This window comes from Theropithecus gelada, chromosome 6 (genome assembly GCF_003255815.1).
Source record: "Theropithecus gelada isolate Dixy chromosome 6, Tgel_1.0, whole genome shotgun sequence".
NCBI classification, from domain to species: domain Eukaryota; kingdom Metazoa; phylum Chordata; class Mammalia; order Primates; family Cercopithecidae; genus Theropithecus; species Theropithecus gelada.
The window spans coordinates 148,071,163-148,142,687 of record NC_037673.1 but is presented as its reverse complement, the minus strand read 5'-3'; the positions used below and the strand labels follow the sequence as shown (position 1 = coordinate 148,142,687).

General features: G+C 45.3%; 1 protein-coding gene and 1 pseudogene across 3 annotated transcripts; both read left to right on the top strand.

Moving 5' to 3' along the window:
* The first annotated feature begins 16,701 nt into the window (after window positions 1-16,701).
* LOC112627323 lies at window positions 16,702-16,773 on the top strand (annotated as a pseudogene).
* Window positions 16,774-26,811: 10,038 nt separating this feature from the next.
* SPARC (secreted protein acidic and cysteine rich) lies at window positions 26,812-51,769 on the top strand. Of its 3 annotated transcripts, none has more exons than XM_025386856.1 (10): window positions 26,812-27,105; window positions 37,753-37,822; window positions 39,298-39,357; window positions 40,743-40,830; window positions 42,287-42,408; window positions 44,237-44,357; window positions 46,594-46,727; window positions 47,684-47,832; window positions 49,966-50,114; window positions 50,603-51,769. In XM_025386856.1, the coding sequence occupies exons 2-10, from the start codon at window positions 37,766-37,768 to the stop codon at window positions 50,629-50,631; spliced, it is 909 nt and encodes a 302-aa protein (XP_025242641.1). In that variant the 5' UTR covers window positions 26,812-27,105; window positions 37,753-37,765; the 3' UTR covers window positions 50,632-51,769. The 3 variants fall into 3 exon arrangements, with proteins under 3 accessions (XP_025242641.1, XP_025242640.1, XP_025242639.1); XM_025386855.1 differs by having other exon boundaries at window positions 39,295-39,357; XM_025386854.1 differs by having other exon boundaries at window positions 39,295-39,357; window positions 49,966-50,118.
* The last annotated feature ends 19,756 nt before the right edge of the window (window positions 51,770-71,525 follow it).

Sequence of the window (71,525 nt, the reverse complement as noted above, 5' to 3'; positions counted from 1 at the left end):
ATGAATATTAATGCAAAAACCCTCAACAAAATACTAGCAAACTAAATTCAACAACATATTAAAAAGATCATTCATTATGACCAAATGAAATTTATCCCAGGAATGCAAGGATGGTTCAACATATGCAAATCAATCAATGTGATACATTATATCAACAAAATGAAGGGCAAAAACAATATAATCATTTTATAAATTTCAACATTTCTTTGTGATGAACACCCTCAAAAAATTGGGCATAGAAGGAACAAACCTCAAAATAACAAAAACCATATTTGATAGATCCACAACTAATATACTGAATGGGGAAAAACTGAAAGCTTTTTCTGCAAGATTTGGAACACGACAAGGATGCCCACTGTCACTACTGTTATTCAACATAGTACCAGAAGTCCTAGCTAGACCAATTAGACAAAAGAAAGAAAGGGTATCCAAATTGGAAAGGAAGAAGTCAAATTATCCTTGTTTGCAGATGACATGATCTTGTATTTGGAAAAACATAAAGATTCCACAAAAAAACTATTAAAACTGATAAATTCAATAAAGATGCAGGACACAAAATCAACACACAAAAGTCAACAGCATTTCTATATGCCAGCAGTGAACAATCTGAAAAGAAATCAATACAGTAATCCCATTTACAGTAGCTACAAATAAAATAAGATACCTAGGAATTAACCAATAAAGTGAAAAATCTCTACAATGAAAACTATAAAACACTGATCCAAGAAATTGAAGAGGACACCAAAATAATTGAAAGATATTCCATGTTCGTGCATTAGGAGAATCAATATTGTTAAGATGTTCATACTATGCAAAGCAATCTAGAGATTTAATGCAATTCCTATCAAAATACCAATGACATTCTTCACAGAAATAGAAAAAAAAAAAAATCCTAAAACTTATATGGAACTACAAAAGACCCAGAATAGCCAAAGCTATCTTAAGAAAAAGAACAAAACTGGAGCTCTACAGTATTATTATAATTATAGCTCTATAGTATACTTCAAACTAACTTTAAATTATACTATAGAGCTATAGTTACCAAAATGGCATGGTAATGGCATCAAAACAGACACATAGACCAATGGAATAAAACAGAGAATCCAGAAATAAATCCATACATCTACAGTAAATTCATTTTCAACAAAGGTACCAAAAACATACATTGGGGAAAGGACAGTCTCTTCAATAAATGGTGCTGGGAAAACTGGATATCCATATGCAGAAAAATGAAACTAGACCTCTATCTCCTACATTACACAAAATTCAAATCAAAATAGATTAAACACTTAAATTTAAGACCTCAAACTATGAAACTACTACAAGAAAATATTGGGGAAACTCTCCAGGTCATTGGAGTAGGCAAAGATTTCTTGAGTAATACTCAACAAGCACAGGCAACCAAAGCAAAAATGGACAAATGGGATACCATCAAAATTAAAACACTTCTGCACAGCAAAGGAAACAATCAACAGAGTGAAGAGAAAACCCACAGAATGGGGTAAAACACTTGCAAACTACCCATCTGACAAGGGATTAATAACCAGAATATATAAGGAGCTCAAACAACCCTATAGGAAAAAAATCTAACAATATGATTTAAAATTTTATAAAACAGGCTGGGCGTGGTGGCTCACGCCTATAATCCCAGCACTTTGGGAGGCCAAGGCGGGCAAATCACGAGGTCAGGAGTTTGAGACCAGCTTGATCAACATGGTGAAACCCCCGTCTCTACCAAAAATACAAAAAAATTAGCTGGGTGTGGTGGCAGGTGCCTTTAATCACAGCTACTCAGGAGGCTGAGGCAGGAGAATTGCTTGAACATGGGAGGCGGAGGTTGTGGTGAGCCAAGATCCTGCCACTGCACTCCAGCCTGGGTGACAGAGTGAGATTCCATCTCAAAAAAGCAAAAAATAAAAAATAAAAAAATAAAAGATCTGAATAACCATTTCTCAAAAGATGACATACAAATGGCAAACAGGTACATGAAAAGGTGCTCAGCGTCATTGCTCATCAGAGAAATGCAAATCAAAACTACAATGAGATATCATCTCACCCCAGTTAAAATGACTTTCATCCAAAAGACAAACAATAGTAAATGCTGGTGAGGATGTGGAGAAAAGGGAACCCGCATATAGTGTTGAAGGAAACGTAAATTAATACAACCACTACGGAGAACAGTTTGGAGGTGCCTCAAAAAATGAAAACTAGAGCTACTATAAGGTCCAGCAATCCTACTTCTAGGTATATACCCAAAAGAAAGGACATTAGTATATGGAAGAGATATCTGCACTCCCATGTTTACTGCAACACTATTCACAATAGGCAAGATTTGGAAGCAACCTAAGTGTCCATCAACAGACATGTGGATATTAAAAAATGTGGTATATATACACAATGGAGTACTATTCATCTATAACCAAGAATGAGATCCTGTCATTTGCAGCAACACAGATGGAACTGAAGGTCATTATGTTACGTGAAACAAGTGAAGCATAGGAAGACAAACTTTGTATGTTATCACTTATTTGTGGGAGCTAAAAATTAAAACAATTGAACTCACTGAGATAGAGAAGGATGGTTACCAGAAGCTGGGAAGGGTAGTGAGGGACTTAGGGGGAAGTGGAGATGGTGAATGGGTTAAAAAAAAAAGAAGTCAGAAAGAATGAATAAAATGTAATATCTGCTGGCACAACTGGTGACTATAGTAAAAAATAGTGTCATTGTAAGTTTGAAAATGGCTAAAAGAGTATAATTGGATTGTTTGCAACACAAAGGATAAATGTTTAAGGTGATGGATACTCCAGGTACCCTGATGTGATTATTATGTATTGCATACCTATATCAAAGTATCTCATGTAACCCATAAATATATACACCTAATATGTACCCACAAAAGTTAACTATTAAACCTCTCCTTTCTACTATTTTGCTATCCTGGTGATCTTTTGGATGGCAATATAAACATATATACACTTACATACATTTTAAGTAAATTTTAAAACACATAAAATATTTTAGAAAGCATATAAACATAACAAAATAAATTTAAATTGATAAAATATGACTACCTTTAAAAATGGGAGTCTGTATAATTTCATTTGGAATTGGGGAACTATTATTAAAGAGTTTGATAGCTGTGATCCTCTTCAGGTCCCAGACTAACAGATGTGTTTTGTTTGGATGTCACTTTATTGTTAAACATTCTGAATTTGAATGTCTGTAGACAGGGCTGCTACTCTTCAGCTTACCACAGGCTCTACTTTACCCTTTTTTTTCCTTTCCCTTTTATTGATATATAATAATTTCCATATTTGTGAGGTACCTGTGGGTGTTTGTTACATGCAAAGAATGTGTAATGATCAACTCAGGGTAACTGGGGTCTCATCACCTTGTGTGTTTATCATTTTTATGTATTGGTATTATTTCAAGTCCTTTCTTCTAGTTCCTTTGAAATATACATAATATTGTTGCCAAGTATAGTCAACCCAGCCTGCTATCAAACATTATAACTTGTCTCTTCCATCTAACTCTGTTTGTACCCAGAACCAACCTCAATTTATCCCCCACCCCCCGCCACCCCCACTCTTCCCAGTCTCTGGTATCTATCTTCTCCATCCTCTTGTGTTAAACTAGGTTACATTACCAAATCTTAATGAAGTGGCATCATTTTTCTGGGGTAAACACCTGAGGTTCAGCGTCTCACGCCAAGGAAATTGAGTACATGGACACACACAAGAAGCAGGTTTAGGAGCTGAGATGTAATAGGCAAAAGTAAGAGAAAGGAGAATAGCTCTCTCTCCTGTGAAGGAGAGAGGTGCCCCAGTGGAACTTTAGCTGCGCGGAGTGCACCAGATTTTATAGACTGGCTTAAGGAGGCAGTGCCTGATTTACATATTGCCCACAGATTGGTTGGATTCACCAGGAAGCTGTCCACCCGACCTTAATCTTGCTTATTATGCAAATGAGTTTGCCACTTGGTGAGCACCATGTTGTTTGCTCCTTACTGCATGCGTGGTTGGCAAGGAAAAGGAAAGATGGAGTTGTCATTTTGAACATGCCTAGTCCCCAGATAGACCTTTCCTGCTGACACAACTGCTGGCATTCACTCGCGCAAGCTTCTAGCTTGTCTTTGTATGTCTGCAGCTCGATTTTATAGGCTGCTCTCTGTTAGAAAAGAAAATGATTTGGGGGACTGCTTTTCATTAAAAGGGTGAGAGCGTGAGGAGGACTTCCATACCCTCGCTATCTGCCTAAAATAATTTATTCTTAACTCCTATATCATTAACATCTGCCTGATCCCTGGAGACACCTGAAATTTCTATCAAATTATACAGAGAGAAAAAAACTTGTCTAAAGCCCAAAAAGTATTTGTTAACTTGAAAAAAAATCAAGGTGGCTATGTGCTCTTATAGAGAATAATCTCTAAAGTGAGAATCAAGTACAGGCTGATCATGGTGGAAGTTGAGATCAGATGTTGGAGAGTCTTAGAGGTGAGCTGATAATTCTGGCTTTGACCACATGGGGAATGGGAAACCACTGAATGTTGAATTGTAAAGGATTTAGAATTGTTGGGGAGGTTCTAGGAAGGGCCTCCTTAAAACCAAAGGTAAAATAATTTGTTCTAGATGAGATTAGGAGAACTAGGGCAGGTTGAAACAAGGCAGATAAGTATGCCCTATGGTTAGCATTAATGGAGAGAAGCACTGCGTGTGTCTGCCAAGGGAATTTGGGAAAGTCTTCAAGGAAAACTATGGGTTAGATCCATTCTAGCATGTTAACTGTGTTTTGTTGTTGTTGTTGTTGTTGCTGTTTGTTTTTTTAGTGGTCATTAGTATTCCAAAGAACATTCATAAGCAAGAATTTAACTGGTTTCTTGGGAGCCCCAAGCAAGCCCCAAGCATGGGCCATTCAACCCAGAGAATGACTCATAGGCCACAAGCTAAATGACCAGGGCCAAGGTTGGGTTTGCTGGGTTCCATGGGGAGGATAAAAGCAGGAGCCACAGAGCATCAACAGGAAGGTCACACTCCAGGATGCTTGGGCAAGTCAGGAAGTTGCTTAATTGGGTTGAGTGGACAAGAGCTAATAAAATCACTGGTATTTATTGAGGCTTTTTTATGTGCCAGGCATTGTGCTAAACCTTTCATAGGAATTTCTCTTCCTGAATCTTCTCACTACTGTATAAGTATAGGCACCATTGTGCCCATTCTAAGAAGGAGAAAACTGGGATAGAGAAGTTAAAACCATTTGTTCTTTGAACTGGTTCCTGTTGATGGGATGAATTGAAAAGTATAATTGGATTTTTAATGTTCTCTCTCCTCAGAGGAAATGAGGAAGTTTGGTGTCTTTATTCTCACTTTCAGTGAGATAATGAGATAAGAAAGGTAATGTGCTGGTGCCTTTTGTCCCTTGGCATCCATTGATCCTTCCTCCAGTAACAGCACCTGGGTTTCCCTCTGCAGGATCACTCCTCCCATGCTCAGGGTCTGTGTGTGTCTCGAATGACTCTACCCCCAGCTTCAGGGATAAGAATGTCCTGCAGCCTGGACAGTTCGTGCACTGCATTCTCTGTCCCAGGGAGGCAACAGTTGTTCCTCCCAGCTGTTCTAAAACACAGATGGCCTGTGGAGGAAGAGTCAGGACATTTAAATAGGCACGAGATCTGGGAGAAAACAGCTCCTCATTTTTTCCAAAATGTGCTACTAGGCCAGTATCTATTTTTCTGAATAGCTAACATTCTCTTAGAAATGGTACATTTACTGTAATCCCAGCACTTTGGGAAGCCGAGGCGGGTGGATCACTTGAGGTCAGGAGTTCAAGACCATCCTGGCCAACGTGGTGAAACCCCATCTCTACTAAAAATACAAAAATTAGCTGGGTGTGGTGGCACATGCCTGTAGTCCCAGCTACTTGGGAAGCAGAGGCAGGAGAATAGCTTGAACCTGGGAAGTGAAGGTTGCAGTGAGCCAAGATCGCGCCACTGCACTCCAGCCTGGCAACAGAGTGAGACTCGGTCTCAAAAATAAATAAATAAATAAATAAATAAATAAATAAATAAATAAATAAATAAAAAGAAATGGTACATTTATAGCTAGACCATAAGCTCTGTGCAGGCAGGGAGCATGTCCAGCTGCAACCCAGCACCCAGCACAGTAAATGGTAGGTGTTTCATAAACGATTGTTGGATAATTGAATGAGTCAAACACTTATTCATTATTTACTGAATCACAGCTTGAGAGGGAGGGACCTAGAGGTGTTTTAGCATAACTTCTCCCGCTTTACAGAAGAAGGAACCAGGGCGAGGTGACTCCTAGTGAGATCATAACTGAGTGAGAATTAAATTCCATGTCTCCCCTCCCCAATCCCTGGGTTGACTTTACGATGCCAGGCTTCCTAAGGTAGAATGCTTAGCATATTTTTGTTGTGAAGATTATTTCAGCATTAAATAACACTGAATCCACATAGCAAGCAAATTGTTTTCTTTTAAAGTCTTTTTCTTTTCACAGTCACAGATTGAACTCCTTGTTCTACTCTTTCCACACTTCTCACTACTGCACTAGTCTTTTTTTTTTTTGAGACGGAGTCTCGCTCTGTCGCCTAGGCTGGAGTGCAGTGGCATGATCTCGGCTCACGGCAACCTCCACCTCCCAGGTTCAAGCGATTCTCTGCCACAGCCTCCCAAGTGGGCTCCCCAGGCGCCCACCACCATGCCCAGCTAATTTTTGTATTTTCAGTAGAGACGGGGTTTCACCATCTTAGTCAGGCTGGTCTTGAACTCCTGACCTTGTGATCCACCTCCTTTGGCCTCCCAAAGTGGTAGGATTACAGGCGTGAGCCACTGCGCCTGGCCAAGTCTTCTTTTTTTTTAGACAAGGTCTTGCTCTGTCACCTAGGCTGGAGTGCAGTGAATGGCTCGTCGCAGCCTCCAACTCCTGAGCTTAAGGGATTCTCCTACCAGAGCCTCCACAGTAGCTGGGACTACAAGCGTGCACCACCAGACTTGGGTAATTTTATTATTTTTTTGCAGAGACAGGGTCTCACTGTGTTGCCCAGGCTGGTCTTGAACTCCTGATATCAAACAATCCTCCTGCCTTGGCCTCCCAAAGTGCTAGGATGAGATGGGTGAGCCACCATGCCTGGCCTGCACTTGCACTTGACTAGTCAAAAAAAAAAAAAAAGAAGAAGAAGAAGAAAGAATAAAGTCTTTTCCAAGGCTTCTGATCATAACGAGGAGGAAGTCTTAGTTTGGAGCTAATATGTTGCTAACACCTTTCTAGCACTTGCTAATCTTTCCTAGAGTCCTCACAACTAACAGAATTAATTAATTAATTTTATTTTATTTTATTATTATATTTTGAGATGGAGTCTCTTTCTCTCGTCCAGGCTGGAGTGTGGTGGGTGTGATCTCAGCTCACTGCAACCTCCACCTTTCAGGTTCCAGGGATTCTCCTATCTCAGCCTCCCAAGTAGCTGGGATTACAGTTGCCCGCCACCACGCCCAGCTAATTTTTTGTATTTTTAGTGGAGACAGGGTTTTGCCATGTTGGCCAGGCATGTCTTAAACTCCTGACCTCAAGTGATCCGCCTGCCTCAAGCCTCCCAGAGTGCTAGGGTTATAGGCATAAGCCACCATGGCTGGCCCTAATAGCATTAATTTAATTTGATGTTGTTATATTGTTTTATGAATATTTTCAAGCACACTCCAAAGAGAATAATATAATTAAGCTTCCATGTACCATCAGCTAGCTTGAATTACTATCAACCTTCTCTCAGTTTATTTTACATACCCACCCCCATCACATACTTTTTCCCAGGAGTAATTCAAAACAATACATATAATATCATATATTATACATGTCAATATATAATATCATATATTATACATATCAATATATATCATATATTATACATATCAATATATAATATCATATATTATACATATCAATATATAATATCATATATTATATCATGATACCCATAAAAATTTCAGTATCTGTAAGCTAACAGATAAGGTCTTTCTTTTCAACGTAGCCACACCTCCCTCATCTCATCTAACTAAATTAAAGTAATTCCTTAATTAGCCATCTGCAGTGGTGCACACCTGTAGTCCTAGCCATGGAAGACTGAGACAGGAGGATTGCTTGAGCCCAGGAGTTTGAGGTCAGCCTGGGCAATATTACAAGGCAAGGTCTCTAAAAGAAAAAATAGGAGAAAAAAAGTAATTCCCTAATATCATTCAATACTCAGTCTGTGTTCAAATTTTCAGTTTTCTGAAAAATACTTATTTAATTAGTTGCTTTGAATCAGGCTACAAAGAAGCTCATGCTTTACACTTTATTCTTTTTTTTTTTTTTTTTTAATTTGAGACAGAGTTTCACTCTTGTTGCCCAGGCTGGAGTGCAATGACACGATCTCAGCTCACTGCGACCTCCGCCTCCCGGGTTCAAGGGATTCTCCTGCCTCAGCCTCCTGAGTAGCTGGGATTACAGGCACCAGCCACCACACCCAGCTAATTTTTGTATTTTTTAGTAGAGGCAGGATTTCATCATGTTGGTCAGGATGGTCTCGAACTCCTGACCTCAGGTGATCCACCCGCCTCGGCCTCCCAAAGTGCTGGGATTACAGGCTTCAGCCACTGCACCTGGCCTACACTTTATTCTTGTGGCTCATTTAATCTATTAGAGTTCCTCCCTTCACTCCCCACCTTTTGTCATGCCATTCATTTATTGAATAAATCATGTTATTTGTCTTGCAAAATTTATCATACTTTGGTTTGGCTGATTTAATTCTTCTGTTTTTAGACACATTTCTCTATTCCTTTGTATTTCCCAGAAACTGGTAGTTATACTCAGTTTAATTTCTTTTGCCATAAGTACTTACTAGGTCATGGTATACACATTTTATTACATCACAAAATGAAGAACAAGATTTCTCTTTGTCCCACTCTTAGTGATGTTAAGATTATTGAATTCGGATGTGTGGACGATCTGGCTATGCTATGTGTCACCTCATTGACTGCCAGGGTTGATTTGGCTGCTCTGGCTGGCTAGGCGGGTGTCCCCGTCCTTCCTCACCGCTCCATGCATGTCCCCGCTGAAGCAGAGTGCTAGGTCTGAGAGGATGACCATCCCAGACAGAGCAGGACCGGTCTTCAGTCAAGGGTGTACAAAACAGCTGCACTCCTCTGCTAGAACCTCCAAACAAGCTATCAAGATTATTGAACTGGTTCAAGTACTGTTGTCCTGGCCCAATCATTACATGGTTCCTCATCAACCTCTCATTCCTTAATCATTACTTTGACCCATTACTATTAGGGGCTGCAAAATGTTGATCTTCAATTTCTAACAATGCTTCCTCAATGTTTTAAGGAAGAACTTCCCCTTGAGAAAGAAAAGTAGCTCAGAGCTGTCCAAAGAATGTGAAGTATGCAAAATTTATCAGGCTCTGAGAGACATAAGTATGAGACAGTCTTGATACCCACCCCCTTCTACTCCCCTTTTCCAGGGACAATTGTTTAAAGGCATTTTTTTCTTTCTTTCCTTCACCAGAGCTTCCAGACTAGTTGATAAATTACCTAAACTGTTACCATAAGTTGCACTATGTGACCTTCACCCATTGGCTTTATGTTCCTGGAATTTGTGGTGCAAAAGAACATTGTATAGCCAATCAATAGTTTATGTTATTTTAATGTAAATTTAATTATATAAAACACTTAATAGTCCCAAAGTTAAAACCATATAACAAAGTAATCAAAGAACTCTTGCTTTTTATCAACAACATTTTCTCTCTCCCTAAGGTAACCGTCTCTATTAATTTTTAGTTTTACCTTTCAATTGCTTCTTTTTGGGTATGTGAGCAAATGCACATGTACATGTTTCTATTTTTCTCTCCCTTGCAGTCTAAACATTGCTCTGCACTTTGGTTTTTATGGTTTGTTCACTTTTTACTAATATGCTCTGAAGCTCATTCTATAGCATTATGTAAACATTATTCATCCCTTTTTACATTTGGTCAGAATTTAATAGCATAATTGCATTATCACTATCAATTACTTTCTCTTTATGACAAGTATATCAGCCAGATTCCTGGCAGAAAACAGATGGCACTTTCAAAATGGGTAATCTGAGAATTTCATCAAGAGACTATTTATAAAGATGTAGGCCCCGTGTATGTAAATCACAAGGACAGTGCAGTCCTCTAGGGACAGCTGCAGCAAGGTGCCTGAGGGGTAAGGGAGAGTGGGTACTAGAACCAGAGAGAGGGCCAAGGAACAGGAGCTCAACCTTTGGGTTGAAGAACACAGCCAGTCTGCTGTGATCCTCTAGTGAAGGGGGTGGGGAAAGAAAGCTTCTAACTTCGCTCTTGTTTCTCCCTCTTCCCAATCTCCTACTAACGCTCCCCACTAGCCAATCCCAGATGGAAACAGAGGCCGTGGGAGCTCATGGGTGTGGGCCATAAGGTCAGCCCCTCTGCCCTAGAGCAGATGGGGAGGGGCAGAGAGTGGATCTGAGAGGATAAGGTGGACACACCTGGCAAATTATACTCTTTTTTCAGTATTGTGATGTAAAGTTTTCTTTAAGTTAAATTTATTTAGATTTTTTTAAAAAGTTGAAATAAAATAAGTAATTCTGTAGGTGTTATGAGGATATGGCAACAAAGGTGAAGATGGTACCGGATGACTGAAGTCTCAGAAGTCCTGCTCTGGGCCACTACTCCTTGTGTTTTAGATATTGGCCTCCTCTCCCCTCTGCCTCGTCCCTGGCTGCCTTTCCCGTGGCCCTCTGAGAGCCTCTGAGAAACATTAGGGAAATGATATTTTTAATTGGAAAGCACAGGAGAGGCCTAGAAGAGTCCCTGGGTGAAGAGGTTGGCGAGCCTCTGAAATGGATCTATATACTCCTGGGCATCCCACAGCACTGGGCCCCACACAGACCCACTCCCGTGGCTGCCCTCCCATGAGCACAAGGTGGCTTTCTTGTTTTTTGGCCAGCTGAGCAGCTGAGGGAAGCTGGATGCTGCCTGTCTTTGGGGCCAAAACTCTGGGCTGGAAACTGAAAAGGACCTTAAGGGGTAGAAAGTCCCAGGCCTGGATTCAGTCCAAGCTGCACTTGGCCCTCATAAGCCAGTCATAGCCTGAGGGGCTAAGAATGATCTCAGAGAGCCAAGCGCAGTGGCTCATGACTGTAATCCCAGCACTTTGGGATGCTGAAGCGGGTGGATCACGAGGTCAGGAGTTCAAGACCAGCCTGGTCAACATGGTGAAACCCTGTCTCCACTAAAAATACAACAACAACAACAACAACAACAAAGTTAGCTGAGCGTGGTGGCGCTCGCCTGTAGTCCTGGCTACTCAGGAGGCTGAGGCAGGAGAATCGCTTGAACCCGGGAGGTGGAGGTTTTGGTGAGCCAAGATCGTGCCACTGGACTCCAGCCTGGGTGACAGAGCGAGACTCTGTCTGAGAGGGAAAAAAAAAAAATTGTCTTGTGTGTTTGTTTATGGGCCTATTTTCTTATTGCCTTCTCCCCAGAATGTAAGTGCCATGAAAGCAGGGACCTAGTCTGTCTTTGTCACCACTGTAGCCCTTGTGCCTCACACAATGCCTACATTTGTTTCACAGTGATGATGTTTCCATTATCAAGAACTCATCATATGAATTTTATATTTATTTTACCATGATTTTAAAAATCAGCCTTAATAGTTACAAAAATTAGAAAGTTTAAGAAAAAACGTCACAGTTAATCTTCAAGAATTTTACTTACTCTCAAAGCGCTTGGATTAACAGATAACAGCTGGTGTACCTGTCCTTGCTTTTCTTGATGTTTTCTCTCTCTAGTGATTTTGCTTCTTTCACAGTCTCTCTTTGCCTTTCCCTCTGTGCCTATTTTAAAAATGTAAAATGGGCTGAGCATGGTGGCTCACGCCTGTAATCCCAGCACTTTGTGGGACGGAGATGGGAGGATTGCTTGAGCCCAGGAGTTCAAGAGCAGCCTACGCAACATAGTGAGACCCCCTCCCCCGCATCTCTATAAAAGTAAAAAAATAGCTGGGCCTAGTGGCGTGCACCTGTAGTCCCAGCTACACTGGAGACTGAGGCAGGAGGATCACTTGAGCCTGGGAAGTCAAGGCTGCAGTGAGCCATGATCACACACCACAGATCTCTAGCCTGGGTGACAGAGTGAGACCCTGTGTCAAAAAGATAAAAATTAAAATAAAAGTATAAAATAACACATGATCATATTCTCATAAGAAATTAAAGTGCCTGCACAGTGGCCTGTAATCCCAGCACTTTGGGAGGTTGCAGCAAGAGGATCACTTGAGCCCAGGAGTTCAAGACCAGCCTGAGCAACATAGAGAGACTCTGTCTCTAATTAAAAAAAAAAGAAAAAAGAAAAAAGAAAAGAAAAGAAAGAAATTCAAGATAGAAGTATAAATAAATAAATAAATATAAAAGTCCCTCCCCTTCAGCTCCATTTTCACTCCAATGTATCCCTTCCCCAGAGGCTAACATTACGTCTGGTGTTTTGTGCGTGCATGGCTGACCTTGATCTCTGCTGCTAGCCTTTTTTTTTTTTCTCTCTCTCTGACTCTGTGCATGAATTCACTGGGTCTCAGTCCCTCTAACCTTTGTTTCTTCTGTTTGTCTGTGTATCTCTTTCTCTGGCCTCTCTCAGTGTTCCTATGTCTCTTTCCCTTTCTGTCTCTGCCTCTGCCTCTGCCTCTTGCTCTCTCTCTTTCTTCATCTCTGTCTCATTCTATATCTGCCTCTCTTATCAGAATATAGTTTTTAATAGTTAAAAACATGACTCTCATAAAAAATGAATAAAAATGAATTAAAAATGAGCACATGTTAATGATTTATTTAACCCATTAATGAGGGAATAAGCAGGATGGTAAAGCTGGTTCAAAGAGAATTCCAAAAGAGATTATACAGCTACTGCATTGAAAGCATGCTGGAAAAGGACTGCTGGGTAATATACAAAACTGGTTAATGCCCTATAAGGCAATTGCACTGTCAGCTCTGGGGTTCTTTTTTTTTTTTTTTTTTTTTTTTTTTTAATGGACAGAAAGCTGCAAGTTAGCATGTAACTTCAAAGTCAGAGCCCTCATCAATAGTAAGTAGCAAGCCAAATCAAGATATATCCCCTAGAGAAGATGATCCCTGGATGGACTTGTCAGACCGTGTTCCAGTCTAACATTGAGAGGACATGCAGTCGCCCTTTTGCTTTGTTGCTAAGTTGCAGGTAAGTTTTCTTCACATTTGTTTCTGTGTCTCTCTCGTCTCTGTTTCTCTGTCTCCCACCTCTGTCTCTCTCTCTCTCTCTCTATTTTTTTTTTTTTTTTTTGAGACAGAGTCACTCCGTCGCCAGACTGGAGTGCAGTGGCGCAATCTTGACTCACTGTGACCTCCACCACCCGGGTTCAAGCGATTCTCCTGCCTCAGCCTCCTGAGTAGCTGGGGCTATGGGCGTGCTCCACCATGCCCAGCTAATTTTATTTTTTGTATTTTTAGTAAAGATGGGATTTCACCATGTTGACCAGGATGGTTTCAGTCTCTTGACCTCGTGATCTGCCCACCTCCACCTCCCAAAGTGCGTGAGCCACTGCGCCCGACCATTCTTTTTTTTTTGAGATGGAGTCTCGCTCTTTCACCCAGGTTGGAGTACAGTGGCGTGGTCTCGGCTCACTGAAACTGTTATGCCCAGACCGTTTATTCCCCGAAGAAGACCACCAGAGTCCAGAGTCAAAGCTAAGCAGCAAGGATCTTTATTACAGGTTCGAACCTGGAACTCTCCCTCGCTCATGAAACGAGACGGGCAGGAGAGCTCCCCCACTGAGCTCCGAACAATGTTATATAGTCTAAGAAAAGTGGGCATAGAGTTATTATACAAATCAGATATATGATTGGCTAGTGTTTGAACAAGGCGATTTGGCTAACTATGATTGGTTCCCGCCATTTCTGATATTTTGGTTCAAACTTTGAGGCGGGAGAGCAGGTTTATGGCAGCAAGAGTTTATCTTACTTAAACACGTCTTGTGACCTTGCCTCAGAACTTACAAAATCTCTGGTACGTGCAGAAAACCAGGTACTCACAGAATTTACGAAATCTCTGGTATGTGCAAAGATTAGAGAGCAGAACAAGGGTGTAGCGGGTGGGGGGCGGGTACACATCTATCTTTGTGTCCTTTCAAAACCTCTGGCCCTCAGGTTGAAGTGATTCTCATGCCTTAGCCTCCCAAGTAGCTGGGCTTACAGGCACGTGCCACCACGCCCAGCTAAGTTTTGTATTTTCAGTAGAGACAGGGTTTTGACATGTTGGCCTGGCTTGTCTCAAACTCCTGACCTCAGGTGATCCACCCACCTTGGCCTCCCCAAGTGCTAGGATTACAGGCATGAGCCACCATGCGTGGCCTCTGTCTCTCTCTTGATCATGGCAGACTCTCAGTGTGTCTCTCCCTTCCACTGTCTGATTCTGTCTGTCTTCCTTTGTCTCCTTTCTCTGTCTTGATTTAACAAACTTACGTTAATCACCTTCCCTTAGGGGTTGATCCTGAGCCAGGACCTGCACCAGGAGCTACAGGGAGAGGACAGAGCTGAATCCAACATGCCCTTGACACTCTGTTTCTTTGCAGAATTGAAAGGAAATCAAATGGAAGTTCTGAGTGCTGGGAGGAGAGGAGCTGAGGGTGTGGGGACGTGGCAGGGAAAGGGAGGGCCAGCAAGCTGCAGTGGGCTGGAGTGAGCTCCCAGCTTCGGCTGACTGGGCGGAGATGATTTCACACCACAAAAATGTCTGAATCAGGAAAATAACCTAACTTGGGATGGGGCTGGGAAGCGAGCCGTTCAGTGGGAGACAGGGGAGCTGGAGAGCTCAGCATTGGACCAGATGGGGTGGCTGGCTCTGATTTGTCCTGACCCTTGGGTCTCCCTCATTGTTCTGCGATCTTAGGAAAGAAGCAATTCTTCTCCCATGGTGCAAGTGAGAGGGCAGAGTCCAGCCTCCAGAGAGACAGAAAGATAGACTTAGGGATGCAACCCTGAAGAATCGTGAAGTCTCTGCCAGCAAACTCAGGGATTTGAGTAAGGAATTCAGGGGAGGAAGAGAAGCAGGAGACAGAAAGAGGACAAAAACACTGAATTTAATGGTCAAAAGGCCTTTAAGTTACATGGCCTAGTGAGTTTCAAGCATTTTATTAGCTGCAGAATCCTTGTTTACAATTAACATAGCAAAACAACAGCTGCCTCTAAGAGGATCTGAACCCCATCATCTTGGTTCTCATCACCCACTGCCTGGAAACCATGATTTAACCCAATAGCCTCATTTTACAAGGGAGCAAAATGGCTGGGCACAGTGGCTCATGTCTGTAATCCAAGCACTTTCAGAGGCTGGGGCAGGTAGATCACTTGAGTTCAGGAGTTCGAGACCAGTCTGGCCAACATGGTGAAACCCCGTCTCTACTACAAATACAAAAATTAATGGGGTGTGGTAGCGGGTGCCTGTAATCCCAGCTACCCAGCAAGCTGAGACAGGAGACTCACTTGAACCCGGGAGGCAGAGGTTGCAGTGAGCCAAGATCACACCATTGCACTCCAGCCTGGGCAACCAAGTGAGACTCCATCTCAAGAAAAAAAAAAAAAAATGAGCAAAGTAAGGGCCACAACGAGAAAAGGATTTGCCCATATCATTTAATGATTGGGTGAGGAGCCCAGGTCTCTCAAATCCTTGTCCAGTGCTCATTTTGTTTGTTTATTTATTTTTGAGACAGGATCTTGCTCTGTTGCCCAGGCTAGAGTACAGTGGCATGATCTCAGCTCACTGCAACCTCCACCTCCCAGGTTCAAGTGATTCTCACGCCTCAGCCTCTTGAGTAGCTGGGATTACAGGCATGCATCACGACATCTGCGCTAATTTTGTATTTTTCCTAGAGACGGGGTTTCACCATGTTGGGCAGGCTGGTCTTGAACTCCTGACCTCAGGTGATCCCTCTGCCTTGGCCTCCCAAAGTGCTGGGATTACAGGTGTGAGCCACTGCGCCTGGCAGTTTTGTTTTCTGTTTTTGTTTTTTTTTTCAAATAGAGTTTCACTTTGTTGCTCAGGCTAGAGTGCAGTGGCAGGATCACAGCTCACTGTAGCCTTGACCTCCTTGGGCTCAAGTGATCCTGCCACCTCATTCTCTTGACTAGCTGGGATCTCAGGCACACGCCATATCAGGCTAATTTTTGTATTTTTTGTACAGCCAGGCCTCCCTGTGTTGCCCAAGCTGGTCTTGAACTCCTGGGCTCAAGTAATCTGCCTGCTTTGGCCTCCCAAAGTGCTGGGATTACAGGCGTGAGCACCTGGCCTCTGGTTTTTTCTTTCAGGGAGATGCCAGGCTAATAGATGGAGTCTCTTCCTCCAGCTTCTGGGTGGACATAGGGACATAGGGACTACCAGCTGCCTGCCTGCCCAGAGTGACCAGACTGAAAGCTTCCAGCAGGCAGGCTCGAGTCTTCCGTGGCTTCTGCTTGGATCTTAGAACTCTCCCCCTTCCCACAGAGCCCTGGAGAGCTTACGATGCACTGGGTCTTTGGATAGATCACCCCTTCTCTCTAGGGTTCATTTTTTTCTCACCTGGAGAGCCAGTGGGCTGAAAATAAATCAGTGCATTCCAAAGTTTTTTTTAAATTACTGAAACCACTTTTGAAAATTAAATCTTACAAGACTATACTTTCAGGGATTATTTCTATAGTTCGTTACTACAAAAGTTTCTCTGAAATGTAAATTAAAATTTTATTTAAAATTAAAAAATAAAAACAAAGTACAAATAAAAATTTAAAAAGAAATGAAATTTTAGACAAAAGCCCAATACTTCAAACAGACAAAAGCAGTTCTGCTCTGGTTGAAGCAAGGACGGGCGAGGGGTCTGAAGATCTGCCTCCTTGGCCTTCCTTCTGTCCTCTTAAGGCTGCTGCATGGAACTCCCAGAGTTCCACAGAATGCAGTCGGAAACAGACATGGGAAATCTCGAAGAATCATGACAAGAAGCTCCTGTCTGAGGAAAGGTACAGGATCCAGGAGTGGAGAGAGATGACATGAAGCCGCAGTGCTGGATCCGCCTCAGATGACAGTGAGGGCCGCCTTGTCTCAGGTAGTGGAGGAGAAGAGACAGGGGTCAGGGAAGAGGATGGGGCTGAGCTGCTTAGTCCAGATCGCCCTTCCTCGTCATCCATCTGCCCCAGCCCAGAGACCCCAGAGGCTGGAGCCTTCAGGCTGCCTCTCGGGCTGGCTGAGTCATGCAGCATAGGCTGCCACGTCTCTGGGCTGGCAGGGCGGTCGTTATTCCTGGCCTCACAGCAGCTAAACTGAAGAAAGGTTTGGTTTGTGGGCCACGTCAAGGAATGTGTAAGAGCTGCCACGTTGTCAGGGCTGGGTTATTGGGCTTTTTCCCTCCTTCAGAGAAGATTTCCTGGCGTGTGGGGTTTCAGAAGAAAATTGATGCCTGTGTGTGAGTGTTCCCTGGACCTGGACCAGCAGCGGCAATATTACAGACACGGGGGTTGGGGAAGACTGAGCCAATCTGCTGCCGAGCTCCTCCAACCCTCCCCAGAGCAGCAGGGAGCCCTGCACCCTCAAAGTAATGGATACAGAGCCCTGGAAAAAGGCTGAGGGGCTATGAAACCAATAATACAAACCTTTAACCTTTGGAGAGTGATTGGCCACATCAACAGCCAAAGGTGTCTTCTCAGTGTGGTTTAATAAAAAGAGCAATAGGTCAAAGAGTTAGTTAGCTTGAGTCAAGTCCCAGCTCTGCTATTTATTGGCCGGGAGACCCAGGCCAAGTCACTTTACCTTTCTGAACCTTAGTTTCTTCTTCAAACGAGGGTGTTGGAGCAAATAAACATTCCCCAAAGAGTTTGTTAGGAAACAAAGTTCTGTAGAATGCATTAAACACTCATGAAGAAGAGGACTCTGTGATAGCTTTAACAGAGTTCAACAGGTTTCTTTTCAGCAGGCATTTTCAGAGCTTTTAAGGTTTCAAGGTGCCTCAGGAATATCTGCAAGGAAGGTAGTGAGTGCTGCATTTCGCAAACGCACTTCAACCCAGGGTCCCCCTATCTTTCTGGAGTATGTTATAGGACTAATATTTTGTAAAACACACTTTGGAAAATTTAAATTAGATAATCTACTTATAAGATAGCTGACATTTATGAAGTGCTTCAGACATGCAGCAGTGGGCCAAATGCATTACATATATGATCTCATTTAATCCTCACAAGCACCTCACAAGAACTTTACACTTGAGGAAGCTGAGGCTAGAGATTAATAACATGCCTCAAGTCTTACAGAGTTGAATAACTGTGACCCAGGACCCAAACCCAGAGATCTGACTCAAAAACTAGGCCTCCTAAGCATCCTCTTATATTTACTGACTCCCTAAAATCTATGTTCCCTTGAATCTTACACTGACTTTGTACCCAGGAGGGTGAAATGTTTTAATCGTGCTCATTTTACAGATAAGAACACTCAGGTTTGGAAAGGAAAAGAGAACTGCTTAAAGTCAGAGTATAAGCAGGGCCTCAGGACACAGGCCCTACTAAGGGAAGAACCCAAATCAGAATTCAAATGAGTGCTTCTTTCTCCTTGGGTGATGCGATGGTTTGAACATGTACCCATAAAAGCATGTGTTGAAAACTTAATCCTCAATGCAACAGTGTTGGGAGGTGGGGCCTATCGGGGATGCTTAGTTCATGAGGGCTCTGCCCTTATGAGTTGATTAACATCAATTAGGGTTTGAGGTTGCAAGTTCTATCTCTTGCTCTCTTTCTTGCTCTCTCTTTGCCCTTCCACCATGGCATGATACAGCATGAAGACTTTTGCCAGATGCTAGCCCCTCAATCTTGGACTTCCCAGCTCCAGAATCATGAGCCATTAAATTTCTGTTTATTATAAATCAGCCAGTTCCAGGTATTCTGTTATAACAACATGAAAACAGACTAAGACCAGTGGGTTTGTGTCAACATGAGAAGGTGCAGCCAACACATTGTTAACATTTGTCACCTCAGTGGAGAGGGAGGCTCTGTGAGAAGGGGGTGCCTTGGCAAACTCTCACCGGGACCCTGGGTGGAGGCAGTGGGTGCAGTGGAAAGAGTCTTGACTGAGTGTTAAGAGTTTGGGAGCTTTCATTTCACCCCCACCATGGCCAACTATGTCACTTTGGGCAAGTCTGTCTGTCTGCTCAAGCCCAAAATGGGCTTCGTGAATCCTGACTTTTCTACTTTGTAGACTAAATATGCCACTCAATAAGATTAGGGTGATAAAAGTCCTTTGTGGGCCGGACTTGGTGGCTCATGCCTATAATCCCAGCACTTTGGGAGCCTGAGGCGGGCAGATCACTAAGTCAGGAGTTCGAGACCAGCCTGGTCTACAAGGTGAAACTCTGTCTCTACTAAAAAATACAAAAAATTAGCTGGACGTGGTGACAAATGCCTGTAATCCTAGCTACTCAGGAGGCTGAGGCAGGAGAATTGCTTGAACCCAGGAGGCAGAGGATGCAGTGAGCCAAGATTGTGCGACTATACTCCAGCCTGGGCGACAGAGCGAGACTCCGTCTCAAAAAAAAAAAAAAAAAAAAAAGTCCTTCGTGAGCTACAAAGCGCTAAAGGAGAAACCTTCAACTGCTCAGTGGGTATGTTGTAAGTGGGGAGGGTGCTGAGGTTAAATTTCATCTTCCTCTGTTTGGCCTTGGCCTGGTTGGTGGATGCTCTGCTTGGGGGACCCAGGGCCAGATGACAATGGGTTCTTTGTGCCCTTCAGACAATGGAAAGGCCTGCCTGGGGAAAGATACAGTAACAAGGCAACAGGCTGAGTCAGCCTCCAATGTGCTTGAACCTTCTTAGTTTGGCAGCCTTGACATTCAGCCAGCCACACAAAGAGTACATTTGAGAGTTCTGATACATAATCCTCATCCCAAAGAGGTCAGCCTGCCCAGTCCCTGCCTCTGGAGATTTGGATCAGGCCAGAGCTGGCTTCAGCCTGGGAGAGAGAGGCCCCAGGCCTAGCAGTCCACACTGTAACCTTGGGCTCTTTAAACCTCAATGTTCCCAGCCACACATGGAAAATCTGGGATTGAATAGGGCTAAAGGGCCCTATCGGTTCTAAGCTTTGAAAAAATAGGAGAGATCCAATCTGAGCTCGAAGGATGAATGGGTTTGTGTTTGGGGCCAGTGGGGGAAGGGAGGCAGCCATGGCCAGAAGGGCAAAATGGGCAGTGGAGTGCATGGGGAAGCCATGGAGAGAGAGCTCTGGAGTGGAGCTACCTGTGTGCATTCCTGGCTTCTCCACCATGGGACCTTGACCAAGTGATTTAGTTCTCAGAACTTTTCTTTATTGATCCTTAAAATGGGAATGGTAATTGTACTCACCTATGGTAGACAAAATAATGTCCCTTCCAAAGATGGACATGCCCTAATCCTCAGAACCCATAAACAGGCTATCTTACATGGCAAAGGGGGCTTTGCAGATTGATTTAGGATTTAAAGGTGGGAAGATTATCTTAGATTATTTAGGTGGGCCCAATGTAATGACAAGGGTTCTTCAAAGATGAAGGCCAAAGGGTCAAAGTCAGGATAAGATGTCAAGGCAGAAGCAGAGTTGGAGTGATGTGCTTAGAAGACAGAGTGAGGGTTCACAAGCCAAGGAATGAAGGTGGCCTCGAGCAGCTGAAAAAGGTAAGAAAACAGGCAGGGCACGGTGGCTCATGCCTGTAATCCCAGCACTTTGGGAGGCCAAGGCGGGCAGATCACCTGAGGTCAGGAGCTTGAGACTAGCCTGACCAACATGGAGAAACCCCGTCTCTACTGAAAGTACAAAATTAGCCAGATGTGGTGGCGCATGCCTATAATCTCAGCTACTCGTGAGGCTGAGGTGGGAGAATCGCTTGAACCTGGGAGGTGGAGGTGGTGGTGAGGCAAGATCGCACCATTGCACTCCAGCCCGGGCAACAAGAGTGAAACTCTGCCTCAAAAAACAAAACAAAACAACAACAAAAAGGTAAGAAAACAGATTCTTTCATTAACAGATTAATCCTTCCTCTGGAAGGAACACAGCCCAATGACACCTTGATTTTAGGACTTCTGACCTCCAAAACTATAAGATAAGAAGTGTGTGTTGTTTTTAAGTCACCAAGTTTGTGGTAATTTACTATAGTAATGATAGAAAACAAATATTCTGCGTAAGTGTTGTGTTAAATGAGATAATGGACATAGTTTGGCCCACCGTCTGCTCTGTAATATTGAATATGATTGTCTCTCTTCTCAGTTTAGTAACAATTGCTCCAATGAAACCTGGTCCCTCATGGGCCCTCAAGTTCTCCTATGTAAGTTTTGTTGAGTTTTTTTTAACCTGAAAGGCCCACTCAGGAGTTATGACCTGGAGATCTGAACTGCTGAGATCCCAATGCTGTTTTTAATGCATGGCCTTAGGAGATGTTTCTTGGCCCTGCTTTTATTTGTTTAACTTTATGCTTGGTTGCTTTCCTTCTTGCCAGAAGCCAAATCCACAGAGCCTTCCTAATCTATTTCCAGAGTTCAGACCTCTTGCTTCCTGTCCAGGTATTCCTGTTCCTGTATAGGAATAGTTTACCTGGCCTCAGTCCAGCTCCCAGAAATGGTTCATCAGGTGGTCCATAGGCTGGTCTCAGAGCTAGTGACAGAGTCTCTGGAGTCAGTGAGCAGAAAGACAAGAAGATTCTTGGTGTGGTTAAGAATCTGATTTTTAGCCAGGGGTCAGGAGACCTGGTTTTGAGCCCCAGCCTCCCTGAGTGATAGAGGCCTCAGTTTTTCCGTATCTACACTATAGGTTCTAATCCCTACCCTAACTGTTTCACAGGACTGAGATAGTGGACAAGAAAGTATGTTGAAATGGCTGAAAGGGTGTAAAAAGGGTAGGAATGAATAAGAGGAAAATGGAGGAGAAAAGGACAAGGAAGAACAGGAGGAGAAGGGAAATCTCCCCCAATAGGTAATTCTAGCCACACTTGCAGTTACTTGAAAAAGCCAAGCTCTCCTCACATCAGGGTTTTGGTGCTTTTTCTCCCCTCTCCTGGAGTACTCTTCTCCCAGCCCTTCTCATTGACTCATCCTTCAACATCTTTCTCATCTTGCCTCCTCCAAGAGGCCTATGCTAATGACCCTACCTAAGTCATCCTCCACTGCTTTTTCATTTCATCTTCCTTATTTCTTCCATGGAACTGATCACAACCTGAAATGAGCTCACGGCCTGCCACCACCTATCGGAATGTAAAGTGCACGAGGGCAGAGGCTTGTCTGTCCTATTTATTGCTATATCCCCAGCGCCTGATGCAAAGTGCAACAAAGATTGAATGAATGAATGAGGCAGCTGATGTACTGGGGGTGTAGGGAGCCTGGATGGCAGGCACATGTGGACATTTCCCAGGCAGTCCCTTGAGTTCTAAGGCTGTGGCTGGGGTGCTAGGTCAGGAGGGCAGGATCAGGGTAAAGTGAGAGGTGCCTAGAAAAGCAAAGCTGGAGAGTGGTTGGAAGGGGCAGTGGGTAGGCAGCAGGGACCCCAATATACTGACTGTTTGCTTTACAAGATGAAAAGCTGATTCAGCCTAATGTTGGATCAGCAACATACTTGACTCAGGAGAGGGTTGTGTGGTCTGAAGTCCACATATGTCAGAGCTGGAGAGGAATTGAGGGGGAAGTAGTGTGCAGTAGTCAAGCACTTGGGCTCTGGTGTCCCTTAAACCTGGATTTGAATCTCTCTGATTTACTATATACTTGGTGCATAAGCTTGGGCAAATTATTGATATGAACTTCATATTCCACATTTATAAAATGGGAATAATAACAGTTCCAGATTTATAAGGGTTAAATCAGATAATATATGCAAAGAGTTTAGCTGGTGCCTGGCACATAGTAGGTGTTTAATAAATGCTGGCTCTTATTACTACTATTCTGCTGTCCAACCTATTTTATAAATGAAAAGGTGTAGGGTCAGTTACAGTGGCTCATGCTTGTAACACTAACACATTGGGAGGACAAGGCAGGAGGATTGTTTGAGGCCAGGAGTTCAAGACCAGCCTGGGCAACCTGGCAAGACCTTGCCTCTATTAACACAATTAAAAAGAAAGAAAGAAAAGGTGTAGTTCAGAGAGAGGCAGGGATGAGCCCAAAGTCACTCAGTGACTCAATAGCAGAGCGGGGACTCACACCCAGGTCTATCACACCTGGCTGGGTTGTGCTTCTCTCCCTTCCTATAAAGCCCTTGGCAGATGGCAGGAAGACCAGCCTTAGTCCTAGTGGTCTTCCTTTCTAGGTCAGTCATCCTTGCTTCAGAGGCTCCTGCTATCCCAGGATGCTTTTTTTTTTTTTTTTTTAATTTTATTTCTTTACTTTTTGAGATGGAGTTTCACTCTTGTTGCCCAGGCTGGAGTGCAATGGTGTGATCTCAGCTTACTGCAACCTCCGCCTCCTGAGTTTAAGCAGTTCTCCTGCCTCAGCTTCCCAAGTAGCTGGGATTACAGGCGTGAGGCACCACACTCGGCCGTATGCTCTTATCCCTAGATATAACACCTACCAAGTTTTCCTTTTGGGAGTGATTCTGGCTCAGGGTGTCCCCATAAAGACCTGGAAGTGGCCATCAGGAGGGATCTCTGTCCCAGAGCTTCAGCCCGGCCCCAACCAAACTTCCAATTCCTGAACCGAAAGCCACATGGGAATACAAGCCAAAAACTGGGAAGACTTCCACTGGCTCATCCTCATCAGAATCATCATTTTAGTTTATGAATAAAAACACAAAGCTTCCGCTAATTTTAGTCCCTATAATGCCTGGGAGCTATAGCAACCAATCCTATAAAAATATACATCTGTCCAGATGGCAAAACAGATACCTGGAGAGTCCACCAGCACCCTGTATTCAACAGTCAAATGCTCTTGGCTTTTGAACCAGGGTGAGAGACCTTGGGGATATTTATTTATTTATTTATTTATTTATTTATTTATTTATTTATAGACAGAGTCTTGCTCTGTCTCCCAGGCTGGAGTGCAGTGGCGCCATCTCGGCTCACTGCAACCTCTGCCTTTTGGGTTCAAGCAATTCTCCTGCCTCAGCCTCCCGTGTAGCTGGGATTACAGGCACGTGCCATGATGTCCAACTAATTTCTTTTGTATTTCTAGTAGAGACGGGGTTTTGCCATGTTGGCCAGGCTGGTCTTGAACTCCTGACCTCAGGTGATCTACGTGCCTCAGCCTCCCAAAGTGCTGGAATTACAGGAGTGAGCCACCATGCCCGGCCTTATTATTATTATTATTACAGACTGCATCTTACTCTGTCACCGAGGCTAGTCTCAGGCTTCTGGCCTTAAGCAATCCTCCTGCTTCAGCCTCAGAGTAGCTGGGACTCCAGGAACATACTACTGCACCTGGCCCTTGGGGGTCATCTGGAGCAGATTCCTTCTTGGGTGTTTGTGGATTTTTCTGCAGAGAAAGTTCATGGCTTCCTTCAGGTTCTCAAAAGGACCAAACACCCTAACTTTTATATTCCACTTTAGTGGTTTGAGGGTCTCTTGGGTGTGGGGCACTGTTCCAGATTGGAACCCTAGTAAAAGACAACCCCCTCTTTTTTCAGATGGGCAAGTGGAAGTTCATTTATTTATTGAATAAAATATTGCAAGCCAGCTTTGTGTGGGGCACTGGTCAACATGCTTGGCACCAAGCAGTGAATCGACATGTGAAATCCCTGCTCTCACCAAGCTTCTGTCTAGTGGGGGAAACAAATGGTTTCTGAGAATGACAAGTGATGGGGAGGAAATAAAACAGTGTAAGGTGACGAACTGTGCCTGTGAGAGAGGCAAGTAGATTGTCTGAGTGGCCAGGGAGGGCCTCTCTAAGGAGGTGACATTAGAATAGGCACAGGAAAATCAGGTGGAAGAGTCTTTCTGGCAGAGGTATGAGCAAGTGCAAAGATTCTGGGCACGGTGGCTCACACTTATAATCCCAACACTTTGAGAGGCCGAGGTGGGCGGATCACTTGTGATCAGGAGTTCAGGACCAGTCTGGCCAACATGGTGAAACGCTGTCTCTACTAAAAATACAAAAATTAGCCTGGTGTGGTGGCACATTCCTGTAATCCCAGTTTCTTGAGAGGCTGAGGCAGCAGAATCACTTGAACCCAGGAGGTGGAGATTGCAGTGAGTTGAGATTGTGCCGCTGCACTCCAGACTGGGCAAGAGAGTGAAAGTCTGTCTCAAAAAAAAAAAAAAGATCCTGGGGTGGGAGAAGCTTTGGGGTAGTTGAGGGACTGGAAGGAAGTTGGTGTGACTGGAGCAGCATGGGCACAGAGGACAGTGGTAGGAGGAGAGAATAGTAAGAGAGACCGGGGCCACAGCGGATGGAAGTGTATCATGAGAGTGTTCTCTGCCTTCTCCCTTTCCATGGTATTCAAACCCAACCCATGCTTCAAGGTCCACCTCTTTCAGGAATCCACCAATCTGAAGCCCTGGGATAAGCCTTAGAGTCTGTACCACTCGTGTAAGTGGGTGTATATGTAAGTGGGTGTATATGTAAGGCACAACCTTTCAGCAAGATCCAAAGCTCCTTGAGTAGTGAGTTATCTCAATTGGTTGATCATTCACAGTCAGTTACAGATTGAATTCCTTGTTGTACTCTTTTTCCCTTCTCAGTTCGGCACTTAACTAGTCTAAAAAAATTAAAAAACAACTTAAGAAACCACAAAGCTAAGCTGGGTGCGGTGGCTCACGCCTGTAATCCTAGCACTTTGGGAGGCCAAGGCATTTGGATTGCCTGAGCTCAGGAGTTCGAGACCAGCCTGGGCAACATGATGAAACCCCATTGCTACTAAAAATACAATAAATTAGCTGGGTATGGTGGCATGTGCACCTGTAATCCCAGCTACTCTGGAGGCTGAGGCACGAGGATTGCTTGAACCCGGGAGGCAGAGGTTGCAGTGAGCCGAGATCATGCCACCGCACTTTAGCCTGGGCGACAGAGTGAGACTCTGTCTCAAAAAAACAAAACAAAACCAGAAACCACAAAACTTTTTGAGGACAAGGCCAGGTATTAATTCGCATACCTCCCAGAGTGTTAGGCACAAAATCAATATTCAGCCAAGACCTGTTTCACTGAGCAGTTCATACACAACAGGAGTGACCCAAGTTGAAACGTAGAATCAGTCAGCTCATACCACTTTTTGCCAGGTGATCATAGGCAAGTTACTTAGCCTCTATGTTTCCTTATTATTAAAATGGTCATAATTACAATGTCTAAGATAAGGGGTTGCTGGGAAGATTATTAAGTCCTCAGTAAACCTTGGCTATTGTTACTCTTATGATTATCATCAATATCATCAGTTACCTTATCTGTTCAATATTGGTGGCACAGGTCCACCAGTTAGATGTCTAATCCCTTACGTGCCTATCAGTGGTACAAGTGGAGTTTGAGTGGGACTTTTTTTTTTTTTAAGACCAGTTCCAAATCATCAAGGATGATACCACTAGTAGCAGCTTGTCTTGTCTGTACAGTGGCAAGTCCTGGCCTTGCCTTTGTGGCAAATACAAGCCCCTTGAATTGCTTCGCCCTTCTCAGCATTGCCTAATATTAGGGAGTACTCCTGTAAAGCTCACTGGTTAGAAGATCAAGACACTTGCGCCTGGTTCTGCCCCTGGGGGCCATTGGGTAATTCCTTGCACTCTCCAGGCCTCACTTGCCCTCTGAACAAGAAAGAGGCTATTCTGGGTGATCCCTCCAGGCCTGTCCAGCCCTGGCACTCCGTGAGTCGGTTTAGGCAGCAGCCCCGGAACAGATGAGGCAGGCAGGGTTGGGGCGTTTGGTCAGGACAGCCCACCGCAAAAAGAGGAGGAAAGAAATGAAAGACAGAGACAGCTTTGGCTGTGGGAGAAGAGGAGGTTGGGGGAAGGAGGAGACAGGAGGAGGAGGGACTGCGGGGTGGAGGGGAGATAGACCCAGCCCAGAGCTCTGAGTGGTTTCCTGTTGCCTGTCTCTAAACCCCTCCACATTCCTGCAGACCTTCAGACTGCCCGGAGAGCGCGCTCTGCCTGCCGCCTGCCTGCCTGCCACTGAGGTATGTGACCCCCGCCCAGCCTTTCCCTTCTATAGTTGCACCAACCCCAACACCCTAGTTCACGCCGTCAGCTCGTGTGCAAGGGAGGGAAGCTCTGCTGAGGATGCACCTCTCCTCCCGGCTCCATCACGGTTCCCCTTAAGAGCATGGTCCTCGGTCCTGTCTGCCTGTTGCTTTTCAGAAGGTGGACTCACTGTGTAACTTTGTCTTCCCTTATAGGTTTACAGAAAATAATCTCACTATGTCTTCAGGGGAGCATTTCTCACTCTCTGTTTCTCCCTGTGTCTGTCTCTCTGGTTTCGGAGGCTGCCTGCCTGTCCTCTTTGCTCCCTTTGCAAATGTGGCAGCTTCCTCCTTTCCTGGGAATCTGATCCCATCACAGCTGCCACAGGGACCTGGCCAGCAACCGGAGTCTGTCCTCCTGTTCCTTATTCCAGGAGAAGAAACCTCCTAGACTTGGATGTTGGTCAGGGGCTCGGTTTTCCAAAAGGGACTTTGCACGAACAATCATTTGATCTCCGAAAGGCAAAGGGGGAGGCTTCATCATTAATCCCCACCTCTGGGAAGCCTTCTGTTTTCCTCTGATTCTCCTCACTCCCAAACACCACCTTCCGTCCCCCCACATACACAAACTCCAGTGCCGTTCTGCCTGAAATTCTGCTAGGTGTTGCTCCTGTCCTGAGTTCCCTGGGATGGTAAACACAGGCAGTAGCCCTTAGTTTATCTAGATCTGAAGAACCCAGACATCAGATATCGTCAAGCAAGACGTGGGTGTAGTGGGAGGTGGAGTGTGCTGGGGGGGAGATTGTTCTCAGAAGGGGGAAAGGGGGAAGGGAAGAGGGAGAGATTTCCAGGGTCCCCTTCCGTACTCCACCCAAGGCTGGTGTCCAGCCTGTCAGGGTGTCAGGTCTTCGTCAGACAAACTCACTACCTTTCTTCACTGCCACTGGCTCCACGAACTGGCTGTCATGTGGACTTCTTTAGGGAAAGGGACTCCAAGGACTCCAAGGGCAAGGGGGCGCTGGGTTGAGTTATGTGTTCCAGGAATCCCAGTCTGCCCAAAAGGGAACAGAGAGGCATGCATTTTCCTCAGGGAAGGACAGCATTTTTTTCATTAGAGAAAATGTTTTCGCTAGTAATGCTTTAGAGTTAAATTTCTGTATGCCCCAAGTGCTGGTGGTTTAGTGAGAAGCAAAGCAGACGTAGGACACAGGCTTCAGGCATGCATTTTATGTGTGATCTTAGGTAAGTGTTTCACCTGGATTTAGCTTCTCCATCTGTAAAGAAAGAAGGCTGAAACTGAAGGCTCTTTGAGGTGCTTTGTGTCCTCTAAAATATTCAAAGGAAGATTTCTTAACCAGGGTCTATGGAGTGGTCTTTGAATGGGCCTCAAGCCATCTGTAAGCCCCTAAAAATTGTATGCACTGTGTGTGTGTGTGTGTGTGTGTGTGTGTGTGTGTGTGTGTGAGAGAGAGAGAGAGAGAGAGAGAGAGAGAGACAGAGAGAGACAGAGAGAGAGAGAGAATGAATATGGGTGCTCACGACTTTCAGCTTTAAGATATTCTCAAATGGATTAGAGGGCATGACATGGGGATGGAGTGAGGACTGGTAACAAACGTGTGTATTTCCCTTTTAAAAAGGGAGTGGTTGAGGAAAGAGAGAGTTAACTCGCAGCTATCAGCTGCCACATCGACAAAGCCTAGAGCAAAGAGGGGGAGGGAGGGGAAGAAGGGGGTTGCCTGGAGAAGGAATCAACTTTTGAAACTTTCTCCAAGTCCCACCCACCAGAAGGCTCTTCTCTGCCTGACTCACTCTCCCAGGAATGCGAGTTGCCACGGTAACCTTTTTTTCAGGGTCTCTGCCTGCTGGCTGGGAGGGGACGCTCAGAACCCTCCAAGAACATCAGTCTGAACGTACCCCACCCCCAAATTCAAGGACTGCAGCAAATTTTAGGCCCTGCCCTTGTGATCTCTCAGGATTCCGGGGAAGCCTTGGGCCATGATAATCTCCTTGCAAGGGTGTCTGAAGACTTGGGTTTTAGCTCTGGCTGTGCCCTGAAGGTACCATTTGGCCTTGAACTAATACTTCTTTCTGGGCCCCATTCCCTCTACAGTTAAAGAACAGTAACAGCAGCCACCTCTAGAGGGTAGATAGTGTGTGGAAGAAATGGGATAATGCCCAGGGAAGCACAAATTGTGGCGTTCCCTCATAATGCAAAGGGTTTCAGAACTGATGGATTAATGGCATCCAAAGACCTGGTGAAATCATTCTCAGCTTTTTTTTTTACTTTTTTTTTTCCTGGCAGCTCCATTATCTTGGGGTTCACGTAGAACTTCCCTTTACTAGAAGTGCTGACAGGAAAAAGTTTAAAATCATAATATTGTTTACCTTCATTTTGATTTGGGGACCTTCTTGTGTATTTCCCAAGACTGTTGTGCCCTCTATGTAGGAAAAGCATTGGCCAAGGGTACAAAAAAAAAGAAAAAGTGTGTTCTGACTCACAGTGCCTGACATCGGGAAAGACATTTCCTCTCTTGAGGCTGCAGTTTCCCAATCTGTTAAATAGAGGTTCTAAGCTAGATGATCTCCCAGGCACCCTTCTAACTCTAAAGTAAACTTAAATCCCAGATACAGTGTTTATTCGAAGGAATAGTTGGCCTGCATTTCTAACACCCCCTTACTGCACCCCCAGATGAAAAGAAAACAAGAAAGGATGGGCTAGGGGATCTTGGGTTACATAATCATCATGCTGTAATCCTTATCCATCTGTAGAGATTTGTCAACCAATAGTGTGACTGGGGTTTGCTATTCATGAGAACAGCTTTCCTTGCTGAAAACAAGCTATAAATAAGAAAGAATGGTGAAGGAAAGGAAAAGGCTGAGGATGTGAGGTAAACAGTAGAATATTTGGCTTTTGAAGTCATTTAGGTAGGTAGATAAATATGCAGAGATAAACAGGGACAGGTACAAACCCATAGGGCTGAAGAGCATAAACAGTGATTTCATCAACAGGCACCCACTGGCTCAGCTAAAAATAAGTGCCTCATTACAGGAGCAGACACAGAAAGTCATTCACTCACATACTTCTTCCTGGATGACACTGATTTACAAACAAGGTCCAGGAATATATGTTAATGAATGTGAAAATTCTGATCCTCGCCTATTACAGGCTGAAACACACAGATGCTCAGTCAGGCTCTATGTAACTTACACAGACATGCCATCAGGTGTACAAACACACACCACCACTTGTAGTCACACATGGATGGATGGATGTGCACAGTCAAACATTATATGGATCATGACAATGAGACAGAAGTGTAACCTACATATATCACTCTGTGTCTCAGAGAGAGAAAAACTGAGGCTCAGGAAGAGAAAATAATTCACTGGAGGTCACATAGCAAGCTGGAGTCTGAGCCAAACTTCCAGGTGTTTGGACAATTTAGATGTTCACCTTGCCTTCCCCCAATCCCCATTTGTTCAGTTTGGAAACACAGTCATGCACACAAGTCCTGTAGATACTAAGTGGTGAGCAGCACTTTGTCTCTCCCCTTGGCTGGCCTGCAGTGCCTATTCCAGCCCACATGGCTTTGTCATTAGGCCCAAAGGCCCTGCGCGATGTGCCTGTAGGCGGCTGACTGCTTGCTTCTAGCTGGCTCCCTCCCAAACGTCAGTCTCAAATGAAAGAAGAGAAAACCGGCCTTGGGCTTTCAGCAACCCTGAGGACCTTGTTTCTATAGCACAGAACCTGATGCCTCCCTCTCTCCTTCCCTCCCTCCCTCCCAACCCCAATACTGAACCCAGGGACAGCTGGACTCTGCAAGGCCAGGGCCAGCAAGTAGTGACTTGACAGAATTATTTAGAAAAACAGCCTCTCCTCAGCTGGCAGCTTAGACAGGAAATCATCTCTGCTCTCACCCATCAAGCTAAGAGGTTGTTGTCTGTAAGGAAAACATGAACATAGACAACAATTGTTTTCAGAGCTGGTTTCTTTCAGAAACTTGGTATTAACTTCTCTCATTTGGGGATCCCCCTGGGTCATCTTGTGTTAGTCATGGCATTAGGATTTCAGACCTATCAGATTAAAAAAGCAAAGCAAAGTAAACATCTGGATGTTTTTGACAATCTGGAAGTTTGGCTCAGACACCAGCTTGCCGTATGACCTCCAGAGAGGTATTTTCCTTCTCTAAGCCTCAATTTCTCTATCTCTACAATAAGAGACATCACATAGAGGTTTCATGTGGCCTGACAACATCACTAATCCATTGGTAGTGGCTGTCAGAAGAACTGTGTTCAGGATTCTGATGCCTCTCTAGGCTTTAGGGGAAGAGGTCAGGCGATTGATTAGTAATGTCTGCCACATGTGCAGGAGAGGTAGGTGGAGGCCACGTGTTTGCCACATATGCCACATATTTGCTATCTTCGGGATCTCAGAGGCCTTTCCAGATGCAACAGCCTGGACACGTTGACGTTATTTCTCCCCCTTTCATTTGTGGTCACCACGATGCAACAGCGGTCCCCTAGAGGGAGCCAAGGAGGAAGCCCGAAGCTCCACCCCAGCCTCTGCTAGCCACAGTGAAACGTGGCATCTCAGATGTCTTTATGGAATCTCAGGCTGATTCTGGCCCCAAACTCTGGAGCATCTCTGAGCTGCCCCAGAAGCTCTCCAGTCCTAAGTTTTAGCTGCCACACCTTAAAAGTTTCCTTTAGCTTCTTCTCTTCCAACAGGAAATAGAAGTGGAAGCAGGGAGTCAAGGGGCAAGTGGAGAGAGGTAATGCTCTAAAAAGCTTCTGCCTAAGTTGTTCCAGAAAATCAGAGCTGAAAAGAACCTAAGGGACCACCTTGCCCAAGAGTTCCACACTGTGTTCCTAGGAGAAACTACAGATATTCCAATGTATCTTAAGGAATGTCCCTGTGTGTAGAACTCCCTGTCCTCAGTTCCACTCCATTTTTAGCTGCTTTTCTTTTTTGTGGATTTTTTTGAGAGGGAGTTTCACTCTTGTTGCCGAGGCCAGAGTACAGTGGCCAATGGCGCAATCTTGGCTCACTGGAACTTCCGCCTCCCGGGTTCAAGTGATTCTCCTGCTTCAGCCTCCCGAATAGCTGGGATTACAGGTGCCTGCCACCACGCCCGGCTAATTTTTTTGTATTTTTAGTAGAGACGGGGTTTCATCATATTGGCCAGGCTGGTCTCGAACTCCTGACCTCAGGTGATCCAACTGCCTCGGCCTCCCAAAGTGCTGGGATTACAGGCATGAGCCACCGTGCCCAGCCTGCTCTTGTTTTTTAATTTCACACTTATTGATTAAATAGATAATAGTCATTCATATGTTTCAATACATGCTAAAAGATTTCAGCTGTTTGAAATATCGGACTCTGAGGAAGACTTCATTGAAATAAAGGATTTTCTGGCTTACATAATTTTGAGCACTGACCTTAAACAGACAAGCTGGGGGTGTTAGCTCTGGAGGGCAGAGGAGACTCCCCTAAGTTCGCACAGTTAGCTGGGAGACATGCTGACTTGCTCTCAGCTCTCCTGACTTCCACGTCATGAGGCCACCTCTGAGCTGCTATGTCTGTTCCCGGGGGTGTGAGCAGGAGCGCCATTGTAGCTGCATGTGGCCACCTTTCTGGCCTGCCTGGCTTGGTCCCCACGTCAGCAGAGCCCAAGCTCCTTCTGAGTCCCAGCTCCCTGGAGGGCCTGGCTCCTGGCTTCCTTTATTAGCCTCTAGACTTGTTTTCCTCACTTTGGGCTTGTTTACCAGCAACATGTGTTTTTGAAGCCCTTGTTTCCAAGCCAAATAGTGAGAGTGAGATGCTTGGCTGGTATCAGCTGCCGGAGTAAGAGGCCAGCCCTGGGCCTGGTCTTCGTCACTGTATCCTCTGGAGGCTGGACTTATGCAGACCAACAGGGGCAATATGTCCTTTGTTCCACCCAAACACCCCTTTCTCCCTGGGCTTATGAAGCACTGGAATTTTGCACTGAATTCTTTCGGGGGATGGAGATTCTGGGATCCTCAGACTTTAAGATGTTTTTCCCAGCGACGACATTGCTTACCTCTTTATTTGGATTCTCTTGTGTAAATCACCGATGAGCCTTTCAAGATTGGTATGTTGTTTCCATTTTACACATTGGGGAACAAATTGAGGCCCCAAGAGGTAAAGTTGGTTTCTAAAGGTCATACAATTGCTAAGTGGCAGAGCCAGGATTTGAACCTATATAGACTCCAGAGCCCATGAGCTTACCTTTATGCTGTACTGCCTCATAGTTTATTACCACTCTGTCTACCATGGTAGCCACTAGCCACTTTATATTTAAGTTGATTGAAATAGATGGGCATGGTGGCTCATGCCTGTAATCCCACCTCTTTGGGAGGCTGAGGCGGGCAGATCACTTGAGGTCAGAAGTTTGAGACCAGCCTGGGCAACATAGTGAAACCCCATCTCTATCAAAAAAATAGAAAAATTAGCTGGGTATAGTCACATGTGCCTCTGGTCTCAGCTACTCAGGAGGCTGAAGTGGGAGAATCGCTTGAGCCTGGGAGGCAGAGGTTGCAATGAGCTGAGACTGCGCCAACTGCACTCCAGTCTGCGTGACAGAGGGAGACCCTGTCTCAAAAAAAAAAAAAAAAAAGATGTTTTCCACTATTCTCTATTGCAGTATTTCAACAAGGTCTGGGTTAAGTAAGATTTTTAGGACTGTCCTCAGTCCTTTTGTATAAAATTTTAAAATAAAAAAATTGGTTAAAATGAAATACAATTTAAAACTCAGTTCTTCATTTGCGCTGGCAACATTTCAAGCATTCAATAATCACTTGTAACCAGTAGCTATCATAGTGGACCGTGTAGATATAGAATATATTCATCATCTTGGGAAGTCCTGTTGGGTTGCATTACTCCATAAGTTCTTTCCACCCAAATAAGATTTAAAGATGGCAACTCAGTTTCTTTGCTTCACATTCTAAGAGTCTATCATTCTGAGACCCACAGTGCATGATTCTATGATTCTGAGGTATCCCCCCTATTCTAACATTCAGTGGCTTTTTAGCATCCAAGGAGAGCCCAAAGGAGGCCCTTTATGTTTTGAGGGACAAACCTGGGGGCTGGCTGTACTTTTCCATCCTCGGAGTCTTTCCAGAGAGAGAAGTGACCTCAGCTTCAGGTCCTGCTGGCAGCCAAGGACGGATTTTCAGCAGTCTCCAGAGCAAATAAAGGCAAAAGGAAGGGACTCAATGTACGGAACAGGAGGCAGTGAGTGGCGGCCGGGAGGGGGCTAAGACTGTCTGCATTTGATGGCTACCAAGCCAAGGGAAATATGCCTCCTCTTCCTCCCCTGGCCCTGGGCATTTTCCTTCCCAGGAACTCAGGCCAGTTCAAGACCCAACTGAGCCCCATTCAGGTGACCACCTGGGAGTGGGTAACTGCTAAGGGAAATAGTGTGCAGAGGTAGAGACATGCCAGTGGTGGGGTAGGGTTGCATGGGTCCTCACCCTAGTCCTGCCACTCACTCACTGCTATCGGCTGTTGGCAGGTTTCTCCTTTCCTCTAGGCCTTGGTCTTCTCATCTGTACTATTGGGCAGAAAGATGTGGCTTGAGTCCCCAGTGGCATGCTGGATTATGAAAACACCCTGAAAATGATAAATGTATGCATCATCACAGACTAAAGAAATACAAAAGAGGATGTTTTCATTTAATATTGGTCATTTATATGAAGGGAATTTAAATTTTCACCAGGCACACTACACCTAGGTTTGATTGGCAAAGGATCACAGCTGGTAAGTTCTGAATACTGGGTTTCGACACTGTGCTCTGACCTTGCTGGGGTGACTGTTATACTCCATTAGCTTTGCAGGATGGACACAGGCCTCTTTGGTCAGTGGTGGTTTAGAGAGCCTCAGAGAGGTATCCTGTGGGAAGCAGGGAGTATGGCTGTGCATCTGGAATAGTTCAGCCGCTTCCCTTCCCTCCCATCTCATCATCTGGGGGAAAAGCACTCTGGGACTGGTGGTGTAGCACTGGGTACTGGGCAGGACCCAAATTTTGTGTTTGTTTTTACAGTTTTCTTCCAAAACTTTGAGGGAGTATTCCAAGATTTTGCATTCTGTTCTTAACAGTCTCTCTGTATTTCTCCCCCACTCCCACCTGTCTGAGCATAATTCCTATCAGGCTCACCCCAACTCCATGAGCGAGAACGCTTGCCTGTTTGGAGAGGGCCTGAATGTTGCATGACTTTGGACAAGTGCTTCCTCCCTCTCAACCTCAGACTCCCCATTAGGACTCTGGGACTAAGAACCCTTCCATGACTGTCTGCCTCCTTCCCAGCATTGTCAGAAGGCTCTAGGAGACAGTGCTTTAGAAACTATGAAGCAGCACTATAAGACTTAGAGTTATTTTTCTCTTCTGGCTGCAACAGCAGGGATGAGGGTGGCAAGGGAGGGTGAGTGTGCAGCTGGAAAAGGAATTCAGGAAGATGGGGAGGCAGGATAGACGGAAGAGCTGCCCAGCGAAACCTTCCCCTGGTCACAGGGAAGCATGGTTACACTGCTCATGTGCAGGACACAGACTCAGGGAAATGTCTGTCTTCCTGTCTTTCTAATCTGAAGCTTACTACATTTCCAGTCCTAGCTGGGCTATTTCTTCAATAACATGACTTCCCTGTCATTGTAACTCAGACAGGGTGACTTTGTTTTGTTTTGTTTTAGCTGCCATTTCACTTTGATCCTTCGACTTCAAACTGTCTCAGAAAGTCCTTCCTTGATGTTTTCTTTTCTGTTCCATTTGTCCTGAGCCACATGCAGGAGTTATTTATGTTGCGTCTTCCAAAAGGGGAAGTAAGAAGGGAGATTTTTCCACTTAAGCCTGGGGAACAAGTGAACAACTGTGTGAGGGGAGGAACATTCCACAAGCTGCCTCCAAAGGGAAGACTAGACTCCTCTGGGAGTTGGGGTCATTGTAAAGCAATACCAAACCCCCAGGTCCTTTAAATTTCTGTTAGTTTTATTTCATTCACTCCATGCAATAGGGGGTGAGGTTTTGTGTCTCTTTAATTCCAAGAAAGGACCATTATGAAGTCGGCCCTTCCTCTGCCTGTTTCTGCTTCCCAAATGCTATAGTACAAGTGAAGCCAAATGATCCCAGAGGAGATGATATGTGTCAAGACCAGAATGTTCTTGGGGTGTTTTAAGAGCCTTTTAAGGACCGAGGCTGCCACTTCAAAGTTCACGTAGTCTACCCCTTTCAATTGATAGATGGGGGAACCAAGGTCTAGAGAGACCAAAAGACTTAACCGGTACATCAAGATACTATTGTGGTAGAACAAGAACTCCTGGCATTTAATTTCAAGCTGAGTGTTCTTCTCCATGATGCCAGGTTACCTCCCACCACCATTTGGTCAGTTGAGAAGTCTTGGAAGAATTAAGGGATGATGAGCCTGACAGGGAGGTTTTGGGAGAAAAAAGATGGAAGACATGGCCATTGTTGTTCCTGACTGGAAGACTATGTGTGGGTAGAGAGAGCAAGTTTGTTCTTTGTGGCTGCAGGGGAGGCAGGGTAGACAGATCAGAAGGTTTGAGGGAGGCAGATTTAGATCAGTAAAAGAAAGAACTTTCTAAAGTCACTTAAAAATGAAAAGCCATTTAGTTAGCACAAGAAATGAAGTGTCTCTACCACAGAGCCTCTGTTAGGAATGGCATTTTGGTTTTGAATCCTCAGAGGAGATGCTGCTCCAACATCCCTTATAGTCATGAGAGTATTAGAGTCTAGAGCTTGCCATTTAGAGAATGAGGCCTTAACAGTTACCAGAACAGGGATATTTTCAAGATCTCAACACATCCCCTCTGCAACACATGGAAGCATCTGGATGGTTTCCTTACAGTACTAAAGAACTGCTGTCCCTTCTGGGTAGAATGGAGAAAAATGTGGCCACCCTCAAGTTTCCATGGGTTACATTCCAAGGCTATTGTTCTTTGTTTTAGTATGTGGATCTCATTGTCTCAAACTGGCAAGAACTTGCTGCCTATTAACTTCTCCCACTGCAGAGGGAGTAGGAAGGAGGGGGAGGAGGCCACAGAGAAGGAGGAGGAGAGATTGGGTTTAGGGAAAAAAATAATTTTAGAATATCAGGGATTGAAGGGACCTTGAAGATGGTCTGGTTTGGCATTGCCCAAACTTAGCTAATTAGCCCATCACCTTAGTTGAATCACTTTTTTAAAACTTTAATAAATGTATTATGAAAGCAGATTTTATATCATTACCATAAATGGAAAACTCTGTGTACCTTTGTCATAAATAGAAGGAAACTGTAAAAACAAACACATAAAAAAAAAAACAAAAACAGCAACTTTATTCAGTTCCAGCTGGATATAATTTCCCGTGGAAGCTCTGAGCTGGAGGCCTGTTCTCTCTGTTAAAAAAGGAGATAGATGAGTATAAAGGAGGAGTTCAAGATATCTTAGCACCAAACTGAGACTTTCTTTTCATATAAGCAGAATTGAAAGAATATTAAATGGAACCAACTTCCTCTCATGTTTTTCACTACCATTTAACTTGTACCATCTAACATTATCTTGCACACATCAGGAATTCAGAAATCTCAATCAGGAAGTCTCACCCTCACTGAACTCTCAATCTCTCCTCCCCATAGGGTTCCCAGCACCATGAGGGCCTGGATCTTCTTTCTCCTTTGCCTGGCCGGGAGGGCCTTGGCAGCCCCTGTAAGTACCTAAATATCGTATCTTCCTGTTTTCATTCCTACCACCAGCTCCAGGGGTTCTGAGCCTGCCAGCCCTGGATGCTGAAAGGGAACAGGGACTTCCCCATTTGAAGTTAGTTGTCTTTTTTTTTTTTTTTAAGATTTGTTTTTCTTAAGTTAATAAGCTCAGGAGAAAAACTGGGATGAGGACCATTGGGTGATGCTTCAGAGAAGAGACAGTTCCATGTAATGTTAGCTAAACTTCTTAGTAGTCAGAGCCTCCCAGCAATGAACTAGGATTGCTTTAGAAGGAAATGACCTCTTTGTCATATGAGGAATTCAAGCAGGCAGGAGACGGGATGTGGGGGATTGCTGGTAGGGGTGGTGTTAGAAGAGATTCAAGCTATAGAGAGAGGAACATGTTGGCTTCTGAAACAGCGAGGGTTGTTTTGTTGTAAGCAACCGTTCAATCTAACTAAATTGGTGGAGGAGGGGAAGATACAGAGGTCGATTATAATACTAAAGGCCTTGGGAGGACTGGAAAAGGGCAAATCTAGGCTTTGGGAGTTAAGAACTAATGGACAGTCTCTGAGATGTTGCTATCTGAATGAATCAACTCCAGCAATTTTCACATCTTGAGAGAATGTGCCAAGAAGATTTTTAAAAATTCAAAAAATGAGAGCCAATCTGGCTGAGCTTGGGTCCTGAGGCAACATCTTGGCCAGGGAAGGGTGGGGCCTCTTGATTGACAGACAGCTTCTCCAAGCATTACATGCAGAGGACAGGAGTAGTTATCCACAGCCCATCTGGAAGCCTTCACCAGGAGAGGAGGAAGAAGCAGGGCAGGCAAAAAGTGCAATTTCTTTCAACCTGTGATCCCCTCATCTTTTCTTCACTAAGAAGTGGGAGTGATGGCAGACTTTGGCAATCTTGATCAGGCTGGTAGATGGAGGCAAAAGTTTCTCAAAGTTGGCTTTAAGTTTTGAAGCAGCCCCAGCCACCTAGGGACCTCAAAGTTGTGTGTTTTCTTGCTTTCTCCTACTCCAAGTTGAAATGGCAAGAAACATTGCCTAATAATAATAGTAATATCAGACTGTGAGGAAGATGATGACATCTGTTAAAATTCACAGTGTCATCCCCTCTGGATGTCAGTTTTCCTATCTGTAAAGTGAGGGAATTGATCTGGATCAGTGATTTTCAGACTTTATAAGAATCAAAGCAGCAGAAATACTTTTCCAAGCTAAATCTTAGGTAGACACCTTGGATATAAAATACATAAAATGAGAGCTGCTTAAGCGTTCCACGGTGCTCACATGACTGGCTCCTTCTTTGTCCTGTCCCTCACCCATGGCAGTCCGTGAGACACAACTTTGGGGATCTCCAGTGAGCTGCTCTCCAAGCCCCCCCTAGCCTGTATCTCAGGCCACTGGCACTTTGGAGGTGAAGCTGGCCTCATTCCTGACCCCCCTAAACCCTACTTTCTCTTTCCAACAGCAGCAAGAAGCCCTGCCTGATGAGACAGAGGTGGTGGAAGAAACTGTGGCAGAGGTGACCGAGGTATGTGGGCAGTGACCACAGCCCCTTAGCCCCTCTCTACCTGTTTCTGTGCCCTGAGAAATTAGGGCAGGTGCTGTGGGTCTCAGTGCTAGAGTGGGGCGTTCATCTCCGTGTACACACATAGCATCGATGCAAACCCTGAGTATCCCCCACATCCTGACACACTCCTGAATGCTTCCCAAACCTTCAACAGAACCCTACGTTTGGGGGCCAAGACCTTAAACTTTTTGTTTTTTAAGCTGTGGAACAACTGTTCTTCCATGTTTACCCACAGTTTCCCCAAACATAAAACAGAGGAGGGCGGGTGCTGTGGCTGATGCCTATAATCTCAGCACTTTGGGAGGCCGAGGCAGGCGAATCACAAGGTCAGGAGTTCGAGACCAGCCTGGCCAACATGGTGAAACCCCATCTCTACTAAAAATACAAAAAAATAGCTGGGCGTGGTGGCGTGTGCCTGTAATCCCAGCTACTCAGGAGGCTGAGGTAGGAGAATCGCTTGAACCCGGGAGGCAGAGGTTGCAGTGAGCCAAGATCTCGCCACTGTACTCTAGCCTGGGTGACAGTGCAAGACTCAGTCTCAAAAAATAAAAAATAAAAAAATAAAAACCACACACACACACACACAGAGGAAAGGGGAGATGCTTGGGTGTGACTGGCAGGGGTGGAGGCTTGACACCCTCTTGTGAACATAGGTCTCAGTCAAGTCATAGGTCTTAGAAAGTTTATTTTGCCAAGGTTAAGGATGAGCCCATGACACAGCCCCAGGAAGTTCTGAGACATGTGCCCAAGGTAGTCGGGAGTCCGGTTTGCTTCTATACATTTTAGGGAGACATGAGACATCAATCAATATGTCTAAGTTGTACATTGGTTCAGTTCACTAAGGCAAGACAACTTGAGAAGTACGGGCTTCCAGGTTAGAAGAAGATAAGAGACAAATGGTTGCATTCTTTTGAGTCCTTGATCAGCCTTCCCTTGAATACACAATTTAATCTGGCTCAGTGAATCTGCATTTTTACATAAACAATAGGGGAGAGGAAGCAATCAGATAAGCATTTGTCTCAGGTGAGCCTCAGAGGGACGACTGCATAGAATAGGAGGCGGGTTTGTCCTGTGCAGTTCCCAACTTGACTTTTCCCCTTAGCTTACTGATTTTGGGGTCCAAGATATATTTTCCTTTCACGCTCTCTTTCCCTAACACCCCTGGTGGCCTCTAAGGCAGCTCAACAGAATCCCAGGCATACTGCGAAACGCAACAGGCCTATAGATTAAATCTGGATTCCTAACCCTGCATTTGTGCTTTCTGTGACCTGGAACCCTTCAGCTACCCTTATGGGTCTGGGATGGGAGTGGGGACCATTTTACCCATTCTCCTCTCTCAATTCCAGGTATCTGTGGGAGCTAATCCTGTCCAGGTGGAAGTAGGAGAATTTGATGACGGTCCAGAGGAAACCGAAGAGGAGGTGGTAGCTGAAAGTACGTCCCTTCCCTGTGACTTGGCACATCCAAGCTGCCCTTGGCTGCCTGGGTCTGGGGCATGAGGACAGCCTACATGAGGCTCCTTCCAGCAGAAATGCAGGGTGGGGTCCTCAGTGGCTATGGAGGAAACACAGCTTTGACTTAATAACTGGGGAACTGCGGCACTCAGTCCCCTGGGATCTGGGCAAGATCGGTTTCCAGGCCATGCATGTGTGTGGTAGGAAGGAGAGTTCTCCAGCTGAAAATGGCCTTTTCCCCTCATAGCTCTTTGCCCTGAGTCCAAAGCTGAGTTTCCCAGTCCCACGGAGGTTGCTGATCACATCAGGTCGCCAAAATCCCCCATTGCTTCTGTCTCAGCCCGTGCCCCACAGAGGAATAGATCTGAGAGAAGAGATCAGGAACTTGCACACTCATAAGCTCATTCTATTTCACACAACCCAAGGAAACGAGGTCCTGAGGAAATGCAATCTGACATAAACCATACCATGCTATCCGTGCGTTAGTGCCCTGGGAGAGAAATGACCTAGGGGCTCTGGCTGCAGCCCTAGGTGCAAGGCATTTGTACCCAAGGGGTTAAAAGCATGGACTTTGGAAGCAGTCCAACCAAGTTTTGAACCTAGGTTTCTCCACGCCAGCTTGCTTAGCATCGCAGAGCCTCAGTCTCTCATCTCTCATATAGGGCTGATGAAGACAGCAGAACCTCATTCCAGGGCTGTCAGAAGGTTTACAGACAAGCTGAGTAGGTATCCACTAAAGGATTATTAAAACACCCAAAATAAAGCATCGCTAGGTAAAGGCCACATTAAGCTCTCATCCTGAGGGGATAGTTAATGGTATTCGATCTAGCTGGGCACAGGGTTTCTGTTGGAACAGAGGGTTGTCTACTGAGTCATGTTCCTTCCCGCCTCCACGCCCACCTCATCCGGTGTTTACCAGGCTCTATTCCGGTGTTTACCAGGCTCTATTGTCTAGCGTGGACCCTGGGGCTTTTCTCCCTTGTCCTTTACAGCTGCTTAAGTCTGTTTTGTTGGGCCTCACCGCTCCCTGGCTCAGTGTCAACAGCTGACTTCTAAGCCATTCTAGAAAGCCTATTCTGGAATCCAGAAAAGCCTCACTGTGATTGTTCAGTGGAGACCCAGGAACACAATGGTTGCTTCAATCTTCGGGAAAGTCATATGGCATCTAGTGTTTTTGGGTCCCAGACTGAGCTTCCAGCCCCCCAAAAGGGCCTGACCTCTATCTCGAGCTAAACCTCTAATCCCCAGCTGAACCAGCTGCTCCCCTAAATGCTGACTGCAAGGCTCAGTGTAAGAGCAGGCAGGACTCAGGGCCGCCCAAAGCCCAGAGTAGGGGCCACAGCCAAGGACTGTCAGCCCTGAGATCTGTCCAGGTAGGATGGGGGTAGATGTGCTAGTCCAGGTGATGCTGAGTCCCTTGTTTTTCTGCCCTACAGACCCTTGCCAGAACCACCACTGTAAACACGGCAAGGTGTGCGAACTGGATGAGAACAACACCCCCATGTGTGTGTGCCAGGACCCCACCAGCTGCCCGGCCCCCATTGGCGAGTTTGAGAAGGTGAGGGCTGAGAGACAGGGGCGGGGGTAGGGATTGGGCACTTTGGAATACAGGATATCTGCTCAGGAAACTGTCGGCTTGGTGGTTCTATGGGGGCAGCGCCAGTCTCAGAAGTCCCCTTACTAGACCTAGTCCCAGCAGGAAAGAGGGGATGAGTCAGAGTGCTCTGCCTGGCACTGGATCTTTCCAGTAACCAGCAAGACTTTAACAGCACCAACAGGTTCCAAGTCCTATGCCAGACTCTAGAGCTAAGAGTATAAGAGCATCAGCAAAGAATCAGGTCCAAAAATACAGGTTCTGGGGCCAAACCGAAGGCTGACTTCAAACCTCATCTCCATCACTTGTTAACTGTGAGATTTCAGCTAAGTTGCCAGACTTTTTCAGGTCTCAGTTTTCTCACGTCCAAAGAGAGGATAAAAATAGTCTTTAACTCATAGAAGTGTTGTGGACATGTACCAGAAAATGCTTGGTACATAACAAGTATCCAATAAATGCTACTTATTTTTAAATTATTTCTCAAATATGTCCCTTCTCTCCAATAGGACCCATCCCTCCATCCATCCATCCATCCATCCATCCATCCATCCATCCATCCATCCAAGTAAATATTTTTTGAGTGCCTGCTCCTGCCCACCATCATGCAAGTGGCAGTCTCTCTCATGGCAACAAATCTGGGGCCAGCATTGTTCCTACAGCCTCCCATCTGGCTTCTCCCTCTTCAGTTTCTCCAGAGACTACATAGCCTCTGGGCTCCACATTTTAATATCATTGTTAACATTTTCCTCCTCCTCACCCTTCCCCACTCCCAATGCCCAGTCACCAGTGCCCATCAGTTCTCCCTCTGCAGTGACATATAAGCTATACTAAGCAAGTACAGACAGGATGTTCAACACAGGCTCCCCTCCTCCTAACACAACTACTTACAGCCACTGCCCTCGTCCAGCCCTCAACATCCCTGCTTGGCCACCCCTATGTTCAGAGATTGACTAGGACTCCAGTGGCTCAGCATACAGTTGTACTCACAGCTAAGGTTTAGTACAGCGACATATTCAGGATATACAGCTGGATCGTAAGGGAAAAAGACACAGGAAGAGTCTGGAGGAATCTGGGTGAAGACTGACTTACTCCCATGAGGGGTCATCAGAGTGCATTCTTACCCCAGCTACAAAGATGCAACCACATATGAGTGATGTTTCTGTCCAGGGAAGCTCATTAGAGACTCAGCACCCAAAGTTTTAATTGGAGGCTGGTCACATAGGTACCCTTTGCCTAGCATGCACCAGAATTTCACACTTCCAGAAGGAAAGCAGATGTTCAGCATGAACCAGATTGTTTGTACAAACAGTCCAGGCATAGTGAGCCACTCTTATCAGTTAGGGAAATATTTACAACAGTGCAGGGAACTGTTTCCCGGCTAAGTTCCCAGACACCAGCCACAGGCTGACCTTACAAGCAGGCCTTTCTAAGGGTAACAGTTCCAGGCCTGCTATGTTAACTCTTCTTTGAACACTCTTGTTTCTCTCCCATTCCCATCTTTAACTTTCTCTTCAAGTATCTTCCAGGATTTTTTTCCCCTGTGTCTTAGACCTGACTCAGTCATGCCTCTGCTCAAAGACCATCGATGGCTCTCAGCCTGGGCTGAGCATTGACCTGGGAACCCAAAGAGTGGATTTGTGTCCCAGCCCTACCACAACCCACTGTATGGCCTCGGGCTAATGACATTCCTTGCTTAACCCTCGATGTTCCCATCTCTGAAATGCACAAGGATAGTGGTATCAGCTAAGGGCTGTGGGAATGAAGGAGGGGGTGCTCTGTGCTTTGCCAACAGGTGTGCAGCAATGACAACAAGACCTTCGACTCTTCCTGCCACTTCTTTGCCACAAAGTGCACCCTGGAGGGCACCAAGAAGGGCCACAAGCTCCACCTGGACTACATCGGGCCTTGCAAATGTGAGTGTCCTTGGGCCCTTCCAGACTCCTGTCTTGGGGAGAGAGCTCTGAGCTGGCACTGATGCTGGCTCTGCCACCCCCATGCTGGGTGATCTTGGGCAAATCTCTTTCCCTTTCTGAGTCTCAGCATCCCCGTTTATAAACTGAGGTAATCGTCTATGAGTCGGCTCCTCTCAACTCTGAGGTCAGGGTACTTTCTGGGGAAGGACTGAGCGACTATGGAAGGTCAGCATCAGGGAGGGTTTCTGGAGTGTCTCACTAGCATTGGAGACAACCGCGTTTCATTTCTCTAACGAGGAAGAAGTTCTTCTCTAAGGCTAACTTGCATCTTTCTTGCTTCAACACTATAAAGCAAACATGATGTTTGACCTGGGCCTACAAAATATTTTGAAAATATCTGAATTTGAATGCTTTAAAATAAGGGTTATGCCTGTCAGTTTGCTTTGGGCCCTGTTATTCGGTACTGTCATATCATCATCCTTTTACTCCATTACATTCCTATCTGCCCTCTGAAGAGGGAGGATAAGCGCCCTCTTCCAGAAACCTGGGAGCCCGTTGTCTGGGGAAGGATGCCAGGGTGTGGTCTGATCTTTGGTTAGTGACCCCAGCTACAGACTCAGTGGGGCCAGGTCCCTTGTTCAGCATCCTCCCTGTCATGGGAGACCTCCAAGACCACACCTGCTCCCACTCCAAGGCAACATCCACACTGTGGGTCTTGTACATTCTGGCCCGATGGCAATGAGGACAGCCACTCACCCACCTCAGGTGCACAGGGTGCAGAAAAGTACGTAGGGGAAACAAAGTTCTCCTCATGGGGCCCCAGGTGTGAAATTGAGAAGGTACAGAGTAGAGAAGCAGGGTTGGGGGAAGAAGCATGGGTAGGAAGTCCCTGGGCAGTGAGACTAGAGTGCCTGTCTTAAGGAGCCTTTACGAAGTGCCTTTGCTTTCCCTGAGGCATGTTGCCCACTCACTCCAACTCCTAAGGTTTTTATCACCAGATGTTCTCTCCCAGCCCCCAGCTAATAATGAAGGTAGCCTCACAGAGGGGACTTTCCATGGTCCAGTGATGAGGGAAGAGCAGACCCTAAGCCCCCGGGCGACCACAGTGCCCTGGCTGCTGGATGGGGCTCTGACAGTGTGGCCTTGAGCAAGTCCCTTCTCTCCATGCTGACCTCTAACAAGTCCAGTACGAAGTGTGAACTTCGGTCAGGTGCGGTGGCTCACGCCTGTAATCCCAGCACTTTGGGAGGCCGAGGTGGGCAGATCACAAGGTCAGGAAATCGAGACCATCCTGGCTAACATGGTGAAAACCCGTCTCTACTAAAAATACAAAAACATTAGCTGGGCATGATGGCGGACACCTGTAGTCCCAGCTACTCGGGAGGCTGAGACAGGAAAATGGCGTGAACCCGGGAGGCGGAGCTTGCAGTGAGCTGAGATCGCGCCGCTGCACTCCAACCTGGGCAACAGAGCCAGACTCCGTCTCAAAAAAAAAAAAAAAAAATTAGCTGAGTATGGTGGCACATGCCTGTAGTCCCAGCTACTCAGGAGACTGAGGAGGGAGGATTGGTTGAGCCCAGGAGGCCGAGGCTGCAGTGAGCTGTGATTGTGCCACTGCACTCCAGCCTGGGCAACAGAGTGAGATGCTATCTCAAAAAAAAAAAAAAGAAAAGTAAAGAAAAAGAAAAGTGTGGACTTGGATGAAATCTTTGGGTCCGACATTTGTGATTCTAAGTTCCAAAGACCAGGTTGGAATCATTTCTAAGAAGATTCTGGTGGTTACACGTTCCTGATTCCTCTACTCCCCACTCCCTGCCAAGCTGGGCCTGTGGATAGATGTGATCCCTCAGCCTCCCGGCTTCAAACACCTGCCAATGGTTGACATGAACAACATAAGCCATCTCAGCTAGAATCACACCCAAAGCCCAGCACCCAGTAAGGTGCAGGAGCCATCAGGAACCATCCGTTTCCCTGATCTGAGGAGATCAGGCTGAGAAAGCAGCAGCCATGCCTTTGCACAATGCATTTTTAGAGCATTCTTCCCATACATAATCTCCTCTGCTCTTTGTCCTGTGAAGAAACTGTGGCCCAGAAAGGTTGAGCCACTGTGCCAAGGCCACCAATGCAGGTGGTGTGTGTGGGGGCCCTGGGGTGGGGAGCACGGCCCAGGCAGCTGGTTGGCTCTCGGCAGGGAGAGTCAGGGTCTGTGCTGACCACCCCTGTGTTTGGAACCTAGACATCCCCCCCTGCCTGGACTCTGAGCTGACCGAATTCCCCCTGCGCATGCGGGACTGGCTCAAGAACGTCCTGGTCACCCTGTATGAGAGGGATGAAGACAACAACCTCCTGACTGAGAAGCAGAAGCTGCGGGTAAGTGTCGTCTCTGGCCCTGCTGGCCCTGTGCTGGCGAAGATCCAGTCCCATTCCTAGAACTGGGCCCCCAACTGCACAGTGGCATCCTGCTCTGGAGCGTGCATTCACCCCCAAGCACCAGGACACATACTTCTCTTCCCGCCTTTGGAGGCTGGTGGTGCACATTAACATCTTAGATCGCTGAGAAGTCCTGCGGCAGAGACCTGCTCCCTTTGCTTAACTTAGCATTAAACAAAAGAGACACAAACAGCCCTGTTCCTTTTTCCTTTGGAGTCTGTGGATCTTAAACTTTAAAGAGCATACTACGTACCCCAGGATGCTGATAAAATGCAGATTCCTTGGTCCCACCTCAGGCCACTGAAACAGTGTCTCTAAAAAGCAAGGCCTAAGAAGCTGCATTCTAAATACCCCCTAGGTGATTTATGTTTATTTTATTTTTTTGAGGCAAAGTCTCACTGTGTTGCGAGGCTGGAGTGCAGTGGTGCGATCTCGGCTCGCTGCAACCTCCACCTCCCGGGTTCAAGTGATTCTCCTGCCTCAGCCCCCCGAGTAGCTGGGACTACAGGCACGCCACCACGCCTGGGTAATTTTTGTATTTTTAGTAGAGACGGAGTTTCACTATGTTGGTCAGGCTGGTCTCAAAACTATTGACCTCAGGTGATCTGCCTGCCTCAGCCTCCCAAAGTGGGATTACAGGCGTGAGCCAGTGTGTCCGGACTTCTCCAGGTGATTTTGATGTGGGTAGCTATATGGCGAATTCTTTGAGATCATCCCAGGCTTCTGTTTTTGTGAATGAGATGCTGGTACCCATCTATGACACCTCCTTCCCCTCATTGTGAGCTTTGGTCTAGCTAGTCTCTGCCTGCTCTGGCCTTCTGGCAGGGGTGGGAGGGCCAGACTGGCCCAGACAATCTCCGTGGACCTCTTGTCACACACGGTCTCTACTCCCTCAGGTGAAGAAGATCCATGAGAATGAGAAGCGCCTGGAGGCAGGAGACCACCCCGTGGAGCTGCTGGCCCGGGACTTTGAGAAGAACTACAACATGTACATCTTTCCTGTGCACTGGCAGTTCGGCCAGCTGGACCAGCACCCCATTGATGGGTAAGACCCCAGACCCTAGAGTGGACAGAGCCATGACTCCAGGCTGGCAGGTGCGCTAGCTAGGGCCAGAAAGCCTCTCAGCAGCCTATGCTGCTTCTAGCCCTGGCATCCACAGTTTGCCTGGGGATTGGAGCAGAAAGATGAGGCATCTGGAGAAAAGATGTGGACTTGGGAGAAAGAAACCAATAAGACACTCTCATGCTGAGGTGAAAGTCAGTAGGAGCTCAAAATAGCTCCATAATCCTGCAAGTACTAGGCGTGGATATCTGGATAATGAAGTAGTGTGAGTTAGGAAGGAGTACCAGGCTCCAAGGGGTGGCAGGGGACAAGGTGGTGTCAGCCATATGCTTCCTGTCCTTCAGCAGAACATCCAGAGGCAGTGCAGCCACCTGGTACTGTCTAAGCCCTCTCCTAAGGCCCAGCCCCAACAGGGCGCAACTGACCCTGGAAGTTATCCAAAAAATCCCATCTATTTTGCGAGCCCCCAGTTTGAGGACTCTTGTCCCTTGTCTAAATGAGTTATGAGGCACTTGCAACGGCACTGCAGAACAAGCAGGCAGCTGGTCAGTTAGCAAATGCTTACTGAGTATGCATTTTGTGCCCTGCACTATTCTAGGCAGGGGATTGAGCAGCAATCAGATCTGGCATGGTCCTTGCCCTTATGGACTCATACTCTGTTCATAACCCTGTCACTACCTTCTGAACTTTTCTTGTGGTGATGAAGTGAGAGCTCCTTCATTGCTCCAGATAGAGCAAGCACACCTGCACCTTCCCAGAGTTGTTTTTACTTTGTCCTTGGGTTGTGGAAGCAGAGCATCACACACAGCAGAAAGGAAGAGTGCCCTACTCACATACCCAGGGAACCGCCTCTCTAGGGTTTTCACCCCTTGCTCTTTATCCAGCCCGTGTGCCTGGAGTCCGCCAACCCTGCCAGCGATCCCAAGGGCTGGGGTCTCCTGAGCTCTGGGAATCTCCCGGCCACTTCTCTCCCAGGCTCTTGCCATGGCTGGGATCCAACTGAGTCACTCATTGTGGCAGGGAGGGGAAAAGTCAAGGGGGAACATCTGGAGCTCAGGCAAAGCAATTGGATCCCACTGCAACAGAGGGCCTGGAGGGAGGCTTCCAGATGGGGTGCAAGGACTGCACATCTGGGAAAGGGCTCCAGCCTAGGCAAGGGGACCCACTTCTTCCTCCTCCCATCCCAGGGCTGTAGGTGACCTTGCCTGCATCCCTGCCCCTCCCTGGGCCTCGGTTTTCCACCAGTACAATGAAGGGGAGGAGAAGGTTCCTATCAGTTCAAACATTGTGTGACTTGTTTGGTGAGCTGGGTGGGGCTGGGAGGTCTAGAGGTTAAGAAGACAACTGGAGTCATATTGTTCCCTGGAGATCCTTGGCGGGGAGAGTGTTTTAGGGACAAGTAGTTGGGGGCTCTGGGGAACAAAGAAAAAAATTATACACATGCTCTGGAGTCTAAGGCCAGCAGGGAGAATAGGGAGGGAGGACAGTGGGAGAGACATCCAAAGGACCTCCCTCTCAGACATTACAGGATACACAAGTAAAGCTCTATGAAGATGGTTAGAGCTCCCATTAACCCTCACTGCCAATCCCAGTCCCTTTCCGCATTCCTTCCCAGACGGCAGCACTGTCACCAGATTGGTGTATCTTTTTAGACCTTTACTAGGCATTTATAGTTATATAAATGTGTGTCCATAGACAATATACAGGGTTGTGTCATGCCAGATTTTGATCTACCCATAGCAGAAGTGCTGAATTTTGATTTTAAGTTTCTGTGCCCCCAGTTCTCAGCCAATTGGGAAACAGTCAAACACACCAAAAAGACCTTTGTTTTTGAGCCCATGAAACCGTAGAACTGGAAGGGCTGTTAGTAATTACGGCTAACTCCTCCTCTTTGCTGGAAGGAGAAACTGAGGTTCCGAATGGGGCACTGCTGTTCTCTGAGTCTCAGAGCAGTCAGTGGCTGAGCTGGGGGTAGACCTGGGATTCTGGCTTTTTGTCCTGCTTTAAATATCCTTTCCTCCACGCTCTGGGGCAGGCTAACTCCCCGGTTGCCTCCCTAGGCTGGGTGTGGAGCTTTTCCATGCCTCAGGCCCTCTCCTGCCTTCTTCCCTGCAGGTACCTCTCCCACACCGAGCTGGCCCCACTGCGCGCTCCCCTCATCCCCATGGAGCACTGCACCACCCGCTTTTTCGAGACCTGTGACCTGGACAATGACAAGTATATCGCCCTGGATGAGTGGGCCGGCTGCTTCGGCATCAAGCAGAGTGAGTGTCTGAGCAAAGGAGCAAGGGGCATGGGCAGAAGCACTGCTCCCAGGGTTCTGGCTTGTCATCCTCACATTCTCTGATCTCTTGGTCTGTCTGTTGTCTGTCCTCTCTGCCTGTCTCTGCTCTGTCTGCCTATTTGACTCCGGTTTGTTGGGCATCTTCCTGATCCTTCTCTGTCCATCCGACTGTCTCTCTCTCTTTCCCTTCCTCCAGCGTTAGCACTCACCCTGTGCTAAACACTATTTTGGGAACTGGCAGGCACACAGAGAGGAAACAGGAAGTGTAACTTGGCAGCGTGTGTAAGAGACAGGGAAAGGCCAGAGACAGGGAGAGCGAGGTTCCTCCGTCACTGACTTCCTGGGTGACCTTGGACGGCCACCTAGACCCCTGTCCCTGGGGATGGGTGGGAGTCCACCAACTCCTTGGGAAGTGCGTCATCATCGACACAGCCTTATTTTTAACCCTGATCTTTTCTTGCTTTGCAGAGGATATCGACAAGGATCTTGTGATCTAAATCCACTCCTTCCGCCGTACCGGATTCTCTCTCTTTAACCCTCCCCTTCCTGTTTCCCCCAATGTTTAAAATGTTTGGATGGTTTGTTGTTCTGCCTGGGGACAAGGTGCTAACATAGATTTAAGTGAATACTTTAACGGTGCTAAAAATGAAAATTCTAACCCAAGACATGACATTCTTAGCTGTAACTTAACTATTAAGGCCTTTTCCACACTCATTAATAGTCCCATTTTTCTCTTGCCATTTGTAGCTTTGCCCATTGTCTTATTGGCACATGGGTGGACATGGATCTGCTGGGCTCTGCCTTAAATACACATTGCAGCTTCAACTTTTCTCTCTAATATTCTGTTTGAAACTAATACTCACCGAGTCAGACTTTGTGTTCATTTCATTTCAGGGTATTGGCTGCCTGTGGGCTTCCCCAGGTGGCCTGAAGGTGGGCAAAGGGAAGTAACAGACACACGATGTTGTCAAGGATGGTTTTGGGACTAGAGGCCCAGTGATGGGAGAGGTCCCTGCAGAACCCACCAACCAGAACGTGGTTTGCCTGAGGCTGTCACTGAGAGAAAGATTCTAGGGCTGTGTTATGAAAATATAGACATTCTCACATAAGCCCAGTTCGTCACCATTTCCTCCTTTACCTTTCAGTGCAGTTTCTTTTCACACTAGGCTGTTGGTTCAAACTTTTGGGAGCATGGACTGTCAGTTCTCTGGGAAGTGGTCAGCGCATCCTGCAGGGCTTCTCCTCCTCTGTCTTTTGGAGAATCAGGGCTCTTCTCAGGGGCTCTGGGGACTGCCAGGCTGTTTCAGCCAGGAAGGCCAAAATCGAGAGTGAGATGTAGAAAGTTGTAAAATAGAAAAAGTGGAGTTAGTGAATTGATTGTTCTTTCCCCGCATTTGGATGACTGTCATAAGGTTTTTAGCATGTTCCTCCTTTTCTTCATTCTCCCTTTTTTTCTTCTATTAATTAAGAGAAACTTCAAAGTTAATGGGATGGTCGGATCTCACAGGCTGAGAACTCGTTCACCTCCAAGCATTTCATGAAAAAGCTGCTTCTTATTAATCATATGAACTCTCACCATGGTGTGAAGAGTTTCACGAATCTTTCAAAATAAAAAGTAATGACTTAGAAACTGCCTTCCTGGGTGATTTGCATGTGTCTTAGTCTTAGTCACCTTATTCTCCTGACACACAAACACATGAGCATACATGTCTACACACGACTACAAAAATACAAACCTTTGCAAACACATTATTATGCTTTCACACACACACACCTGTGCACACACACTGGTATGTTTACACACAGGGAGTGTATGGTTCCTGTAAGCACTAACTTACCTGTTTTCATTTAATGACCTGTGGTTTAACCCTTTTTATCACTACCACCATTATCAGCACCAGACTGAGCAGCTATGTCCTTTTATTAATCACGGTCGTTCGTTCATTCATTCATTCATTCATTCACAAAATATTTATGATGTACCTACTCTGTACCAGGTCCCATGCCAAGCACTGGAGACACAGTTATGGCAAAGTAGACAAAACATTTGTTCTTTTGGAGCTTAGAGTCCAGAGGAATACATTAAATAATGACACAACCAAATATAAATTGCAAGATGTCACAGGTGCAATAAAGGGAGAGTAGGAGAGACCATGAGTGTGTGTAACAGGAGGACACAGCATTAATCTAGTGCTGTACTGTTCCGTACGGCAGCCACTACCCACGTATAACTTTTTAAGATTTAAATTTAAATTAATTAACATTCAAAATGCAGCTCCCCAATCACACCAGCAACATTTCAAGTGCTTGAGAGCCAGGCATGATCAGTGGTTACCCTATTGAGCAGGTCAGATGTAGAATATTTTCATCATCACAGAAAGTTCTATTGGACAGTGCTCTTCTAGATCATCATTAAGACTACAGAGCACTTTTCAAAGCTCGTGCATGTTCGTATTTTGTGTCATATGTGTCATATTTTGAGCTGGTGTTTTGAGACTCCCCTTAGAGAAACAGACCCAAAAAATGCGCTCAATTGCAGTGGGCCACATACCTGGATCTCCAGATGTCATTTCCCATCTCTTAAGTTATGTTAACATTACTCAAATAATAAAAGCTCCTAAAAAATCAAACTGTATTCTGGTATTCTCTTCTACACAATGGGAGGGAGAGCAGTAGGAGAGATCTGTCCATTTGGTCCTGGCCATTTGAGGAATGCAAGCCCAGCACTAGTCTCATAATCTCTAGGAATCTGTGGAGAGATGAATTAAAGTAAATTTCAGCATTGGCTCATTCAGTCATTTGGCAACATTCATCAGGTACCTGCAGTGTGTTAGGGGGTCTTACGAGTAGGCAGCGTGCATGATCCTTGCTCCCCTGGAGCTTTCTAACATTCTAGCAGGCAGACCATACATAAGCTTGCAATACTGTTTCTGATAAAAACATGTGCTGTAAAGGAAATAAAGCAGGGAACTCTCATGGAAAATGACTTGGACCGACTGCTCCTTCAGGTAGGTGGGAGATATAACATTTGCCCTATGAACTGAATGATGCACTCTGTCCCGGTGGTCAGCCCGGGACAGATCATACATGGAATACACGTTACTATCACAGTAGCTCTGCCAACAACTTACTGACATTCAGGGAGCTTGGGTGACTTGGTCATGTGATGAGGCACTGAAAAAGGGGGAGAACTGGAACCCAGAGCTTCCTCCCTCATATCTGGATGTTTCCCTATAGGGAGCGCCACAGTTTTCAAAAAAACCTCAGCATCAAAGAGCCATGCTGTATGAATCAGCTCAGGGCCCTGGGAGGACAGGGTAGGGCTGCATGCCCTGCTAGCTTCAGCAAAATTAATCGGCTGAGTTAACAGGGACCGTCAGAATCCAGAACCCTTAAGGGCAGAGCTTCTATAACTTCCTTCTATCTGTCCTTCTCCCCACTTCAAATCAATTTAAAAAAAAAAACAAAACAAAAATTTTAATGTTTAAAATAAATTGTATTATTACCTTAGATGAAAAATTACTATCATTTACCATAGAGATAAACCTTAAAGATAAATATGGTAAAAAATACACATACAATGAAAAAACAATGTTATGCAGTTATAAATGTGCCTCATGCTTCTTAAAGAATGCCCTGTTTCTTGCTAAAAGAAGAAATCTTAGAGACGTTCTCCTTGATAGAAAGACCAAACGAGAATTGAACTGTAAGCAAATCAATGTTAATGCCAAATTCGTAACTCTCCTAAAATCATCTCCTAAACTGAAGTGGTGAGCATCCCTTCCTTCAGGCACTGACTCTTCATTGGGAAGGTGTGGGTCCTTTGGAGATAATCCTGGCCCCCTGTACCATTCACTGAGGAGGAGTTAGCCAGGCTCTTGATGAAATTGGAGGCACCCAGGTCAAAGGGGTCAGAGAACGGAAGCAGCCCTCCCTCCCACTCCTGCTGCAGAACTGGATGGAGTCTCATTTAGTCCAGTGATCCAACACTCTGAGCTTACTTCCGCATCGGTAAAAATCCTGACGATAATGATCCTTGCCTCACAGGTGGTTGTGTCCCAGCATAGAGAAAGCCAATAAATAATCATTATAGTCACCATAATAATTATCATCATGGTTAACTACCACTCCCAACTTAAATGTGAGGGATCTGCTTTCCTCACTGCCTAGACTGATCCTTTATCCATGAGTCGTAATGTTTCCTTCTTCCAGACCACACTCCCTCTGTGAAGGGACTCAGGGCTGTCTCAGTCCTGTTAGGCTGTACTGGGCTGGCTGGGGTCTGCATTGGTTTTGGCTACAGGACTGCAAGGGTTAAACACTTCCAGCTGGAAACAGAAAAATAAAGGTACTCAAAGGATGCAAAGGAGTCCTGGACAGGGTGATAGGAATCTAATTTTCAGGACAGATGTGTGAACCTGGACAAGTGCCTACCCCTCTAGGAGTTCAGTCTTCTCTTCTAAATATTGGCAGACGGGGCGCTGGGTGAGATAGTCCTATCTTCAGAGACTCTGATCTTCTCTTCTCTCCTTCTGAATAGGCTGTCCTAGGGATGGGCAAACCTGGACTCTCCCAGCTCTTACAACCTGGTTTCCAGATGGTCCCCCAGAGCCAGCAGGACCCGGTTGCCTCCTGGCTGAGCCCTTAGCTGGTGAGGCGGCTGAGGAGGGTTAGGGCGCCCCCTGCTGGGGCTGAGGAGAAAAGCTCCTAGGCCTGTGCAATGCATCTTAACATCCAAACTATCAGAAACCACAGAGGAGATCTAGTCCAACCCTCTCATTTCCCAGATGGGGAAATAGGTTCAGAGACGCGGAAGATACTCCCTCAAGTAGGATTGCCAGATAAAACAAAAGACTCCTAGTTAAATTTGAATTTCAAATAAACAACAAATCATTATTTAGTACACATATGTCCCATGCAATACTTAGGACATACTTCTACTAAAAAATTGTTTGTTGGAAATCTGAAATTTGAATTTAAGCAGGCATTCTATTTCTTTGCTAGATCTGCCAACCGTACCTCCAAGTCCACCCACTGAGTTAATGTCTGAGCTCGGACTGCATCCTGGACATAGGTCAGGGCTTCTCCATCATGCCTGACCAATGTCTTTTGGTTGCAGCTCTGCCCAGTACTCAGCAGGGGCATAAGAAAGGCTTGTTGAATCCTTCTGGGAGACAGCAAATGGAAGGACATCTGAATCCTCACTTCGATGACCACCAGGAGTGTTTCAGACAGGAGGCGGGTCCTCCTCTGCCCCAACCTCTGCTACCATTAAAAACCCACCAGCAAGGTTTTCATGATGGAGATTCCTAACATCCCTGCTCAGTCTGGTTTACTAGGTTAGGGAGGGGCCTGGACATCTGTATTTTTGGAAAATTCCCCAGGGGATTCTCATGCATAGCAAAGACCCCCTTGGATGAGCTATAAGGAAGAACTACTTGGATGGGATACATTGAAAATGGCACATATCAGTAATTGTCAATATTCACTATGTCTAAAAACCACTGGCCAGGCGCGGTGGCTCATGCCTATAATCCCTGAATTTTGGGAGGCCGAGGCAGATGGATCACCTGAGGTCAGGAGTTTGAGACCAGCCTGGCCAACATGGTGAAACTCCATCTCTACTGAAAATACAAAACATTAGCTGGGGTGTGGTGGCACGTGCCTGTAATCCCAGCTACTCAGGAGGCTGAGGCAGGAGAATCTTTTGAATCCAGGAGGTGGAGGTTGTAGTGAGCCAAGATCATGCCACTGCACTCCAGCCTGGGCAACAAGAATAAAACTCTGTCTAAAAAAAAAAAAAAAAAAAAAAAAAAATCCCTGTGGGTAAGGGAAGGGGAGTGAGGAAGGGATGTAAAATCTGCAAAACTGCATATTCCCAGCTCTGCTTCCAGGAATTCCGATTGAGAAGGTCCAGACTGGGACCTTTTGGTAAGCACACATATGTATTTGTAATGTGTTCTGTTTCTTAAAAAATGAAAATAAATACAGAAGCAAATATGGACAAATGGTAAGGCTCTTAGAAGCAGATATTAGGTACATGAATAATCAGTATTCTATTCACTATAATTCAAATATTTCACTAAAAATACTTTTAAAACTTAGGTAGATTTTAGGGGATTGTAATTCAGATGGTCAGAAAGCCATACTTTAAGAAATACTGGCTTGGAGGTAAGACAGTGAAGAGAGTCACCCACTTCCAAACACATATTAGGTGCCCCCCATTCCTAAGAGCTGGGAGAGTTGAGGGAGTTTCTGGGAGGAGATGGGCATGACCTGGTCTTGAAGAGTGGGTGAGATTCAGAGAGGTAGAGGAAATTATGACCACCAGGAAGCAAGCAATCTGTGCAACCAGGAACGTAAGTGCCAGGAGACTCAGGTTGTATCTTGGTCACAGCTGGTGCCCTGTGAATGACCTCTGGAGTCTGCTATCACTATGCCCTCAGTCAGTACACTGCAGGCAGAGTGGCCTCCTTTCTGTTCCTGAAACAGGCCAAAGTCTGTCCTGCCTCCAGGCCTTTGCACTCACTGTCCCCTCTGGAACTGCACTCTTTCACCAGCTTTAGTCCTGCTTTTTCTGCACCCTCAGCTTCTCAGTTCAGATGCCTCCTTCTCAGAAAGGCTTTGCTGTCTCTCCTTCTCACTCCCATCTCTCCTTCATATCAATGACCACAAGCTGTAATTATTTTCTTGCTTATTTGCTTTTGTTGCCTGACCACCTTTCACCCCCTCCCACTCTGCCCCACCAAAGTACAAAACATAAGTTCCATGAGGACAGAGACCTGGTCTCTTCTGCTCATTGCTGTGTCTCCAGGTCTGAGCACTTGAAACATACTAAATGCTCAGCAAGATGTGTTAAGAAAATGAATTAACTAATGAGAGGTTGGGAAGGCCACAGTAGAAAAAGCCCTGGAACCTAGGAACAGGACAGATGGACACTGAAGTCTGAGAAACCGAAAAGCTTTCAGAAGAACCTTGATGGGGCACAAGAATGGGCATCAGTTTTCTGAATCCAAGAGCACATGGATTTCTTAGAAGTCTGTTCTCATTAGATCAGAGGTCCCAGAGTTACTAGACTCCATACCTCCTTTTAATAATAAATGGAGATATAGATAATGCAATAGACCTCAAGTCATAGAGCCATTCATTGTGATCCTTAATTCAAGACTCACTGTCTTTGGTCGGTCTTTGCATGAATCTCTTTTGCTTTTATCTATCAGTCGATCAATCAATCTATCTACTATCTATTTATCTATCAATCATCTATTTACCTATCATCTATCGTCTATTAATCATCTATATATCTATCAGTCTATCTATCATCTAGCCATTATCCATCTCTCTATCTATCTATCTATCTATCTATCTATCTATCTATCTATCAAATAATATATTGAACACCCATGAGCCTGCCTCCCCACCTGAGAACTGGAACAGTGGCGACACCTGTGTTCATTCTCTATCCTGTCTCTCTCTGTGTCTACCACGTGAACTGACCACACTCCTGAATTTTGTGTTTATCCTTCCCTTATGGTTTTTCTCTTTTTTTGATGGAGTTTTGCTCTTACTGCCCAGGCTGGAGTTCAGTGGCACAATCTCGGCTCACCGCAACCTCCGCCTCCTGGGTTCAAGAGATTCTCTTGCCTCAGCCTCCCAAGTAGCTGGGATTACAGGCATGTGCCACCACACTCAGCTAATTTTATATTTTTAGTCGAGATGGGGTTTCTTCATGTTGGTCAGGCTGGGTCTTGAACTCCTGACCTCAGGTGATCCAGCTGCCTCGGCCTCCCAAAGTGCTGGGATTACAGGCATGAGCCACTGCACCCGGCCTATCCTTCCCTTATGTTTAAAAATTAATATCATTCCCACATTGTCTAGTGATTAGGAAAAAATAATAAATAAATAAATATCACAGAAACATAAGCAAAAACACACCCACACATACACCCATATATATCTAAGCAATATGTAGTATCATTTTAGATAATGTTAAATTTTATAACAAATGCTTTGTTTTTACATTGATAAAACAATTATAAATAACGTCCTGAGCCCTGCCCTTTTCACTCAACGTTGATTATGAGTTGAGGCTTATCCATATTGCTGTATATAGCATATTGCATTCATCTGCCCTGCTGTATAAGATTTTGTTCTGTTTGTATCACAATTTATTTATTCTCCTATTTATGAGTGGTTGGGTTTCCTTCTATCATGAATAACTGCTACACATGCATTATGAGTTTCTCTGGAGCCTATCTTGTAGGTAAATATATAGCTAGGAGCGGAAGGAATCGTGGGGTTATAGGAGTGCAGTCAGGGTCTAATCAGAAAAAAACAGAAACCACTCTATAGATTTTCAGATACTTTCAATTTTGAAATACTAACAGAGTCACAAGAAGTTGCAAAAATAGTACAGAAAAGTACACGTACCTTTCCCCCATTTTCTCCCAATAATAACATCTTAGATAGCTATAAAACAGTATCGAAACCAGGTCACAATCCACAGACCTTATTCAGATTTCACCAGGGTTGCATGCATTTGTTTGAGTATGTACATAGTTCTATGCACACATAAAACTTTATTACATGTAGATTTGTATAACCACTACCACAATCAAGATACAGAACTGTCCCATCACCACAAAGATCCCTCTGGCTGCCCCTTTTTAGGTACACTGATTTCCTTCTCCAACCCCACCCCTGTCTTTAACCCTTGGAACCACTAATCTGTTCTTCACCTCAATAATTTTGTCATTTCTAGAAGGTTATATAAGTGGAATCATACAGTATGTAACCATGTGAGACTGGCTTTTTTAGTTGGTAAAATTTTCTTGTGGTCCCACAAAGTTGTGGTCTTTCTCCAACCCCACCCCTGTCTTTAACCCTTGGCAACCACTAATCTGTTCTTCACCTCAATAATTTTGTCATTTCTAGAAGGTTATGTAAGTGGAATCATACAGTATGTAACAATGTGAGACTGGCTTTTTCAGTTGGTAAAATTCTCTTGTGGTCCAGCAAAGTTGTTGCATGTGTCAATAGTTTTTTCCTTTTTATTGCTGAGTAGTATGGTAATCAATAGCTGAGAAACCTCACAGGAGGCAGTGAGGCCACCCATAAATTAATAATAGCAGGAAGCTGTTACTACCCCTCCCTAGAACTAGAGAAATAAAGGGTTAGTGTCACCAGCCCAGGGCCAGGGTCACCTGGTACAAGTTAGAATCATGACTGGCTTTCCTGTGGGAACTGGACCCATGGGAGAGCTGTGGCCACCACAGGGGATGCTACCTGAGAGGAGTGGGGGAGGGTGCCGGTTGAGAAATACCTTGGCTACTCCCTTCCTTCCACCTTCCATTCTCTCTCTTTTATTGACTGAGCCCAACTGGAAGCAAGATGACATGGTTGCCGAGATCCTGCTGGAAAACTGAGCACATAAGGGCATAGCAAAGAGTGGATCTGAGGGCAAACAGACCAAGGATCTGCACAGCAGCCTATGTGAGTGTTTGATTTTACAAGATAATGCCACACTGTTTTTCTAAGTGAGTGTCCTACTGTATACCCTTATAAGCAATTTGTAAGAGATCCCATGGATCCGTATGTTTTCCAATACTTGGATTGTCTAGCTATTAAAATTTTGCCATTTTAGTGGACATAAAAGCTTATCTTATTCGGTCTTGATTTACATTGCACATGAGGCTGAACATCTCCATATGTTTGCTGGCCATGCGCATTTCTTCTTTTATAAAATGCCTTTTCGTTTGTCCATTTCTTTCTGCTTTATTCTTCTTTCTTGTTGATTTGCAAGACTTCTTTAGATATTCTTGGTAATAAAGCTTTGCCAGTTGTAAATGTTGCAAATATCTCCTCCAGGTATGCAGATTGTCTTTCCACTTTAAATGAATACAAATATTTCCTACTACTCTGCAATAAAATTCATAGACAGGATAAGTTAAATTTAACAAATCAATATGATACCTCAACTGTAAAATAAAAGGAAAAATGCAAGTAGTTATCATAAAACATAACTTTGGCTGGGCGCGGTGGCTCACACCTGTGATCCCAGAACTTTGGGAGGCTGAGACAGAGGTATGGATTAAAGTAAAGAACAGAACGACTTATTCATGTATACTAACAGAGGAAGGATAATAAGGTTAACTGAGAAGGGAATGGCACACCAAAAGAAATTGCAAAGTGCGGAAGAAGAGAAGATGAGGAGAGGTGTGAGTCTTGCAAATGAGTTGGGCCTTGTGTATAAGTGTAGGGTCAAAATCTTGAGCTTTAGTGACACTTGAGGCCATGCAGCCACTCATACTGTTGTGGAGGCCCATAGCAACTCCCCACATGTCCAAGATACACTTGGCCTCTGATTCTTCAAAAGACTTGGAGACCATATCTTTTAGGAGGTGATGGGGACCACAAGATGATTGAGGAAAAAGAAAAAGAAAAATTACACTATAAGGGGCATAGCAAATTTATGTGGTAGATATCTGGGAACAGTATCAGTCAAGCAGAAAAAAACAGGCAACCAAAAGATACATAAATAAGTTAAGAACATAATTTTTCACAATATAGCTTTCTTATTATTGTGCTACCAAAAATTTAAAAACATAAAACATGGCAATCATATATATTTTAAACAGCCTTGATAAATGAAATAAAATGTCTGTATTTCATATGTCTTTGTGCTAATTTAATAATATTTAGTTCTCCATCTCTTAAAGGTAGTCTCAGAGCTCCTTGGTTACATATTTGCAAAGCGTTATGACTACAAATACAGATAGACACAAGCGGGTTGAAAAGGTGATTCCCACACAAGTGGCACTGGTGACATGATTTTGTGAGATGGTGAACAACTCTTGCTCTGGACCAAGCTAAGTTCAAGCATCCCCTGATTTACAGGGTCTTTGCAATTCGATATATCTTAAATGCAAAACAACAACAACAACAAAAACAAGCCAGGTGTGGTGGCGCCGGCCTGTAGTCCCAGGTGCATGGGAGGCTGAGGTGGGTGGATCTCTTGGGCCCAGGAGTTGGAGGCTGCTGTTAGCTATTATCATGCCACTGCACTCCAGCCTGGGCAAGAGAGAGCATCTCTGTTGCACAGCAAAACAACACAAAACAGCACAAACCCAAACCACTTTGTTAATGTTTGTAAAGGGGAGTTAGTTCCAAGCTCAGGTCATCTGTTTATTGGAAAGCCATGCAGGAGGTGGGACAATTCATCACTGCGCACAACTGTCTCATCCACTGCAGGATGTCGAGCTCTCCAGCCCCTGCCCCCACAACGGCCGGTTAGAACACTTTATTGGAAGCTTACCGAGCGCTACCGGCAGAGACCAGCAGGGGGAAGCCTGGCTCAAGGAATGAAAACTCCTGCGCCCCACGCTCCCCAGCCTGGAGGAGCAGCAGCCTGAGCTAAAAGGTTCTCAGGACATTGAAGGAGTTAGCTTCATTTCACCACCCACGCCCACGCCGCCACTATGCAGGTGGGGAAACTGAGTCTCAGAAAAGAGAAGCAATTTGTCATTTGCTCAATATCTACTTTTAGTGGCACAGCCAGAAAAGAAATCCAATAGGCAGAAGCCCAAAAACCTAGAATGTCATCATCCCTGTGCACTGACAGTTTCATAGCCCCAGTTCTCAGCCACTGGACAGACGGACAGGAGGCAGAGTCCTCTCTGCCCTGAGTCTGGCCGTTGAGCTTAGAAGAGAAGGCAGTGTGCAAAAGTCAAAAGAGACAAGTCAGGAGACCTGGTCTGGTTCCAGTCCCAAAGTAATTGGATGACTACATGATCCCAGCCAAGCAACTTCCATCTCAATTTTCTTTTTGCAATGAAAGTAATACACATGTGATAAAAATCTACCAAACAAAAACTTCAAACTGCATACGGGTGTAAAATGAAGTAAATTAACTATGAATATTTCTTGCATATCTTTCTGGAAATATATATATTAAACTATAAAAATAAAATAATACATAAGCATATACACATACTTTTTGTTGCATCAGTGGGAGAACACAATACATTTTATGTGCTTTTATTTATTTGTTTATTTTGTTTTTTTGAGACATGGTCTCACTCTTTCACCCAGGCTGGAGTGCAGTGGTACAAACACAGGCTTACTGAACCCTCAACTCCCTGGGCTCAGGTGATCCTCATAGCTCAGCCTCCTAAGTAGCTAAGACTACAGGTGTGTGCCATGCCCAACTAGTTTTTTTTTTTTTTTTTTTTTTTGTAGAGATGGGATCTTACTATGTTGCCCACTCTGGTCTTGAACTCCTAGGCTCAAACAATCCACTCGCCTTGGCCCCACAAAATCCTGGGATTACAGGAGTGAGCTACCTTGCCCAGCCATGCTTTGTTTTTAATTTTAAATATCACTCATAGGCCGGGCATGGTGGCTCACACATGTAATCCCAGCATGTTGGGAGGCCTAGGTGGGCGGATCACTTGAGGTCAGGAGTTGAAGACTAGCCTGGCCAATATGGTGAAACCCCTATCTCCACTAAATATACAAAAATTAGGCTGGGCATGGTGGCTCACGCCTGTAATCCTAGCACTTTGGGAGGCCAAGTGGGGATGGATCACCTGAGTCCAGGAGTTGGAGACCAGCCTGGCCAACATGGTGAAACCCTGTCTCTACTAAAAATACAAAAAATTAGCTGAGCATGGTGTGGCAGGTGCCTGTAATCCCAGCTATGCGGGAGGCTGAGGCAGAAGAATCGCTTGAACCAGGGAGGGGGAGATTGCAGTGAGCTGAGATGGTGCCATTGCACTCCAGCCTGGGCAACAAGAGCAAAACTCCATCTCACACAAACACAAAAAAATACAAAAATTAGTTGGGCATGGTGGCAGGCACCTGTAATCCCAACCACTTTGGGAGGCTGAGGCAGGAGAATCACTTGAACCTGGGAGACAGAGGTTGCAGTGAGCCAAGATTGTGCCACTGCAGTCCAGCTTGGGCAACAGAGTGAAACCCTGTCTTAATAAATAAATAAATAAATACATAAATACATAAATAAATAAGAAATAAGAGGTTAGATTGGATGATACTGAAGCTTCCTTGCATCTGTAACTTTACATCTGCAACTCTTTCCTCTAAGTTGTCCAGCTTGAGGAGTAGAATTGGGGCCATGAACTGAAGTAGCTCATTTCTTCTCTTCTCCCCTTCCCTCCCTTCCACATTCTTCTTTCTCCCTGTCTAGTCCTAGGAGAGTGGAAAGGGCACAAGGCCACCCTCCTCAGGCCAGGAAACCTGGTAATAGAGGCAACCCTGAATTCGAACCGATGTGGGAACCCACCTAAGTCTTTCCTTCCCACCCCATCCGTTTTCCCACCTGGTTTAGCAACTGCCTTCCCTCCTAAGGCTCCAACTTCAGAAGATGTTGAGATAACATCTTATGAAGTCTTTTGCCAAAAGCATGCCTTTTTCTGCCCCTGGAAGGGATTAGTTTCACTTGTTCTGAAGAAGAGTCTCTGCAGGTACTTGTTACCCCTGCCAAGAAACCTGAGAGCCCCCAAATTCCTCAGCGCCTGGATCCCAGATTTGCTTAATCTGATGCTGCTTGCTTCCAAGGGGCACTGAGATGATGGAATTACAAGCTGCTTAAAGGCTTACAGAGTGTCAGCTTGAAGGCAGGAGAGAGTGAGCGAGCGTCTGTCTCCACTTGGCTTGGCCTCTCGAATGAAAGAGCTTGGGAGAAGGGAGTGTTTACAGAGATCAATAAAGACACCCTGGAGGGGCCAGCGCTCCCCTTGGGCTCTTCCAAGATGATTTAGGATTGACATCATCAAAGCCCCTAGGGAAGACTCTTTCCACTCCAAAGTCTCTTAACACTAGATTCTCAGATCCTGAAAGCACATAGGGCTTGGGAAGAACTATAGGGATTGCTCCACCTTGCACAGCTCTGGAGGTCTTCATTTACATTGATTACAAAGTGAATGGTGCACCAAAGAGGCACAAAGTGGGCCAGGTCCAGGTGGCTCACACCTGTAATCTCAGCACTTTGGGAGGCTGAGGCAGGCGGATCACCTGAGGTCAGGAGTTTGAGACCAGCCAACATGGAGAAACCCCGTCTCTACTGAAAATACAAAAATTAGCTGGGCGTGGTGGCACACGCTTGTAATCCTAGCTACTTGGGAGCCTGAGGCAGGAGAATTGCTTGAACCTGGGGGTGGAGGTTGCAGTGAGCTGAGATCACACCACTTCCCACGAGCCTGGGTGAAAGAGAAAAACTCCACCTCAAAAAAAAAAAAAAAAAAAAAAGGTACAAAGTGGTGCTGGTGATAATGCTACAGCAGCTAGCATGATCATTTTAAAATGTAAAATTAACAAAATGAAAACAAAAACCACTAATGACTTTTTGTTACACTCAAAACAAAATCCCTAAAGATTCAACCCTATTTTTCTCTCCAATCTCATATCCTGCAGTAACTAAGTTCCAGACACACTGACCTTATTTCTGGTCTTCAAATGTACCCAGTGGCCTAGCTGGTTCCTGCCTCAGGGCCTTTGCACAAGCTACCTTTAGCTCTTCCCAAGGCTGGCTGCTTCTTGTTAGGAAGTGTTCTCCTAAAACACCACTTTCTCAGGGAGGGAGCCTCTAACCATTCAATCCAGAATGGTCAGTCAGTGTCTCCAAGATTTCTCTGTAAAATGGCAGTGGTAACCCTCATCTTACCTTCCTCCCTGGGCTCTTTCTATTCATTCCCACCTTACAGTTTAAGTTCCATCTGCAAGGAACTTGTGCACTTCCCTTTTCTCTCTTTTTTTTTTTTTGAGACGGAGTCTCATTCATGTGGTGGTCCAGGCTGGAGCGCAGTGATGCCATCTCGACTCACTGCAACCACTGCCTTCCAGGTTTAAGTCATTCTCCTACCTCAGCTTCTCGAGTAGCTGGGTTTACAGGCGCCCCCCCATCACGCCCAGCTAATTTTTGTATTTTTAGTAGAGACAGGATTTCAATGTGTTGGCCAAGCTGGTCTCAAACTCCTGACCTCAAGTGATCCGCCCGCTTTGGCCTCCCAAAGTGCTGGGATTACAGGCCTGAGCCACCGCCCCAGGCCATTGTGCACCTTTTGAATACATTGTTCGTTTCCCTAGCACATTATTTCCAAACCACTTACTTCACTCATGCTTGTATCCACAGAACCAGCACCATGCCTAGCACTTCAGAGATGCTCAAAAATATTTGTTGGACACTGAATCAAGTCAGGGCAGTCTGGATATCCTGCAAATTGTAAAGTGCCCTACCTCAATGAAAGCCACCCCAAATAGCAGAGAAGCAGAGGGTGAGTCAGGAGGAAATTCATGTCTCCTAGCTTCATGGGTAGTTCTTTAAAAACAGAGAACTGCCTCATAAATTGTGAGCCCAGCGGCAATAACTCAATGAAACCCCTTCACACAAGAAAACTGAGGTTCTCCCAAAAGGGAAGATGACACGGCACATGAGTCGTTGAGTTGATTAAGAAGTCAATTTTCACTCCTGCTAGGCCAGTGCATCCCAGTGTCTGCCGAATAGAAAATGAATAGAGGGCCAGGTACTTAACGCCTATAATCCCAGCACTTTAGGAGTCCAGGGCGGGCAGATCGCTTGAGCCTAGGAGTTTGAGACCAGCTTGGGCAACCTAGTGAGATTCCATCTCAAAAAAAAAAAAAAAAAAATTAGCCAGGCTTGGTGGCACATGCCTATTGTCCCAGCTACTCTGGAGGCAGACGTGGGAGGATTGCTTGAGCCAGGGAGACAGAGGTTGCAGTGAGCTGTGATGGTGCCACTGCATTCCAGCCTAAGCGAAGAGGGAAATCCTGACCAAAAAAAAAGAAAAAGAAAAAGAAAATAAAATCTTACGTACCTTGGGTGACAATGTATAGAAAAACGTAAGATTTACCTAAGAGCAGAGGAGATAATCTACTTCCATCTGTCCCTCAGAAGTTGCCACATGCCTGGAATTTCCAGCCATTATCCTTTCATGAATCCTGGGTGTGCTGTCCACGGAGGACCCCTATGAAAAAGAACTTTAGCAACATCTCATCCCTTAAAAGAGGTTGTTTCTCCAATAAGCCATCTGAAAAAGTAAAGAATGGGGTCCTGAAGGGGAAGGGAGTTCCGGGCGATGGTGGTGTTTGTTAGAAAGAGGGAAGTTTAGGGGTCTGGGCTCATGGGTGGGAGAGTGGGAGGGAGGTGCAGCAGCCATGGTAACCTCTGCCAATCTCATTTTGCCCCAGGCCGGCCTCAAACTTGAACCACAGAGAACTGTTCAAATGCCAACTAACAAACACAAGCAGCAACAGAGAGCTGTGTGTGCTGGGGATAACCAGTCCCTCGGGTTTGGGTGTAGCGGTGGTTTGGGTGTAGCGGAAAGCAATGCTTGGGTTTGGGAACAGATGGCTTTTAGGAAGCTGAGGAGGAGAGAGAGGGCCACCCCCTACCTCCCTGTGCCACCCGGCCCACAACCCCTGCAGCCAGGGTTCATTAGCCACAGGAATACTTGGCATCAGAGGCACCTCCTGGGGGGCTAGACCACACAATGTGAGCCCCTGTCCTTTCATCTTGCCTGCCTGAAGGGTGGGGTCGGGTGGACCCAGGGGGCTGCCTCTAGTGCTTGGACAGCTGGGATGGGCAGAAAATGAGCAAGTTCAGCAAGACTCTGATATTCTAGCTAACACACTCAGAGCTGTCCACACCCTGCTCCTGCAGTCAGCAACTGAAAATACTTACAAGAAACCCAATGCAACAAATAATGTCACCAGTAGAATGGGACCAGATATTCCCTGGTTCTGTTGGCAAGGTTGGTTCCATTCACCCTCTGCTGCTTCAGGGATGGAAATGAAGCCCAGGAACTGTTGCCTGAGCTTAGTTTGAAGGGTGCTGAATAGGCCTCCAAAGTGCATGTAATTTTGCCTTCCTCTGTCCTTATTCAAAGCCTATCTGCTTCTAAAGGCTCAGCTAAAGTCCTTTCCGGTCCACAGCAACTTTCTCCCGTCTGAGCTCCACTGGCTGTTTTCCTCACCTGCATGTTACATAGGCTACCCTGTGTCACCACTGATTACGACATGTCTCCCCAACTCATCCTCAAGCTCCTTGAAGTCGGGGGGATCATGGTGCCTTCTTTTATACCTGAGCACAGTGCTGAGCAGACAGTAGGAGGCCCTGATCCAAGTCTGGAGCTGAATGGAAACTAAGTCCCTAGATGAAGAATCCAAGACCCAGAGGGCATCGGGGGCTTGCACAAGGGAGAGCTCAGCAAGGCTGGAGGTAATTGTTGAACAAAGATTGAAGGATAATGGCGTTCCAGCTTGGTATGGCCACACTGGCAGGCATGGACGCAGGAATCTCAATTGATGAGTCTGTTACGTCCTTAAACTTTCAGATAATTTGCTTTTTAAGAAATCAGGGGACAGGGTGCCGTGGCTCATGCCTGTCATCCCAGCACTTTGGGAGGTTGAGGGGGGTGGATCACCTGAGTTTGGGAGTTTGAGACCAGCCTGACCAACATGGAGAAACCCATCTCTACTAAAAATACAAAATTAGCTGGGCGTGGTGGTGCATGCCTGTAATCCCAGCTACTCGGGAGGCTGAAGCAGGAGAATCACTTGAACCCAGGAAGCAGAGGTTGCGGTGAGCCAAGATGGCGCCATTGCACTCCAGCCTGGGCAACAAGAGTGAAACTCCGTCTCAAAAAAAAAAAAAAAAGCAATCAAATCAAATCCTGTTTTAGCTGTTGGGGGTATTGTGGTTAAAGTAATTATATAGCACATCTTTTCTTAAAAGTGAATGATCAGTCAGGATTCTCTGGTTGTGAGCATCAGAAATTGACTTCAAGTCATTTAGTAGAAAAAATAATTACTGAAAGGATGTGGGGTTGCTTGCAAAATGGAAGAAAGAATTGGATCTTCCTTCCAAGAATTGGAAGGAAGGCAGGATCTGAAAGAGATATTTGTACACTCATGTTCATAGGATCACTGTTTACAATAGCCAAAGTGTGGAAGTAACCTGTCTCCACTGGCAGGTGAATGGATAAATTAAATGTGTTACACATAGACAGTGGAATATTGTTACACAGGCTTGGAAACGGCTAGGAGCTGGGCAACTCTAGAGATCCAGGTAGAGGAACCCTTCAATAGAGTCACCAAAGACACAGGTGGGATCAACTTCAGTCATCTTGTCCCTTTGTACCTTTGTAAGGTTCGAAGTCCTTAGATAGAAAGGCCCAGCCTGGGTCACGGACCCACCTCTTGACCAGAGCTGGCAAAGTACATTGACTGACAATTCTACCAAGATCACAGGCACTAGGAAGACAGGCAGTTCATCAAAAGGAAATCAAGGTGCTATTACCAGAGTGGGGGGAAGGTGGGGAACAATACACACCTGCTGGTCCCACACTTTAGTTTATTGGTTTAGAACAGGGATTAGAAAATTACAGCCTATTGCCTATTTTTGCAAATTTTTGCAAAAGTTTTATTGGTATACTGCTACACCCATTTGGTTATACAGAGTGTCTGGTTGCTTTCACACTACAATGGCAGAGTTGAGAAGCTATGACAGAGACTATGGTGGGCAAAGGCTTTAGGAACAGAGAGTAAATAATATTTTAGGGAAAAGTTTGCTGGCCGCTGGTTTAGAAACCTGTGCCACCTCCATTAGTCCCTCGTGGCCTGATATTGAACAAGTCTCTTTATTCATTTTTTAATTTTAGTTGTATTCACATCCACGCATGCCTAGATGGGGTCTTTATTCAGAAGATTTTATTTAGTCACTTGTAAAATGGTGAGTTTGAGCTGTGCGTTCTTCCCAGCTTTCCAGCTAACTTAATTTAGCCCAGTTGTTCTATAATTAAGCTAGCACAAGTAGTTTTAAAAAAAATAGTCTTTATACCCATTAGGATAGCTATTATTGGGTGGCAGTTAACAAGTATTAACAAGGATGTGAAAAAATTAGACCCCATGTGCGTTGTTAATAGGAAGGTAAAATGATACAGCCACTATGAAAAACAGCATGGCAGTTCCTCAAACAATTTAACATGGAATTGCCATATGATCCTGCAATTCCACTTCTGGGTACATACACAAAAGAATTAAAAGCAGGATCTGAAAGAGATATTTGTACACTCATGTTCATAGGATCACTGTTTACAATAGCCAAAATATGGAAGTAAACCTGTCTCCATTGGCAGGTGAATGGATAAATGAAATGTGTTACACATATACAGTGGAATATTATTCTGCCTTAAAAAGGAAGAAAATTCTGACACATGCTACCTCATGGATGGATCTTGAAGGCATTAGGCTAAGTGAAAGAAGTCAGTGACAGAAAGACAAATACTATATGACTCCACTTCTATGAGGTGCCTAGAGAAGTTGAATTCATGGATATAGAAAGTAGAATGGCGATTACTAGGGGCTAGGAAGAGGGAGCAAAAGAGAGTTGCTTAATGGGTATAGAGTTTCAGTTCTGCAAAGCAACAAAGTTCTAGACATCTGTTTCACAACAACTATTGAACTGAAAAAATTTTTGATTGTGGTAAAACATACAAAAACTGCTATGTATATTTTACTACAATTTACAAAAATTTTAAGTCTTTTTTTTAAGAGATGAAGTCTTGTTATGTTGCCCAGGCTAGAGTCCAGTAGTTATTCACAGGCATAATCATAACATACTACAATCTTGAACCCCTGGACTCAAGCAATCCTCCTGCCTCAGCCTCCCAAGTAGCTGGAACTACAGGCATGCACCACTGTGTCTGGCTTGGAAAAGCCTTTAAAGCTATTATGTGAATTATCAAATTATGGAAGCTCCATGAGTTCAGGGAGTTTTGTCTGTTTGTGCACTGCTGTATTTCCAGCCCCAAGACTGGTGCCTGGCAATGGAGTAGGTGCTCATTACATTTAAGTAGTAAGTGAATCCTGGCCACTTTGCAATGATGTTTCACAACTCTTGAAGTGTGAGGGTGACATCGTACCCACTGTTTGAAGGTCAAGCCAAACCCCAGAGGGACCTTATGGGATTTGCCCCGTTCCCCTACTTCCTGCTACCAGCTGAAGCGCCCCAGCTCATGCCAGGGCAGAGGAGTCAACAGTGCGTAGGCTGTGACAACTGAGAACCAATCAACACCAGACCTCACCGACATTCTTATAGATAACAAATAAATAGCCATGTCGTAAAACACTCTTAGTTAATGATATAATTTGGCTCTGTGTCCCCACCCAGATCTCATGTCAAGTTGTAATCCCCAGTGTTGAAAGAGGGGCCTGGTGGGAAGTGATTGGATCATGGGGGCAGCTTTCCCCCTTGCTGTTCTTGTGATAAAGATCTGGTTGTTTCAAAGTGTGCAGTACCTACCCCTTTGCCCTCTCTCTCTCCTGCTGGCCATCTGAATATGTGCCTGCTTCTCCTTTGCCTTCTGTCATGGTTGTAAGTTTCCGGAGGCCTCCCCAGAAACAGAAGCACAGAACTGTGAGCCAATTAAATCTTTTTTCTTTATAAATTACCCAGTCTCAGGTATGTCTTTACAGCAGTGTGAGAACAAACTAATACAGTTAATTTGCTCTGTCAGACACAAATACATCAAATGAGATCTGAAATTGGGACAAAAACAAACAAACGAACAAAAAAACCATGTTCAAGAGGCACAATCCTTTTTTTTTTTTTTTTTTCTGAGACAGATTCTCACTCTGTTGACCAGGCTAGAGTGCAGTGGCTTGATCTCTGCTCACTGCAAACTCCGCCTCCCAGGTTCAAGCAATTCTCCTGTCTCAGCCTCCTGAGTAGCTGGGATTACAGGCATGTGCCACCACACCCGACTAATTTTTTGTATTTTTAGTAGAGACGGGGTTTCACCATGTTGGCCAGACTGGTCTCGAACTCCTGACCTCAAGTGATCTGCCTGCCTTGGCCTCCCAAAGTGCTGGGATTACAGGCACGAGCCACCACATCCAGTCACAATACTTCTTATTTCTGTTATAATAACTCTTTTTTGACTACATTGGGTCCATTTCCTTCTCTTTTACAAGACACTCAAATCTGGGGTGAGGGGAGCTGTGATTTTCCTTTGTCCTTTCTTCTGCATTCTTGCATAATAGTGGGAGCTCCTCAAATGACAGTATTTTAGAGCTAGAAGAGTTCTTATTTCAAACTTCCACTCTGGGAAGTTTCAAAAATATGCAAAGGTAGAGAAGATGGCATCAGGAGTCCACATGCCCAGCTCCTAGCTCCAGCAATGATCAATTCACATCAAATTTTGTTTCATCTCTGCTCATCCCCCTCCAATCTTTTTTATTCTTCTAATTCAGAAACACAAGTAGGCCTCCTATCTTTTTTTAAAAAAATAGTTAATGTAAACTTTTTAATTGAAGAAAAATATACATATAGAAAAATGCACAAATCATAAGTGTA

What these genes read in the sequence shown, in the direction of transcription:
- SPARC (XM_025386854.1), top strand. Translation starts at nt 37,766, where the DNA reads ATGAGGGCCTGGATCTTCTTTCTCCTTTGCCTGGCCGGGAGGGCCTTG. An exon ending in CTACATCGGGCCTTGCAAAT is followed by an intron (nt 44,358 to 46,593) that starts GTGAGTGTCCTT and finishes TTTGGAACCTAG; the next exon opens with ACATCCCCCCCTGCCTGGAC. An exon ending in CTGAGAAGCAGAAGCTGCGG is followed by an intron (nt 46,728 to 47,683) that starts GTAAGTGTCGTC and finishes CTACTCCCTCAG; the next exon opens with GTGAAGAAGATCCATGAGAA.